Genomic DNA, 60,948 nt, shown 5'->3' on the forward strand with positions numbered 1-60,948 from the left:
TGTTTTCCTCGGTGAAATGTTAAGCAGTGTGCCTTCCACAATAAGCTGACAATGCCTTTCCTGAGGCTGGTGGTGTGGTCACGGTGTTGATCTTGTCTTTTCTTCTTAATGTGCTCCCATACCAGAGACATTACAATAGTCATTCACAAAAACTACAGTACAGAGAAGTGAAGATGCTTCTTCTCTACTGTTTCTTTCTTCCATCTGCAGCTGGGGGCTTACAGCTGGTGTTTGGTTTTTTTGGTTACCTGAATGGATTTCCGCTTCTGAACTGTACCAGCTTGACATTCATTGTGATGATAGGTTCCGTCAGAATGTTTTAGTATTCTTTGGCTTCTGAGTTGCCTTTCACCCTTTAAACAGTTGTAAAGCAAGTTTTGCTAATGCTGAATATTTTCTTATTTCATGATCTCAGTTATGTTCCTTTATAATTATCTGCAACTCTCATATAATAAAATGACTAATAGTTGCAAATAAAAGTGATTGAGAAATGTTTTCTTTTAATCCTTACCCCAGGATATGTTTTTATTGATTTTTACAGGAAAAGAGAGGAAAGGAGAGAAACATCAATGTGAGAAATAAAATTGATTAGTTGCCTCTAGTACACAGCCACATGAGGAATCAAACCCAAAACCTAGGGAGGTGCCCTGGCTGGGAATGGAACCCACGATCCATGTACAGGAACATGTTCCAACCAACTGAGCATCCTGGCCAGAGTAAGAAAGTTTTTATTTATTATTTTTTAATATGTTTTATATTGAATTTATTTCTCTTTTATATATATACTTTTTTATTTCAAAGAGGAGGGAAAAGGAAGAGTCCCCTGAGTTTAAGAGAGAATCATTGATCAGCTGCCTCCTGCATATCTCCCCCACTTCCTGGGGATGGAGCCCACAAAACTGTGACCTCCTGATTCATAGGTCAACATCAACCACTGAGCCCACTGGTCAGATGAGTAAGTTTTTTGGTTTTTTTTAATATATTTTATTGATTTTTCACAGAGAGGAAAGGAGAAGGATAGAGAGTTAGAAACATCGATGAGAGAGAAACATCGATCAGCTGCCTCCTGCACACCTCCTACTGGGGATGTGCCCACAACCAAGGTACATGCCCTTGACTGGAATCGAACCTGGGACCCTTCAGTCCGCAGGCGGATGCACTATCCACTGAGCCAAACCGGTTAGGGCAAGACGAGTAAGTTTTTAAGTAATGTCTATGTGTAAAGGTTTTTTCTCTTCAAATGTCTATCATCAGAAAAGAACTTCTTAAAAATCAAATTACTTAACCAGTTTCTAATAAGACATCTGTAAATATTTATGGCATTTACAGAAATAAGGAAAAATGAAGCATAAAGTAAATAAAATTAGGTTGTCTGCTTCTTAATCTAGATTCGATCTAGGACCAGCTATGGAATACTCAATCCAAGGTCACCACCAGGATTGTCCAAAACCAAATATTGAAACAGCACAAACTTGAGTGTTTTAATGACTGTAATTTACATATTTATAATAACAACAGCTACCATTTATGATGTCCTTATTATGTACCAGGCACTGTACATAGTAATTCACATCACAATATTAAATTAATTCTCACATTATCAAAGTTTGAGGTAGACACAAATATGCCCATTTCACAAATGAGGAAACTCGTGATTAGATAGGCTACATACATTGCCCACAGTACATAATGATCTAGGACAGTGATGGCGAACCTATGACACATGTGTCAGAGGTGACACACGAACTCATTTATTTGGTTGATTTTTCTTTGTTAAATGGCATTTAAATATATAAAATAAATATCAAAAATATAAGTCTTTGTTTTACTATGGTTGCAAATATCAAAAAATTTCTATATGTGACATGGCACCAGAGTTAAGTTAGGGTTTTTGAAAATGCTGACATGCCGAGCTCAAAAGGTTCGCCATCACTGATCTAGGAGAACTTGAATTCACATGTTCCTGACTTCAAAACCTTTGCTCTTTTTTTTTTTTTTTTTAAGATATTTTATTGATTTTTTTTTTAAATATATTTTATTGATTTTTCACAGAGAGGAAGGGAGAGAGATAGAGAGTTAGAAACATCGATGAGAGAGAAACATCGATCAGCTGCCTCCTGCACATCTCCCACTGGGGATATGCCCGCAACCCAGGTACATGCCCTTGACCGGAATCGAACCTGGGACCTTTCAGTCCGCAGGCTGACGCTCTATCCACTGAGCCAAACTGGTTTCAGCCAAAACCCTTGCTCTTAAATGCTGCATTATACAGTCTCCCCATCCTATATAATAAAGAGCTAATATGAAAATAGTCATCACGCCCTCACGTAACAGCTCAGACACTCAACACTGGGGAAAGAGGAATGGGGACCAGCCAAGCACAAATGAGCTTGTGAGAGAGGAATAGGGCCACCCATCCCATGGTCCCCGGCACCAGCAGCTGTGCCTGCATCCTGAGAGAGGGACAAGCCGCCCGCTCCATGACCCTAGGCACCAGCGGCTGCGCCTGTGGCCTGGGAGAGGGACAAGCCACCCACCCTACAGTCCCGGACACCTGCAGCTGCAGCCCGGGCACAGCCACCTGCCCACGGTTCCCTGTGGCTGTGGCTGACATGGGTGAAGCCAGCCTGGGTCCTGGGTGCCTGCAGCCAGCCAGAGGGAGGGAATCCTGGGTTCCGGGTGCCTGAAACCTGCCTGAGGAGGGAATCCTGAGTACCGGGTGTGGGGCAAGGCAGAGGCGGTTAGGGATGATCAGGCAGGCAGGCAGAGGTGGTTAAGGGCAATCAGGCAGGCATAGGTGGTTAGGGGCAATCAGGCAGGCAGAGGTGGTTAGGGGCAATCAGGCAAGCAGGCAGGTGAGTGGTTAGGAGTCAGCAGTCCTGGATTGCGAGAAGCAGTCAGACATCCCCCAAGGAGTCCTGGATTGGAGAGGGTGCAGGCCGGGTTGAGGGGACCCCCACCACTGCACAAATTTTGTGCACTGGGCCTCTAGTATTCATATAAACAATTGGATATTCATTAATTGTGGATATTTTGACAAACTATTACTCAATTATTATTCCTTGGAAGATGTCCCCTAGTATTTCTTAACATTGTCTTTGATTTGTATTTGTTGAAAAACTTAAGACTTACCAGATAGGTGACCTTGTGTATGTCATTTTATCTCTCTGAATCTCAACTCTATGAGCTCAAAAATTAGTTAAATAAGTCCAGCCAGGCCCTAGCTCAGTGATGGCGAACCTTTTGAGCTCAGCGTGTCAGCATTTTGAAAAACCCTAACTTAACTCTGGTGCTGTGTCACATATAGAAATTTTTTGATATTTACAACCATAGTAAAACAAAGACTTATATTTTTGATACTTATTTTATATATTTAAATGCCATTTAACAAAGAAAAATCAACCAAATAAATGAGTTCGTGTGTCACCTCTGACACACATGTCATAGGTTCGCCATCATTGCCCTAGCTGGTTTGGCTCAGTGGCTAGAATGTCAGCCTACAGACTGAAGGGTCTCGGGTTTGATTCCGCTCAAGGGCACATGCCTGGGTTGCAGGCTCGATCCCCAGTGTGGGGCATGCAGGAGGCAGCTGATCAATGAGTTTCTCACATCATTGATGTTTTTATCTCTCCCTCTCCCTTCCTCTCTGAAATCAATAAAAATATATTTAAAATAAATGAGTCCAGCCGGTGTGGCTCAATGGTTGAGCATTGACCTATGAACCAGGAGGTCATGGTTCGATTCCCGATCAGGGCACATGCCTAGGTTGCGGGCTTGATCTCCAGTATGGGGCAAGAGGCATCCAATCAATGATTCTTTCTCATCATCAATGTTTCAATCTCTCTCTCCCTCTCCCTTCCTCTTTGAAATATATATATATATATTTTATTATTATTTAAAAAGCAGCCCTATCTGGTTTTTCTCAGTGGATAGTGTATGGGCCCACAGACTGAAGGGTCTTGGGTTCAATTCCAGTCACGGGTGCTTACCTGGATTGCAGGCTCCATCCCCAGCCCCATCAGGGCTCATGCAGGAGGCAACAAATTGATGTGTCTCTCTGACATAGATGTTTCTCTCTCTCTCTCTCTCTCTCTCCTTCCCTCTCTCTCTAAAAAAATCCATAAAAACATTTTAAAAATAATGATTATAGAATAAAAATAAACAGAGATCATGAGGAAAAATATTTTCATTTTCTGTGTAACATAAATTTCTATTGCTTAGTTTATATGTATGTATTACTTTTATAATCTCTAATATTTTTCATAAAATTTACTTTTAGTGTGAATTCCTATAACTATATAAATGTTAGTATCTATAATATGCACAAAAGATACTGCTGTCATATGAAAAAAATTTCAATGTAATTTTGGAGGATAAAGAAGAAGAATATTAAAAATAGGGGCAGTGCCCTCGGCAATCCCCAATCTGTCTCTTGCTTCAACAGTTTTTGGACGGAACAGACTCAGGGACGCCCCTTCTTCGGGTTCCGGCCACCCTCCTGCATCTCATCCAGTCACCACTTTCAGAGCCACCTGCAGAACCAGCCAACACACCGGTTGTTGTTTTTCTACCTTAACTTTCTTATTGCCAAGCAACCATGAGTCCCAACTTCGTCAGAATTGTCCCACCGAGGTGGAGGCTGCAGTCAACCTCCGGGCCACCGGGCATCTGCGGGCTCCACACCTACCTCTCGCTGGGCTTCATTTTTGACTCTGACAATGTGGCTCTCGAGGGCATGGCCACTTCTTCCGCGAGCTGGGGGGGAGAAGAAGCCGAGGGCACTGAGCGTCTGGTAAAGTTGAAAACAAGCACGGTGGCCACATTCTCTTCCAGGACGTGCTGAAGCCTCCCCAGATGAGTGGGCAAAACTCAGGACGCCATGGAAGTAGCCCTGGCCTTGGAGAGGAACCTAACCAGGCCCTTTTGGAGCTAGCTGCAGGCCCTGGGTTCTACCCACACAGACCCTCATCTCTGTGACTTCCTGGAGAACCACTTCCAGGGTGAGGAGGTGAAACTCATCAAGAAGATGAGCGACCACCTGACTAACATCCACAGGCTGGCCGGCCCCCAGGCTGGGCTGGGCGAGTATCTCTTCGAAAGGCTCACCCTTAAGCCCGACTAGGAGCCTTTGAAGCCCAGAGGCCTTTGAGAGGCCCCTCCTCATTCCCCTGGTGTCTGGCTTTTACTTGAGCCTCTCCCCAAAACTGCTAGCTATTCTTTTAATCACCCTGAAGCCCTCTCCCATGCATTGGACCAAATGAAGCAATAAAGCTTTTTCCAGCAAAAAAAATAATAGTAATAATAATAGGGCCATGAGCCCTAGCCAGTATAGCTCAGTGGATAAAGTATCAACCTGTGGACCAAAGGGTCCTGGGTTCGATGCCGGTCAGAGCTCCTGCAGGAGGCAACCAATTGATGTGTTTCTCTCTCATCGATGTTTCTCTCTGTCTTTCCCTCTCTCTTCCACTCTCCCTAAAAAAATCAATGGAAAAATATCCTTGGGTGAGGATTAACAACAACAAAAAATAGGGCCATGAAAGGACTTGTATGCACCTAACATGAATGCACTTTCAAGTACTTTCAAGACTCCTGTTTTTATGGCCAAGGTGAAGAAGCTGCTGTGGAAGTTGAGCCTGGTCAGGTCTGCTCAATGCTAATACCTCCTGCAGGATGAACCTGAACATGGGCATGAAATCAGAATATAGGAAGAAAGAGGATCAGTCAAATTTTAAACTTAAGGGCTGATCTACTAAATACTTTTCTGTTTTCCCAACACTTTTGTAGGAAGATTATATAAAGTCTCCTGAGCCCAGGCGTTGTGGCTCAGTGGTTGAGCACTGACCTATGAACCAGGAGGTCATAGTTCAATTCCCAATCAGGGCACATGCCCAGGTTGCAGGTTCAAGCCCCAGTAAGGGGCGTGCAGGAGGCAGACAATTGATGATTCTCTCTCATTGTTGATATTCCCCCCCCCCCTCTCTCTCCCTCTCCCTTCCTTTCTGAAGTCAATAAAAATATATATTTTTTAAAAACCAATCACAGACCTCACCCCTTTGTTGGAATTTCTGTCTTGCAATTTAATAAGATGTAAACATTTTTAAAACAAAATAAAATAAAGTCTCTTTGTTTATCCTACTAACTGGTAGGGGATGACAGCGGGTGTGAGTAAAGAGAGAAGGTAACCCAAAAAGGTATCTGAGCATCCAAAATTTAGGACTTTCTTATCTCCAAGAGAGATGATAAAGGCCCTTATGAGCTTCTAAGTTCTTCCTGTTGTACTCAAAGGCCTGAAAATGGATGTGCACATGTAGTAGGTAGTTAATAGGTATTTCTTCTAACAATTGTAATTATTCAAATTATTACTAAGAAATTCCTTCTATAATGTACACTTATATTAATAGAAAAACATTAATACTAACATATTCCAACTTGAATGCTTGTTTAGATATTCTATTAATACTTCTGTATTGTTTGAGAATTTGAACAATGAACATATTCTGCTATTAGAGTTTAAAATGCTTAAGATCTTAACAAAAAGAGCAAAAAATGAAAAAATAATAATAAAAAAACAAGATGTTTAAGATCTTGTTGCTTGCCTAAGGAGAGCACTCTACCTCCAAGACACACCAGGCTACCCTGACACACACATCTTTGATTTAATTTTTAGCAGGATCCAGATCTATACACTAGTACATTCCACTCATCACCAACATGCTTTAGTTTAGCTTAGCTCTAATTGTATTTACCTAAAAATAAAAAAGCCTTTCAAAATGAGAGACAACAAGCATCTATTTGAAATCAATAATGCATTGATTTAGGCAGAAACCCAAATAATGCTCCAATTAGGAGACAAAAGCAATGGGCATTTATGAGAAAGGGAAGGAATTACATCAATAGAAGGAAGACATTGTCCAGCCAGCGAGTCTCAGTGGTTGCGCATCGACCTATAAACCAGGAGGTCACAGTTTGATTCCTGGTCAGGGCACATGCCCGGTTGCCAGCTCAATCCCCATTAGGGGGTGTGCCCTCACTGGAGATGGAACCTGCCACCTTTCGGTGCATGGGATGACATTCCAACCAACTGAGCTATACCAACTAGGACCTCCGTTTGCTAGTATTTCTATTTTTATATTTTTGACACTTGGAAAAGGAATTCTCCAAGCACTTTATTTATACTTTCCACGGCGCTTAAAATGATGTAAACGATATTCTTGATGCTCAATTATGTTCATTGTCTGACAATTTCTTTCTATGTGATTTCTGATACAGACACAATTTCCTTGAAAAATCCAAGGGCTAATGGTAGTTTGTCATTAAAGCAGACTCTGTTTATCTTAGAATTCAATGGAAATAAATTACAGTATATTTGCCATAGTAGCATCATTCAAATGTGGGGGGAAATTATTCTTGAGGACTTAGTTTCTAGGTGTCCTTCACCTATAAATAACACTTTGGGCTTTCAGTGCATACTCTTAAAAGACAATCATAAAGAAACTAGAATGAACAGCAATCTATTCTTACAGTAGCTTTTAGCAAGTGTCAAACATTGTTATCTTGCTTTGTTTACATGAACCCTTTTTACAAAAGCGCATTTTGATTCATCAGTTTTCTCTAGTTTCCTTTGGAAAGTTATCACAAATCACATCTGTTTCTCAGTGAATGGAATCTTTAAAATAGAGACTATGACCCAGCTGGTGTGGCTCAGTAGTTGAGCATCGACCTATGAACCAGGAGGTCACGGTTCAATTCCTGGTCAGGGCACATGCCCGGGTTGCAGGCTCGATCCCCAGTGTGGGGCATGCAAAAGGCAGCCAATCAATGATTCTCTCTAATCATTGATGTTTCTTTCTCTCTCTCTCTCTCTCTCTCTCTCTCTTTCTCTCTCTCTCTCTCTCGTCTTCCTCTCTGAAATCAATAAAAAATATTTTTTAAAAAATAGATGCTATGTACATAGGAAAAAATTACTAGGAAAAACGTGAAATAACAGGAATTATTTTGATAGCATCTTGATACAGATATACAAATCTTTCAGATTGAGAGTTCAAAGCAGTTTCCTTGATTTGTTTGTTGTTTTTGTTGTTTAGTTGAGTTTTCTTCTTCTCTTCAGAACTTATTTTATTCCATAAACTGGCCAGTAAATTTGATCAACCTTATGTCAGTTATTAAGAGAGACCTTTTCATACAGGTTATATTGAAAAGGATTTATCTGAAAATTAGCCTTTAAAACACATCCATTTAGAAAAAGAAAAAAATTGCAAACCAACTGGTAAATTCACTAGTTACTCCAGCAACTAAAATAAGTTTGAGTGTGATTTTATTTTTTAAATATGTTTTTATTGATTTTTAGATAGAGAGGAAGGGAGAGGGAAAGAGATAGAAACATCGATGAGAGAGACACATCAATTGGCTGCCACCTGTACACCCTCTACTGGGGATCAAGCCAGCAACCCAGGCATGTGCCATGACAGGGAATCCAAGCTGGAACCTCTTGGTCCATGGGACAATGCTCAATCCACTGAGACACACCAGCCGGGCAGTTTGAGTGCAATTTTTAAAAATTTACTGTAGATTCCTTAATGATCAGATACAGTGATCACATCCTCAAAATATTTTGAGAATAAGAAAAACACAATTCCTATAAAGTTGTAATTTCCTAGAAAAGAATTGCTCAAGTGACTAGTAATCTGAAGGAAACAAAGAATAGGCCTCAGCCTCACATTATCATGTGAGTAAAGTATGCTATTTACTTTTTATCACCAAATACTAACCTTAGATTGCATTCCCATAAAGATGCCATAATTGACAATTCACAGGTACATCAAATATTGTGACTCAAACTAAGTATAAGTACTCTGAATTCTCAATAGTCCTGTTAGGTTTAACTCATAGCATAGGGTGGGGGCTTGTAAAATTAATGCCTCATACTTCTTTTTTATTTTTATTTTTAATGTTGACACTCTTGCAGATGCGCCCTGTTTCTCCCCACCCTGCCTACCTCTATCCTGAATTCTATTCATTTCATTATTGAATTCAGCCTACTAAAAATGTCAATGATAACTGATAGATCTTTATTTTTTTTCTGTTTTAAGATGACTTGATCTTTAAAATCCGTAAATGTAAGCTCCTTGTACTCCTTCAGAAGGATTTTAATAGAACTTTACAAGCTACCACTACTCTGCAGGTTTTGAATAAATAGGCATATTAATGGGAAAAGGGCATCAGAGAGCAAATATAAGGAAAAAGGCAGTTGAATTAGGGCCCTGTTACCAGGTACAATAGCATCTGCATCAAGTTGCCAAGAAGCCAGTACTGCTTTCCTCTGCAAAGGAAGTGTGGCATCTAGTGGACATTTCGTTTCTGCAATACCTTCCTGTACTTTGCAGAGAAATAGATGCGATATGGATCTTTGAAGTTTAACAGTTCTGTTGTTATTGTCATTTTAAATAAGCTATGTTTTCATCTCCCATGTTGTGTGATTTTTTTATACCACCTTAGCAATAAAATTCAAGCTGCTTTTATTAAAAAAAAACAATGTAGTTTAGAATCTATAGTTCTACATTCTTAACTGACTGTTTACCTTTAATTTTGAAAAATATTGCAATATGAGATTATTAAATTATATTTACATTAAATAAAATAATTTTTGTTTTTCTTGGAATATTAGGTCTCACAAAATGCAAAATGCTTTAAGAAAGTTAGAACAAACAGTATGCAAATGCATTGCTTCATATCATGAAAATATTTTATAAATCAGAGATTTCAAGCAATGGCAGAAATATTGAACTTGAAATTCAGAGTTCTCAAGTGCATGTTGATTTCATTTTGGAAAACAAAATTTTCAAAATAAGGTATTTTTTTTAAATTTCTTTATTGGTAAAGGTATTACAAATGTGTCTTCATCACCCCATTAACCCCCAACCTCCCCCCCCCACTCATGCTCTCATCCCCCTATTGTCCGTGTTCACTGGTTTGGCTTATGTGCATGCACATAAGTTCTTTGATTGATCTCTTCCCCTTACCCCCATCCTCCCCTACTTTCCCTCTGGGGATTGATAGTCTGATCGCTGTTTCTCTGTCTTTGGATCTGTCCCTGTTCATCAGTCTATTGTCAGAGAAAGATAAATACCACATGATCTCACTCATTTGTGGAATATAGAGAATATAGAGAAAATAAGGTTTTTAAATTAGAAATTGCAAACAAATTTTAGGATTTGTTGATTTAGTAATTCCCTGACAAATAAAACAATTGGACATGATTCCAATAAAAATTTACTTCTGAATATTCAACATGACCTATAATATACTAACTTACTACTTTATGGAGTCATATTTCAAAATTCACCTTTGTCTTTTAGTCAAATGTTTTAAAAAATTTTTAAATATATATATATTTTTTTATTGATTTCAGAGAGAAAGGGAAAAGGAGAGAGAGAAAGAAACATCAATGATGAGAAAGAATCATTGATCGGCTGCCTCCTGTATGCCCTACACTGGATCAAGCCCACAGCCAGGGCATGTGCCCTGACTGGGAATGGAACCGTGACCTCCTGGTTCATAGGTCGACGCTCATTCACGGAGCCACACCGGCCTCATGAGTCAAGTATTTTAAAAGAAAACTTATAAGGGTACATCTTGCTACCCTTTTATTAAAAGATAAACAATTTCAAAATAAGTTTAGTGCTTTTCTATGAATTGACTAAACTTTCAAATTATCAAAGACTCTAGGCAACCTTTTGCTCTACTCTAAACTATTTGTCCACCATTGATTCCTCAATGTTTCCATAGGTTTGTTTGTCTATCCTGATAGAGTTGGCCTTTTAGCACTAGAAAGTTTGAAGAATAATTTGTGACTATCAGAGGGGCAGTCTGAAGTGGCTTGGGTTTTTCACCACTTTGGGGAATAGAAGCATGTACTCCTGTTTGTGCTTTGGTCCCCCCTAGTGGACATCAAGTAACACTGTAAATTGAAATTCCTGTATAATTACCTAATGGTCAATCAAAATAAGACTAGTTGTAGGTTCAGCTGAAGGAACTGAAGTAATGTTCCTGTGAATCTTACAATCCACACTTAACTTGTAACTAACCATTTATTGTTCAAAATGTGGGTAAAATAATTTTAAATATCTGCAAATCCATTAAGAAAATTATAAACTTCCTAAGTTATATCTTAATAATTTGAAAAATAATTTGAAAAAATATGTATTTGGAAACTTTTTGGCTTTTATTTAAATAATCAGCCATGGTTTTTTCCATGAGACTAGCAAATTTAGAAATATTCTTCATCCACTTCCTAAAAAATACCCCACTCTTAAGATTATGCAGCGGCTTCTAAACTGTGCAACAGTATTTCTCAAATGGGAAGCTCTTCTTTCCCATATAATGATACTCTTTAGAATATAATATTCCTTCTGCATTTTTATGGACATGATGAGTAAGAACATAAAATGAAAAGAATCTGTGATTTTTAAATGTAATATTTGTGTTTCATGAATTTTCTCTTTAAAAGTTTAGTAAAAGCTTTGGGTTAGGGGGAGGGACTGGGAGGGGAAAGGAGTGGAAGGGAGAAGAGACGTGAAGGAGTTACTCTGCGATCTCAGGGAAAGGGAAATGCGCTGGAATAGACAGTTGAGCACTATCCGAATAGCCATGGCAAAATGCAACAACTTAACATAAATGCACTCCCTGCCCATACTGCAAACGGCTTCAGTATCAATTACAACAGGGTTCCTACTGGTGTTAAATGTGCAACTTTTCCATAATGTCTAAGGCACTACAAATATAAGATAAATGCTATTAGTATTGCTACTTTTATCAGCAGATCCTTAAGACTAACAGGATCTTACCTACAAATAGTAAACACATATATAGATATAGATATCTATACCTAGATCTATATCTATATATCTATGCCACTTTATTTGATTCTCATAAAAACCCTGCAAGGTGGGCTTTATTCTGTCATTTTACATAAGAGGAAAAGGAAGCACAGAGAGTTTAGTTGCCCAAAGCCACACAATTAGGAAATGGTAGAGTATATTAGCCAGCTATCCCAGCTCTTAAATCTGTGTGGTTAACATCTGAAAACCTTAAATAGAACATTAGTAATGCTAATAATAGTAAAGGGAATAAGAATCTAGTAAAAAAATATATTAAGTGAATAAATTAAAACCAAATTATTATAACCTCAATTTTAGGTAAATTCTCATTCAAAATTATACGCATTACTATCATACATTATAGATCTTGGTATTGTCCTTCAGATTGATTTGTTTTTGTTGTTGTTGTTGTTATTAATCCTCACCAGAGGGTATTCTTCCATTGACTTTTAAGGAGAGTAAAAGAGAGAGGGAAAGACAGAGAGAAACATCAATGTGAGAGAAGCACATCGATTGGTTGCCTCCTGCATGAGGCCTGACCAGGGCCCTGCAACCAAGTACTTACCCTTGACTGGAATTGAACCCAGGACCCTTTGGTCCACAGGCCAATGCTCTATCCACTGAGCCAATCCAGCTAGGGCTAGATTGACTTGTACATTTGAGAAAGCAAGCTGCAAAAAATGCCCTCTTACAGAATCAGCTTGTTGCTATAGATCAATGATTTTCAACTGGTATGCTGCAAGATTTTAAATCATGCAATACCTAACTATCTCATCAGAGGCACTGACCTCTTTCCCTTATATTGTCAAATAAAAAAATGACAACAGCCAATACAACTATAGCCATCCTATGTGAATGCCGTCTTGAGCCATAAATACATAGGTCATATAACAGAGTTGGCATCTTATTGGTCATGTTGCATAATAAGGTTGCATCTGATTGGTTCCTTTTTTCCCCATCACCATTTATCCCCCCTATTCCCTTTCCCACCTCCATCCGCAATCACCACACTGTTGTATGCATCCATAAGTTGTCTTTTTTTCTTCTTTGCTCAATCCCTCCATCACCCTCCATACCCGCCACTCTACCAGACCTATCTGCCTGCTCTCTATGAGTCTATTTTTATTTTTCTTGTTAGTTCAGTTTGTTCTACTTCTGGGAATTTATCTAAAGAAACCTGAAACAATAATTCAAAAGAATATATGCACCCCTATATTCATTGCAGCACTATTTACAATAGCCAAGATTTGGAAGCAGCCCACGTGTCAATCAGTAAATAAGTGGATAAAACAGCTATGGTATTTACACAATGGAATACTACTTGGCCATAAAAAGGAAGAAAATTTTATCCTTTGCAACAGCATGGATAGACCTGGAGAACATTATGATTGGTTAATTCTTGGTAACAGAAATCCTTATATACAAATATAGGTACCTGATTTTTTTTTAAGTCACTTTGGAGCAAAAAGGATAGGTAATTACTTTCATTATCTTTTTGTAAATCAATCAAAATTATACCTATTTTTTGTCAGATTGGCAAAAAATATATGTAATATATTTTTGGTGTGCTGCAGAATTGTACAATCTTCATGTGTGCCATGAAATGTGAAAGGTTCATGTGTGCCATGAAATGTGAAAGGTTAAAACCGTTGCTATAGATTAATATTTAGAATGAAAACAGTAACATGACAAGGCTCTGTACCTACTTGTAACAAGAAAAAATGTATTTAATCCAAGATATTCATTTATTCTTCTTTTTTAAGTTTTTTTTTTTTAAGTAATGAACTACTTACAATCTTTCAAAGGCATTGGATTAAAGGAGATTTACCTTTCTCTTTAAAAACAGCTTGCATGCAAAGTTTTGGAAGTTCCCCAGTTCTAGGTGATAAAAGGTGAGGGTTATATAAATGTATTATTCTTCAGAAATATTTGGAAGTGAATTAGTTATATGAAACATTAAATAAATAACAGTATTTTCAAGGTGTTTCTTAAAGACATAAAAGGTCAAAATATCCAATCTGCCATTGATACACTTTAACACAAATATTTGTAGTATTCACCATCACTTTTCCCATAATGAAAATATTTTTCTGCTTTATGACATTGATTTAGTTCTCTCTCCAGTAATAATCTTCATTTTGGTGAAATGACCTGATATGAGAAATTACAGATTCCATAAATTTCTTATACTATAAAGATTAAAAAATGATCTTTTATAAATTATCTCTTTTGAAAACTGGCATGTTCCTGATTGCTTTGCAAGTGGGGTATTTTATTTTTAATAGACCAAAAAACATAAATACCAATATGTTAGAGTCAACACCTAAAGTAACCCAACAGAGTAGGTTATTCAAAGAATAAATAACCTAAAAGGAAAACATTTTTTAAATTAAAAAACCAACGAACAAACAAAAAGAATAAATAATCTTTGAGTAATAAAGGAAGTGAGTAGAAGCAACAATAAGGAGGCACTGCCCTGACCAGTCAGTATCTCTCAGTTGGTTGGAGCATCCTATACAACAAAAGATGGCAGGTTTGATTCCTGGTCAGCACACATTCCCAGGTTGTGGGTTCTACCCAAATGTATACACACTTTAACAGCTGACCCATTGGTGTTTTTTTCTTTTTTAGCCTGTTGAAATTAAGAATTATTCAAAGTATGTATACATTTCTTTTGCACACCCTGTATACATATCATGTAATTAGTAACCATAAAAGAGCTGTAAGTGGGTACATTAATATCAGGCAGAACAGGCTTTAAATAATATCAGGCAGAATAGACTTTAAAACAAAAGTATTTCTGGAGACAATGATTGACATTCACCCTGGCCAGTATGCTCAGTGATTAGAGCATCGGCAGTACACCAAAGGGTCATGGGTTCAATTTCCAGTCAAGGCCATACACCTGGATTGCAGGTTCAATCCCCACCCCAGTAGGGGGTGTGTAGACGGCAGCCAATCAATGATTCTCCCCCTCTCCCTTCCTCTTTCTCTAAAATCAGTTTTTAAAAAGACATTTTTTGAAAACATCAATTCATCAGGGAGATATAACAATTATAAATATATACCCATCTACCACTGGGTCCCAAACCATATGAAGCAAAATGTAACAGAATTAAAGGAAATAATAGAAAATTCAAGGATAATAGTGGGTGGCTGGGTAACACAGTTAGTTAGAGCTTCTTCCCAAAATGCCAATGTTAAAGGTTTGATCCCTGGTCAGGGCACGTACAAAATCAACCAATGCCCTAGACCCGTGATCAGCAAGCTGCGGCTCGCGAGCCACATGCGGCTCTTTGGCCCTTTGAGTGTGGCTCTTCCACAAAATACCACGTGCGGGCACGCACATACAGTGCGATTGAAACTTCATGGCCTGTGCACAGAATTCGATATTTTGTGGAAGAGCCACACTCAAGGAGCCAAAGAGCCACATGTGGCTCGCGAGCTGCAGTTTGCCAACCACTGCAGACAGTTTGGCTCAGTGGATAGAGTGTCAGTTTAATCCCCGGTCAGGGCACATGAGTGCATAAATAAGTTGAACAACAAATATCTCTCTCTCCCTCTCTCTCTCTCTCAAGTAAAGAAATAAATTTTTAAAAAACTGAACACACAAAGAAAGAAACAAACATAAGAGATAAAGAATAAACTGATGGTTGTCAGATGAAAGGAGGTTGGGAAGCTGAATAAAAAGGGGAAAAGATTAATAAATATAAGTTGGCAGCTACAAAACAGTCATTTGATATAAAACATAGGAAATATAGTCATTAATATGATAACAACTGTGTATAGTGTCAGGTGGACACTAGATTTATCTTGGAGATCAATTCATCAGTTATCTAAATGTCCAATCACTATGCTGTACACTTGAAACCAATATAATATTGAATGTCAAATCTAATCTATATATATAAAAACCTAAGTGACCAGTACAACCAGTTGACCAAACAACCCGTCGACCAGTCGCTATGACAATGCACTGACCACCAAGGGGCAGATGCTCAATGCAGGAGTTGCCCCCTGGTGGTCATTGCGCTCCCACAGCCAACCTCCCACAGTCTCTCCCTCCAGCCGGCCAGCCCCGATCGGCCTCAATTGGCCCCGATCACCAGCCAGGTCGAGGGACCCCACCCATGCATGAATTCATGCACCAGGCCTCTAGTCCTATCTAATAAAAGAGAAACATGGTAATTAGCATACGACTGCTACCCTTCCCATTGACTAATCAGGGCGATATGCAAATTAACTGCCAGCCAAGATGGCGGCCGGCAGCCAGGCAGCTTGAAACTAACATGAGGCTTGCTTGCTTCAGTGACGGAGGACTCCAACGTTCCCCGCCTGCCGCTGCCGGCCTCTGAGCCTGCAGTTTGAAACATTGTAACAAATATAGAAGCTAAACAAAACCCCAGAAACCTGCTTTCAGCCCGCCGGGATCTCAGAGCTGGAGTTATACATTGCTTCGATTAGAGAACCGAAACAAACCAGATACCTGCTTTCAGGAGCGGAGGCCTCAGAGCTGGAGCCTCAGAGCTAAAGCTAGCCCAGAATAAAAAAAAAAAAGAAAAAAAGGAGCAGTTGGGAGCTTCCGTCACCCGCCAGCCTGAAAACAGCCCTCAGCCCCTCACCCAGACTGGCCAGGCACCCCAGTGGGGACCCCCACCCTGAAGGGTGTGTGAACAGCTGCAAACAGACATCATCCCCTCACCCAGGCTGGCCAGGCACCCCAGTGGGGATCCCCACCCTGATCCAGAACACCCTTCAGGGCAAACCAGCCGGCCCCACCAATGCACCAGGCCTCTGTTCTATATAGTAAAAGGGTAATATGCCTCCCAGCACCGGGATCAGCGTGACAGGGGGCAGCGCCCAAACCCCCTGATCGCCCTGCAGCTCTGTGTGTGACAGGGGGCAGGGCCACAATCTCCCTATTTGCCCTGCTCTGTTCGTGACAGGGGAAGGCGCCCCAACCTCCTGATCAGCCCTGCTCTGTGCCTGATATGGGGGAGCTCCCCAACCCCCTGATCGGCCCTGCTCTGTGTGTGACAGGGTGTGGCGCTTCAACCCCTCCCCCCCCCCCACCGGCCCTGCTCTGTGTGTGACAGGGTAGAGCCATAACCTCCCCATAGGCCCTGCCCTGAGTGTGAGAATGGTGGCATCCCAACCCCCTGATCGGCCCAGCTCTGTGGGTGATAGAGGGCAGTGCCCCAACCCCCTGATCCACCCTGCTCTGTGTGTGACAGGGGGAGGTGCCCCAGCTCCCCTATCGGCCCTACTCTCTGAGTGACAGGGGGGAGCTCCTCAAGCCCCTGATGGGCCCTGCTCTGTGCATGACAGGGGATGGCGCTGCAACCTCCCCTTCGACCCTGCCTTGAGTGTGACAGGGGGCGGTGCCCCAACCCCCCAATTGGCCCTACCCTGAGCATGACTGGGGGTGGCATCACAACCTCCCGATCCACCCTGCTCTGTGCATGACAGGGGGCGGCGCCCCAACTCCCCAATCGGCCCTGCACTGAGCCCGACCAGGGGCTGCACCTAGGGATTGGGCCTGCCCTCTGCCACCCAGGAGCAGGCCTAAGCCAGCAGGTCGTTATCTCCCGAGGGGTCCCAGACTGCGAGAGGGCACAGACCAGGCTGAAGGGCTCCCCCTTCCCCCCGAGTGCACAAATTTTTGTGCACCGGGCCTCTAGTTTATATATATAAAAGCCTAAGCGACCATCCAACCATTCAACTGTCCAACCGGTAGCTATGACACGCACTGACCACCAGGGGGAAGATGCTCAATCCAGGAAATGCTGAGCTGCGGTGACTTGGCAGCTGTGGTTCTTGGGTGATGCACGTGGAACCAGAGAGGAGGGAGCCTGATTCCAGGGTGTGTCACCTGAGAACCGCCCTCTCACAATTCGGGACCCTTTAGGGGATGTTGGAGAGCCGGTTTCAGCCACATCCTCACAGGCCAGGCTGAGGGAACCCACCAGTGCATGAATCTGTGCACTGGGCCTCTAGATCATTGGCTCCCCACTTCGGGTTGGGCTTCCCACTGGGCCTCTAGCCCATTGCAAAGATCATGGGTCTGGCCCTTATAGAAACTTTTCAACTCAATTAGCTAAATGATAAGACGTACAGTACCTACTGGCTGCGGCCGCGATGTCTGACTCCCATGCCGACCCATCTGCTTAACATCAATTTCCAGTGAAGGAAGCAAATTTTCCCGCTACCACTCTTGACTGGGAAACCAGCCACAGCTTCCCTTGAGCAACCTCTGGGGAGGGAAGGAGGTGAAGGAGTAGCTCAGCTGGGAAGAAGGAGGTACCTGCCACCACAGGACTCTGCATGGACGAAGAGCCTGGGAGGGAGCGTCTGGGCAAGAGCCTGACATTGAGCAGGGTCCTGCCCTAGGCTGACTAAATTCCAGGTTAAGCAAATCCTATTTGCTAAATAATTGCATTTTGCAGCTAAATGCCCATGAGTCGTCAGTTACCACCAAACTTAGGTAAAGTGAGATGAAAGAAGCAAGACCAATACAGAGAAAAAGTAGCATCATATTGGGAGAAGAGAGGAGGGAGCCCACTTCTGGGGTGCGTCACCTGAGAACTGCCCTCTTGCAATCCAGGACCCCTCAGGGCATGTCGGAGAGCCAGTTTGGCCTGATCCCTGCAGGTTAGGCCAAGGGACCCCACCAGTGCACAAATCCATGACTGGGCCTCTAATTGAAAAAAACCCCACAATAACCCAGGGGATGGGGGATGGGGAGAATCATCACACAAAGAAAAGCTCAGGCCCAGATGACTTCAAACATTCAACTAATAATACAAACCTTCACAAATCCTTTTAGAGAATAGAAAAGAGAATAATACAATTCATTCTATGAGATGAATACTATCTTCATATTTAAAAAGAATAAAAGCTGACCAAGAAAAAGAGAAAACACAAATTACTAAAATCGGTGATGAAAGAGGGGACATTACTAATGATTTTATACAAATTAAAATTATCATAAGGGAATACTATCAACAACTCTATGCCAACAAACTGGACAACTAAGATGGACAAATTCCTAATAAAAGTACTATTAGGTGAAATTGACTCAAATAAAAAAAAATCTAATATACCTACAATAAATAAAGAAATTGAATTAGTAATTGAAATCTTCCAAAAAAAATGAAGCCCAAGTTTAGATGGTGTCACTGGTGAACTCTAACAAACATTTAAAGAAGAAAGATTATCATTTCTTCCCAAACTCTTCCTGAAGACAAAGGAGAAGGGAATACTTTCTAAATCATTCTATGAAAACAATATTATCCTACTAGAGGCCCGGTGCACAAAAATTTGTGCACTCGGCAGGGGAAGGAGGGTCCCTCAGCCCGGCCTGTGCCCTCTCTCAGTCTGGGACCCCTCGGGAGATAACGACCTGCTGGCTTAGGCCTGCTCCCGGGTGGCAGAGGGCAGGCCCAATCCCCAGGTGCAGCCCCTGGTCGGGCTCAGAGCAGGGCGATTAGGGAGCTGGGGCACCGCCCCCTGTCATGCACAGAGCAGGGTGGATTGGGAGGTTGCGATGCCACCCCCAGTCACGCTCAGGGTAGGGCCGATTGGGGGGTTGGGGCACCGCCCCCTGTCACACTCAAGGCAGGGTCGATGGGGAGGTTGTGGCGCCACCCCCTGTCACACACAGAGCAGGGCCCATCAGGGGGTTGGGGCTCTGTACCCTGTCACACACAGAGCAGGGTCAATCAGGGGGTTGGGGAGCTCCCCCCTGTCACTCACAGAGTAGGGTCGATAGGGCAGTTGGGGCACCACCCCCTGTCACACACAGAGCAGGGTGGATCAGGGGGTTGGGGCGCCGCCACTGTCACACTAAGGGCAGGGCCGATGGGGAGATTATGGCTCTACCCCATCACACACAGAGCAGGGCCCGTGGGGTGAGGATTGGGGCGCCGCCCTCTATTACCCACAGAGCAGGGCCGATCAGGGGGTTGGGGCCCTGCCCCCTGTCACACACACAGCAGGGCCGATCAGGGGGTTGGGGCACCGCACGCTGTCACACACAGAGCCGCAGGGTGATCAGGGGTTGGGGAGCTCCCCCCTATCAGGCACAGAGCAGGGCTGATCAGGAGGTTGGGGCGCTGGCAGTGGCAGGCGGGGAACGTTGGTTTCCTCCGTCAGTGAAGCAAGCAAGCCTCATGTTAGTTTCAAGCTGCCTGGCTGCCGGCCGCCATCTTGGCTGGCAGTTAATTAGCATATTGCCCTGATTAGCCAATGGAAAGGGTAGTGGTCGTACACCAATTACCATTTTTCTCTTTTATTAGATAGGAGGATTATCCTCATATCAAAGATAGACAAAGATATCACAACAAAACTATAAACCAATATCCTTCATGAATATACACACAAAAGTTTTCAACAATATATCAGCAATATACATATAGGATAATGCATCATGACTAAGTGGCATTTAAAACCTGGAATGCAAGGTTGGTTTAGTGTCCAAATAGCAGCTAATGTGATATTTCATTAATAGAATTAAGAACAAAATACACATTATCCCCATAATAAATTCAACATAATCCTGAGAAAAATTCCAGCAACCTTTTTTTTAATGGACATTGACAAACTGATCTTAAAATTTATACAGAAATGCAAACTGCAGATACTGAAAAACAGTTTGGAAGTTTCTTTAGAAATTATGCCCTACCTGGTTTGGCTCGGTGGATACAGCATCGGCCTGTGAACTGAAAGGTCCCAGGTTCAATTCTGGTCAAGGGCACATGCCCAGATTGTGGGCTTGATCCTCAGTGGAGGGGGGCTTGCAGGAGGCAGCCGATCAATAATTCTCTCTTATCATTGTTTTTTCTATCTCTCCCTCTTCCTTCCTCTCTGAATTCAATAAAAACAGATTTTTTTAAAAATTAAACTTACCCTACAAACTTAGATTTCTATTTTTAGGTATCTACCCCTGAGAAATGAAAACACATTTTCTTACACAGACTTGACCATGAATATTTATAGTAGCATTATTCATAACTACCAAAATTGGAAAATTTCAAATGATCACCAACTGTTGAATGGATAAACACAATGTGATATGTCTATATAGTAGAATTCTACTATGCAATAAAAAGAAACAAACTACTGAAACAGGTGGACCTAATGAAAGAAAGTGGCCACAAATATTAGGATTTATTTCTATTTGAAATGTCCAGAAAAGGCATAACTATAGAGACAAAAAAAAATTTTTTTTTTTATTAGTGCCTGCTGGGTCATGGGGATTGACTGAAAATAGGCAGAAAGGAGCTTTAGGGGTGATAGGAATACTGTTAAATTAGGTTGTGGTAATTGTTTCATAACTGTAAATTTACTTTAAAAAAACATTGAATCATACACTAAAATGGTTAGATCTTGTGATATCTAAATTATACCTCGATCAAGCTGTTAAAAAAATTATAGTGTTTCCACAGTAAGTGGTGGGCCTAGGATTTAAATCCAGGACTAACTTGCCTTTAAATCTGTGTTCTCTTTTATGATGATATAACTCCATAAGAAACAGACCTTTCAGGTTTAGAGGTAGCTGAGACTGAAATATTTTAGCAAAGGTGCCTTTGAGCCTGGCCGGTGTGGCTCAATGGTTGTTCCATGAACCAAGAGGTCACCGGTTTGATTCCCAGTGAGGGCACATGCCCAGGTTCTGGGCTGGGTCCCCAGTAGGGGGTCTGCAGGAAGCAGCAGATCCATGTTTCTACCTATCTTTCTGCATTCCTTTCTCTCTAAAATTAATAAAAACTTTTTTAAAAAGGTGTCTTCGACCTTGTATGCATATATGCATGGTCCATGGACACAGACAATGGGGCAGGCTGGAGGGGGTCAATGGGGAAAAAAAGAAGACATATGTAATACTTTCAACAATAAAGAATTATATTAAAAATAAGTACCTTCTATAACAGTAGGCTTTTTTTCACATTTCTTTGTCAAAGCATGTGTCCTTAAAAGTCAATGATTATGATTACTGCCCTGGCCTGTGTGGCTTAGTTGGTTGAGCATTGTCCCATGCACTGAAAGGTTGCCAGTTCCGTTCCCAGTCAGGGCACATGCCCAGATTTCAGGTTCAGTCCCTGGTCGGGTTGCATGTGGGAAGAAACTGATCAATGTTTCTCTCTCTCTCTCCCTCTCTCTCTTTAAAATCAATAAGGAAAAAAGAACATTTTTTAAGTCAATGATTATTTGCAGGTTAATATCCTTAATTTGCTAACAACTTTATTAACAAAAAGGCATAGAAGAGATGTTGAAATTCAAAACATAATACACTTTTAAAAGTGATTTGTTTTCCTTTATTCAACAAAGTAACAGATCATATCAGCAGCCCACTCTTCCTGATTGCTGCTCTCTGCATTCTTCTTGGAGCCAGAACATCACAGGCTAGGAGTGAGTCACCTTATCCAACACCTGCACACAACAGAATCACCCCAAAACTAATTTCACTAAGATTTTTATCTACCTCATTTTTCTACACCTCTAATGATCCAGGTTTAATAATTAAATATATACATATATCAGAAAAACATGGTTTCCTTACATATATATATATATATATATATATATATATATATATATATGAATATTCCTATGTTTCACAAAACAGAGTAACATAAATTTCTAATTCAATATTCATGACACCCTTTACTAAGCTAAGTACAAGAAAACCTTGTGGTCTTAGTTTAAAAGTTACTTTAGTCGGGGGTTTTTTGTTTGTTTTTGTTTGTTTGTTTGTTTATACCAACTGCATTTTAGAGACAAGTTGCTGCAGCTATTCGGAGTATTTTTATTCCAGATGAATTTTTGGAGAGTTCATTCTAAGTCTATGAAATATGTCGTTGATATTTTAATGGGGAGTGCATTGAATCGATAGATTGCTTTGAGTAGTATGGACATTTTAATGATGTTGATTCTACCAATTCATGAGCATGGTATGTTCTTCCATCTGTTTATGTCTTCCTCTATTTCTTTTTTCAGCATCCTGTAGTTTTCTGAGTACAGGTCGTAAGCTTCTGCACAGCAAAAGAAATCAACAAAACAACAAGAAAGCCCACTGATTGGAGAACATATTTGCCAATGCTATCACCGATAAGGGTTTAATCTCCAACATTTACAGGGAACTCATACAACTTAACAAAAGAAAGATAAACAACCCAATCAAATAATGGGCAATGGACCTAAATAGATACTTTTCTAAAGAGGACATAAGGAAGGCCAAGAGACATGAAAACATGCTCAAAGTCACTAATCATCCAAGAGATGCCAATCAAAACGACAATGCGGTACTATCTCACACCTGTCAGAATGGCTATCATCAACAAATAACAAGTGCTGGTGAGGATGCGGAGAAGAAGGAACCCTCGTGCACTGCTGGTGGGAATGCAGACTGGTGCAGCCACTTCAGGAACAGTATGAAGTTTCCTCAAAAAACTAAAAATGGAACTCCCATTTGACCCAGTGATCCCACTTCTAGGAATATATCCCAAGAAACTAGAAACACCAATCAGAAAGGATATATGCACCCCTGTGTTCATAGCAGCACAATTCACCATAGCTAAGATTTGGAAACAGCCTAAGTGCCCATCAGCAGATGAGTGGATTAGAAAACTGTGGTACATCTACACAGTGGAATACTACACTGTGGTAAAAAAAAAAAAAGGAAGGAATTCTTACCATTTGCAACAGCATGGATGGAACTGGAGAGCATTATGCTAAGTGAAATAAGCCAGTCAGAGAAAGATAAATATCACATGATCTCACTCATTTGTGGAATATAATGAAAAACATAAACTGATGAACAGAAACAGATCCAGAGGCAGAGAAGCATCGATCAGACTGTCAAACCTCAGAAGGAAGGTAGGGAAGGGTGTGGGTAAGGGGGAGAGATCAACCAAAGTACTTTTATGCATTCATATAAGCCTAACCAATGGACACAGACACCAGCGTAGTGAGGGGGGGAGGGGGCGATCGGGGGATAAGGACACATATGTAATACCTAAATCAATAAAGAAAATAATTGAAGCCTGCAACTCAACACCAGAAAGAAAAAAAAACAATCCGATTAAAACATGGACAGAGGACCTGAATAGACACTTAGGTGACCAATAGACATATGAAAAGATTCTCAACATCACTAATCATCAGAGAAATGCAAATTAAAACCACAATAAAAATGGCTGGTGTTGCTCAGTGGTTGAGCATCAACTCATGAACCAGGAGGTCACGATTCGATTCCCCATCAGGACACATGCCCAGGTTTTGGTCAATCCCCAGTAGCTGGTATCAGAGGCAGCAGGAGCGCTGCTCAGGGCTGCTGCTCTGAGTTAATCTGAGTCCATACATTCTTCTAAATTCTTCCCGACTATGCCAGGGCAGGTCCTTCTCAAACCCTGCCCACTCTATAACTGGTGGGAATGTAGTCCAAGTTCCTCCTTTATCCTCTGCTCACTAGTTACAGGTGTTGGGTCCAAGCTCCCCTGCCTAGGGCTGGAGCTCCTTGGATGCCAGCTCTTATCCGGAGATGCCATGAGAAGTTGTGAGTATATAAGAATGAGTCTTTATTGCAGAAGCCAGTGGCACAACAGTCCTATACAGGCAAGACAATCCTTTACAGCAAAGTCCATACAGGCAGGCAGCCAGACACCAGCTGGTGAACAGATACATCTTTCCCACAAAGCAACATTAGTCTCTGTACCCACAGCTCTGATCTGAGCAACCACACGCTGCCTCACATAGTAGCTTTCTGCCTCAGCAGCTTCTTTAGCCTCTCTGCTCAGCAGCTTCTCCTGTCTCCCTGCCCAGCACGCTGGCTGGCTAACATGGTAGCTATATCTGAGCTCTCTATGATCTCTTAGCCTTACATAGTAGCAGTATCCGCTCTTAGCTCTGTCTGAGCTCTCCTCTCTCCTGTTCACTTAGGAGCTACATTCTCTGTGCCTACCGCCTCTGCTTCTTCTCTCTCTCTCAGCTGGGCAAATAACATGTATTCTACTCCTTAGAGACAAAGAAGGCCAGTTGCCAACAGTGACATCAATCATTTTGGCTGCAGAAGGTCACAGTGCATTGTGGGTCCATGCACCTGCTTATGGTATCTTAGCCTAGGTGCAGAGTGGCCTTGGACAGTTTGGTATATTGACAACAAGGCCTCTGTGCTTTATTTGCCCTTGACTATCAGGCACCTCTGGTGTAGTTCCCACAGGAGGCATGCAGGAGGCAGCTGATCGATGATTCTCTCTTATCATTGATGTTTCTATTTCTCTCTGCCTCTCCTGAAATCAATAAAAACATGTCTTAAAACACACACACACACACACACACACACACACACACACACACACACACAAAATGAGGTATCACTTCACACCTACCAGAATGGTTTCCATCAATAAATCAACAAACAACAAGTGCTGGTGAGGATGTGGAGAAAAGGGAACCCTAGTACACTGCTGGTGGGAATGCAGATTGGTGCAGCCTCCGTGGAAAACATTATAGTGTCCTCAAAAAATTAAAAATGGCACTACCTTCTGACCCAGTGATTCTACTTCTGCATATATATCCAAAGAAATCCAGAAGACTAATTTGAAAACATATATACATCTATATGTTCATTGCAGTATTATTTACAATAGCCAAGATATGGAAACAGCACAAGTGCCCATCAATAGACATGTGGATGAAAATGTGGGGGTACATTTATACAGTGGAATATTAGCCATAAAAAAGAACAAAATCTTACCATTTGTGACAGCATGGATGGACCTACCTACAGGGTATTACATTAAGTGAAATAAATCAGTCAAAGAAAGATAAATACCATATGATTCCACTTATAGGTGAAACCTAAATGACAATATATATGATCAAACAAAACAGAAACAGACCCATGGATACAGAGAACAGACATGGTTGCCAGAAGAGAGGGGGCTTGGGGCACTGGGTAAAAAAGGTGAAGGGATTAGAACTACAAATTGGTAGTTACAGAATACTGCAGACACAGGGAATGTAGTCAGTAATATTTTAATAACTATGTGTGGTGCCAAGTAGGTACTGGAAATTTTGGGAGAACACTTTATAAAGTATGTGATTGCCTCAGAATGTCATATACCCATGTTCCCTTTTTATCTCTGAATCTCTCCTTCATGAGGGGTCTCTGACTCTCTCCTATGTGCTGGATTCCCATACATACGTATGCATTAAGTTTGGGGTTATTTTTTATTGCTAATCTGTCTTCTGTCTATTTTTTTAAAAATATATTTTATTGATTGCCGGGAGCCAGTCCATCCTTGCTGTTTCAAGGGACCTGGCATATATGGTATACTGTTCTTAATATGTTTGCTCACCTTCTTGACACTATGTGTTTTAACCAAGGTCACCTCTCTGAGAAAGGTTGTTTCCCCAGGTAGGGATTTTCCCCTGAAGTTAGGGAGGGAATAAAACCTCTTAACTAAGTGCCAGGCAGGTAATTAATCACTTTAACTATGAACAATCATGCTTAAGCTACATAATCTTTACTCCCTGGAATGGAGATAAGAAACGGCCTAACCTTTGGAATAGAGATTGATAGGATTTGAATCAACTGGTATAAATACAGATGCAATAAGACAGCAAGACACAGAACTTAGAAGACAGAACCAAGAGAGACAGAACCTAGGCACAGAACCTACACAGAACCTACAGACAGAAGAACTTCGCTGGAGAGAACATGGCAAAAGATCCTGGACTGAACCTGACTACAGAAATTGACAAAAGAACCTGACTAGAACCTGGTGACTGAACCTGGCTGGAGAACCTGGACAGAACCTGGCTGGAGAACCTAGCGAGGGAACATGGCTACAGAACCTGGCTGGAGAACCTGGAGAACCTAGCAAGAGAACATGGACACAGAACCTAGCTGGAGATCCTAAGCAGAACCTCTCTGGAGATCCAGACCAGAACTTGGCTGGAGATCCTGGCTGGAGATCCTGGCTAGGCTGCTGATCAACTGAACACTGTCTCCGTGTCCTTCCTTCTTCGCCGACTCCGTCTACGCCTTTGGGAACCCCTGGACCTGCTGGGGTTGGACCCCGGCATCTGGCGCCCGAACAGGGACCCCTAGGTAAGCGCCCCACTCTTGGGATGGATAGGACTCCACCGTAGGAAGAGGGTGGATAGTCTTCGCCGACTCCGTCCACACCTTTGGGAACCCCTGGAACAGGATTCCCCTAGAAATTGGCAAGAGAACCTGACTAGAACCTGGTGACTGAACCTGGCTGGAGAACCTGGACAGAACCTGGCTGGAGAACCTAGCGAGGGAACATGGCTACAGAACCTGGCTGGAGAACCTGGAGAACCTAGCAAGACAACATGGACACAGAACCTGGCTGGAGATCCTAACCAGAACTTCACTGGAGATCCTGACCAGAACTTGGCTAGAGATCCTGGCTAGGCTGCTGATCAACTGAACGCTGTCTCGGTGTCATTCCTTCTTCGCCGACTCCGTCTACGCCTTTGGGAACCCCTGGACCTGCTGGGGTTGGACCCCGGCAATTGATTTCTTACAGAAAGGAAGGGAGAGGGATAGAGTTAGAAACATCGATGAGAGAGAGACATCGATTAGCTGCCTCCTGCACACTCCCCCATTGGGAATGTGCCCGCAACCAAGGTACAGGCCCTTGACCGCAATCGAACCTGGGATCCTTGAGTCCACAGGCCGACGCTCTATCCACTGAGCCAAACCGGTCAGGGCTTCTGTCTATTTTTTAAAATTTCGACTTTATTGACACTCTCATGAAAAATCTGCACAATTACCACAGATAAACTCACTGAGGAATCTGTACTCCTTCTTTTTGTCATTACCAACAATGACCTTTGCAGTCCCCATGACTTTGCTCATTCTGTTCTAGCATTCCTTTGGCTGTTTTCTTGAGGTCTTCTTTTCATATAGGCCATGTCTTTGGGTTCATTCTTCTTTGCATAATCCAAGGAATCTAAAATCATTCCAAAGCCAGTTGTCTTGCATCACTAATATGGTTCTAAATCTAAATACAAAGATGATATCTGGTGTTGCGTTGTACATTTTGACTAGTTTTTTCCCAGATTCCTGTCTTAGATACTGTTGCCTTCCCAGGGTGAAGGACATCAATGACCATTTGTTTCCACTGAACTGGTCTGTTGGTCATGAACTTCCTGGCCTGGATAGTTACTGTGTCATTCATGAAGGTAGCTGATCCCCAAGCAGCCAGGGAGAAAAAGAGCTGTCTCGTGTATATTTCATTGTGTTGTACACTTGACACTATTATAATGTTATTTGTCAATGATATCTCTAAAATATTTTAAATTAAATATATACATACTCTTTGATTCATCAGCCCAGTTTGAAATCTAGTTTACAGAAATAACAACCTTAATATTTATGTACAAAGATGTTTACTGGCCCGGCTGGTATAGCTCAGTGGAACCTATGAACCAAGAGGTCATGGTTCAATTCCTGGTCAGGGCATATGGCCGGGTTTCGGGCTGGATCCCTGCTGGAGGACATACAGGAGGCAGTTGATCAATGATTCTCTCTCATCATTGATGTTTCTACCTCTCTCTTCCTCTCTAAAATCAACAAAAATATATTTAAAAGAAAAGATGTTCACTGTACCAACAAAACAGCAAAATAATGGAAACTTAAATGCCCATTAAATAGACCAATAATTAATAAGATTAAAAAATATTATAGTCGCCGAAACCGGTTTGGCTCAGTGGATAGAGCGTCGGCCTGCGGACTGAAAGGTCCCAGGTTCGATTCCGGTCAAGGGCATGCACCTGGGTTGCGGGCATATCCCCAGTAGGAGATGTGCAGGAGGCAGCTGATCGATGTTTCTCTCTCATCGATGTTTCTAACTCTCTATCTCTCTCCCTTCCTCTCTGTAAAAAATCAATAAAAAATATAAAAAAAAAATATTATAGTCATCTTTTTCATGGATAAACTGTATGTACTAACCTAGAGAACAGTCCATGTTAAATCATTAAATTATTGCTTTCAATTGGAAACCAATATTATTGGCATTATGAATGTGTCTATTATCTACCAGTGTGTATAACTTGGGGGAAAAATTGAAGAAGATACAAATCATGTATAGAGTGGTTGATGGAGGATAGCTTTGCTTTCATCCCTTACTGTAAATACTTTGTACTTATTAAACAGAACACGCATTGGTGGCTCTTATTCATTGTACTTATGATCACACACTTAATGGCAAAGTTGAGCAATAAATCCCAGCCGCCTGGCTCCGAAAGCCCTGCCTTTAACCACTTGCTAAGCTGCCTTATCTGGAGCACTATATACAATACAAACTAATCACCTTAGAATTTATTTTATTTAGTTCTTAACCTACCATAGCCAGCATGACTATATAGTCCAGATTCCATCCTTGAGTCCAGAGTACCTTTTGTTTCACAAAGTCTTGACCCATAACATTTCAGTTCCTATTTATTCTCCCAGAGATCTAGTTACAAGAACGAAAGAACAAAGAACTAATTACAGAGGTGTAAGAGAAATCACTGTTAATTGTGGTTCCCTTAAAATTACAACAACTTCGTTTGGGCATGTAATTAAGCCAATTACCTTGAAAATACTACCGAAATTTTCAGTGAGCAACCACCCCTCTGGCCCCTTTGCCTGGCTTCTCTGACACTGTTTGGAACTTGTTTTGAAGCACAATAGCCTCTTTGTTGCAAAGACACGGGTAAAAAATGCTCAGGCTCATAGGTGACAGGATCCCTTCATAATTAATCCCAGAATGACCCCACCCCACCCTCCAGAAGCTCTTAGGCTGTAAAGGTTCTCACGTATATGCCTGTTACAACCAAGTCCTTTTAGCCCTATTCTTGTCTCGCTCTTCCTACCTCCTCTGCAATTTCTTCTTCCTTAAGGCGTTTTATTTAAGTAAAGACTCTTAAGTTACATAAAGGAGGCAAAGAACATTTTCTTGCCTATACAACTAAAGGAATCCTCTTGAAATGGGTTGAGATAGGATTAATAAAAAAAAATTTAAAACAGAAACCTTCCTGCCAAAAAAAGCAAAATAATTGTTGTTAATAGTGCCCAGAATTAATTAGATGGGCAATTACATTAGTAATTTTTTCCCTTATCTCCAGCTTTGAGAAGACTGATTTACCAGGCGTATTTTCTGGCTGAGATTTCTTTTATGGAAAATTCTCCTTTACCTAGGCAAAGCACATGACAGCGATTTGAAACACATGTAAGATTAAAGGGGTTCCAATTTTTTCTAAGCATATTTTAAAATTACCCTGGTCCTCTTCATTCCTTTTTACATTATATTAGTCCAGAAGCTTGGGAACCATGCATGCTTACCAACTTAAATCTAAAACCGTTTTTGTTCTTGGAGCTCTGCATAAAACTCTACCACCCGTATGATGAGTTATTTAAGACTGATGTTGGTCTTAACGTGTGATTTTGGCGAATTTACTCTGTAGTAATATATAAGTCTCATGCATATCTGTATACAGATAAAAATGGTGGCTATCTTTAAAATCTTCTCCCCAAAATATATGGAGTTAACACACACAGTAATACCATGATGCTCAATAATTCATACACAATGCTTTCATCTACTAAAGTTTTTGAGGTTTTCCCTCCCCCCAGAGTGAAATGAATGAACCAACTTTTTCTAATCTTCATATTACATAATTGAGAAACTGCCTGCCATGGCAGCCACTTCCCAGGACTGCAATGAGATGATAATTTGACTTCCAAAAAGCACCCTATCAACCAGCTTGTTCCAGGAAATGGTCAGCCATGAAAAACCCTTCACTCTTAACATCTAGTAAGTACTCCTCCTCTTTTAAAATGACTCCAAACTGCTTACCCTCTTATGGCCAAATGTACCTGACAACCAATTAGAATCACATATGAGCATTTATTCCAATACTGCCGGCAGTATGGGGGAGCAGCAGGTCATCCACAAAAATCTGCTCTGCAGCCCCCCATGATCCAGCTGCTTACATAGGGTAAAACAAAGATTACATGGAGCAATGTGGATTATAGGTATGGGGAAGTGGGGATTACAGGCATGGGGAAGTAGGAGGCTGGGGTGGGACTCCATTGTCTGAGCAACAAGGTTGTTAATCTTTCCATGAAAATGGACCACATTCCAAGGTTGACTCCCAGGTCCCAGGTTGACTTCCAGGTCCTGGGAGCTTACAACTCCCAGCCAGGTCAGCATGTCCTTTCTTTAACCAACACATGGCAAGCATGGTTAACAGAGCATGATTACTGTTTTCCATAACCATAGCTAGTCCCTAATATTCTAGTTTTGTCCCTAACATTTCCCCACTGCTGTTTCTATCATCTCATATCTATGAGATTAGTTTTAGATGAAAAAGCCTCATCCTGCTGGACTGCATCTGCTTCTGCCTTGAAAGCAGTTCCCAGGGATGGAGTACACCTAATGCAGGATCATGGGTATATGTTCTATCAACTGAGAATGGTCAGAAAGATTAAAACAGCACATTCCTGCCTGACCGGTTTGGCTCAGTGGATAGAGCTCGGCCTGCGGACTGAAGGGTCCCGGGATCGATTCCAGTCAAGGGCATGTACCTTGGTTGAGGGCACATTGCCCAATGGGGGGTGTGCAGGAGGCAGCTGATCGATGTTTCTAACTCTCTATCCCTCTCCCTTCCTCTCTGTAAAAAAAAATCAATAAAACAGATTTTTTTAAAAAACACACACAAAAAAACAGCACATTCCTTTAAATTCCTCACAACCATGGATACGCTGCAACAGCAAATAATCTATTGCTGTCCGATTTTCTAGAACTGTCTCCCTAGCCTGGCTCAGCTCTTGATTTATCCCATGGATAGTCCTGGAGGTGGCATTCTGGGCTTTTACCATGCTACAAGCCAGCCAGGTCACTTCTACATTAAGGGAGCCTACCATTACCAGCGTAACAAAAATGGTCAAAGCAATGCATGCAGCAGGGCTCCACAGGTGCAGATCCTCATTGCAATCAGGTGCCACAGCCTTGAGAAAGTCTCTTTGGGTTCAAACCCTGTGATGTTTCTGAGGCACATTCTCATCCAAGAACTTCCTATTATCATGGAAAGATTAACAACCTTGTTGGGGAAACAATGGAGTCCCTGGAGACCCACCCTGCCCTTTGCAAACCCACAACCCTGTCATCTGTAACCATTATACCCATACTTTTTCCTTTTGTCCACTTCGCCATGTAAGCTTTGTCCTTCTACCCAATATAAACTTCTGGCTTATGGGGAGTAGGCAGAGCAGATTTTCATGGATGACCTGCTGCTCTCCCATACTGCCTGTATTATTGGAATGAAGGCTTGTATATGCTTTGGCCCTATCTCTGCTTAATTGACTCAAGTAGTGACAGACAGTCCAGACCCATTGGTTGTCCAGTTTCCTTTTCACAACTTACATTTAATCTTTAATCCATTTTGAGTTAAATATTGTGTGTGGTGTAAGTTGGTGGTCTAGTTCAATTTTTTTGCATGTATTTGTCCAATTTTCCCAACACCATTTATTTGAAGAGACTGTCTTTACCCCATGGTATGTTCTTGCTTCCTTTGTCAAATATTAATTGACCATAAAGGTATGGGTTTATTTCTGTGCTCTCTATTCTGTTCCATTGATTTATATGCCTGTTCTTATGCCAACACCATGCTGTTTTGATTACTATGGCCTTGTAGTATTGAAACTTTGTACTTTTTTCTCAAGCTTGCTGAGGCTATTCAGTGTCTTTTGTGGTTCTATGTAAGTTTTTAGAATATTTGTTCTAGATCTCTGAGATATGCCATTGGTCAAATCATCTTTCCAATAACCCTTATGACAATTGTTTCTTCAGAAAAGTATACATTTATTTATTTCTCATCTTTAGGACTATTTTAAAAAGTGTTTTCAGACAATTTAAAGATGAGCATGTCAAAGTTGTACTACAAATTTTGAACAAGGAAAAAGTCAATTCAAAGATGGTCTCTTGGTAAAAAATATATATATATACACATATATATGTATATATATGTGTATATATATACACATATATATGTATATATATGTATATATATATGTATATATATATATACATATATATACATATACATATACATATATATAATTGTTTACCTAAGTACTCCAGCAATAGAAGTTTGGTATAAAGTCACTAGACTCTACTCTGGCAGTCAGCTTGGTAGATTGGTGACTAGAAGTTGAATATATTATGGTACCAATGTTCCAAGCTGCCTCCCCACAGTGATCTCTGTCTCCTAGTTCTCAACCCATGTATGGTCCTCTCCCACATGGCACTAGGATTAGCCTGTGTGACCAATGGAATACAGCAGAAGGAGTGGCATGTCAGGAATGACGTAAGGTTATAAAACTTCCATCACTCTCTTTTTGGATCACTTGATCAGGGGATGGTCCTGTTATTGCCAGGTCACTAGTGAGCGCCTGAAGTCCGCAAATAACGATCTGAATGAGTTTGGAAGTGGATCCTCCAGCTTTGCTTGACTGCAGCCTCAACTAAAAACTTGATTGCTATCTTATGAGAGACCCTGAGCCAGACTCACCCAGCTAAGTCATTCCCCGATTCCTGATCCTCAGAAATGATGTGAATTAATAAATATTTGTTATTTTAAACTGCTATGCTTGGAGAATAATTTTTAATGTGCCAATAGAAACTGATACATATATATTAAATTATTGATTTTTTTCTACAAAAGCTTCTGGAACTCATGAAAGTATAATTTTACCAACTAAAATAAATAGAAGAGGATGAAGATTGGGAGGTTATTAGAATATAACAACATTTAGGACTGTTGTGCATTTTTCTTTGCTGTAATTTAGATGCTTTTTTTTATAAACCTTTATTGTTCAGATTATTACAGATGTTCCTCTTCCCCCGCCATAGCTCCCCTCCACCCAGTTCCCACCCCACCCCCTGCCCTTACCCCCCTCACTGTCCTCATCCATAGGTGTATGAGAATTGTCAGTCCACTCCCTTTCTATGCCCCTGCTTCTATTATATTCACCAGTTTATTCTGTTCATCAGATTTTTTTTATTGACTTAATTTTTAGATTCACTTGTTGATAGATATGTATTTATTGTCACTTTGTTGTTGATAATTTTTATCTTTACCTTTTTCTTCTTCTTCCTCTTCTTAAAGAATACCTTTCAGCATTTCATATAATAACTGGTTTGGTGGTGATGAACTCCTTTAGCTTTTTCTTGTCAGTGAAGCTCTCTATCTGACCTTCAATTCTAAATGTTAGCTTTGATGGGTAGAGTAATCTTGGTTGTAGGTTCTTGGTATTCATCACTTTGAATATTTCTTGCCACTCCCTTCTGGCCTGTATAGTTTCTGTTGAGAAATCAGCTGACAGTCATATGGGTACTCCCGTGTAGGTAACTAACTGTTTTTCTCTTGCTGTTTTTAAGATTCTCTCTTTGTCTTTTGCTCTTGGCATTTTAATTATGATGTGTCTTGGTGTAGTCCTCTTTGGATTCCTTTTGTTTGGGGTTCTCTGCGCTTCCTGGACTTGTAAGTCTATTTTTTTCACCAGGTAGGGGTTTTCTGTAATTATTTCTTTTAATAGGTTTTCAATATCTTGCTCTGTCTCTTCTTCTGGCACCCCTGTAATTCGGATGTTGGTACGTTTGAAATTGTCTTAGAAGCTCCTTACACTATCTTCATATTTTGGATCCTTTTTTCTTTTTGCTTTTCAGGATGGGTGTTTTTTGCTTCCTCATATTTCAAATATTTGACTTGATTCTTGGTACCCTCTAGTCTGCTGTTGAATTTCTGTATATTATTCTTTATTTCAGACAGTGTATGCATAATTTCTGACTGGTCCTTTTCCATTTTTTTTTTTTTTTTTTTTGGCATTCTCACTAAGATCCTTCAAGGTCTCACTAAGATCCTTGAAGGTCTCACTAAGTTCCTCAGAGGTTTGTAGAAGATTTTTGAGTAACCTTATAACTGTAGTTTTGATCCCTATATCCCATAGTTTGCTTTCCTCCATTTCTTTCTTTCATGACATGTTTCTTTATCTCTGCATTTTGGCTGCTTCCCTGTGTTGATAGAGTGGCTTTGTGTGGTAGGTGTCCTATTGGGCCCAGTGGCTCAGCCTCCCCAATCACCGGAGGTGGAGACTTTTGGTGCACCCCTTTGTGGGCTGGGTGCATAGTCTTGTTGTAGTTAATCCTTGATTGCTGCTGGTATCAGTGGGAGGAATTGACCTCCAGGCCAATTGGCTGTGGGGACCAGCTGCAACTACAGTGGGAGAGCTGCTGTGCTGGAGACACCCTTATAGGGCAGGACTTGCTTCAGTGGGGCTTTGGTGCTCACTGAGTTTGCCTCTTGAGTGTGTCACTTATGGATGTGAAGAGTTGTATTCTGGTATGGTCTCACTCTGACCACTGGGTACACTGGCTCTTAGATCTCCAAGGAGGTGCATAATCAACCACTGCCTGAGGCCACCCAGCAGGAGCTACAGAGAGATCTGCAGATTCCTCCTCTTTGTTTTGGGTTTAGAAGTGCCCAGATGAGGCCCCATGGTTCTGGATGATAGCCATTTTGTCTTTTAGTTGTAGTTTTGGTGTGGTTGTGGGAGGAGAACTATGCTGCCATCTTAGTTCTCCTCTGGAATTTAGATACTTGTGCAGGGAAAGGAATAGTAAGACTGCTACAGAAGCAGCATGCATTATATATACACTTTATTGAGTCATCTACTATAGGTGGTTAAGCTGATTTAAACATTTAAGGACTTCTCTTTTTTCTTCCTTCTTTCATTTCATTTAAAAATTAATATTCATGTAGAAACTCATCTAGGACTGACAGTCTGAATTCTAGTTTGCAATGTATAGCAATGAAGAAAACCTACTTTTAATAACACTCAACAATCTTTGGAGACAGGCCTAACACATGTGCTGCAAATGTTTGTTTCCAAGACAATGATGATAATGTGTCAATTTCAAACAGGAATCTGTTAGAATGGAGCTGTGTGCCAGTATTTATTGGAAAACTTGAAACAATCATGAATCAAGCATAATGCTCTCCAGGTCCATTCATGTTGTTGCAAATGGTAAGAGTTCCTTCTTTTGGATTAAAAATGGCAGCAGAGTAGGAGGATGCTGCACGGACATGCTTCCAGGAACAAGCTGGAATTACAACTGAAATATGGAAAGGCTCCCTGAATAATTAATGGAAAACTCACAGGAGAGAACCCTGATACCCAAGGACTGAAGGTAGAGTCTGCAAAGAGACTGGTAGAAGGGGCAGAGGCACGAAAGGGCTGTCTGGGCACCCACAAATGGCAAGTGAAGTCCTGGAGAGATATCTCAGCTATGGGGGGAAGCCACTGAGAACTCTAGGATCTAATCCTGAAGCTGGACTCCCCAGCAGAGAGCACCAACTGCGGATGGTACCCACATAACATTTAGCTGTGAAAAGCAGTGAGGTGCTGTCAGCCAGGGAGTGTCAGCTGAGCCACTGGGCCCTATAGGACACCTAGCAGAGAAAGCCACTCTACCAACACAGGGAAGCATAAAAAATGCAGAGACAAAGAAACAGGTCACAAATGACAGAAATGGAGGAAAGCAAATGACTGGATATAGAGTTCAAAATCATGGTTATAAGGTTTTTCAAGAATTTTCTGGAAACCGCTGATAAATTTAGTGAGACCCTGGAGGATATGAAAAAGGACCAACTAGAAATTAAGCATACACTGACTGAAATAAAAAATAATATACAGAGATCCAACAGCAGACAAGAGGATCCCAAAAATCAAGTCAAAGATTTGAAATACGAAGAAACAAAAAATACCCAACCGGAAAAGAAAAAAGAAAAAAGAATCCAAAAATATGAAGATAGTATAAGGAGCCTCTGGGACAACTTCAAGCGTATCAACATCCAAATTATAGGGGTGCCAGAAGATGAGAGAGGGCAAGATATTGAAAACCTATTTGAAGAAATAATGACAGAAGACTTCCCCTACCTGGTGAAAGAAATAGACTTACAAGTCCAGGAAGTGCAGAGAACCCCAAACAAAAGGAATCCAAAGAGGACCACACCAAGACACATCATAATTAAAATGCCAAGAGCAAAAGACAAAGAGAGAATCTTAAAAGCAGCAAGAGAAAGACAGTCAGTTACCTACAAGGGCGTACCCATACGACTGTCAGCTGATTTCTCAACAGAAACTATGCAGGCCAGAAGAGAGTGGCAAGAAATATTCAAAGTGATGAATAGCAAGAACCTACAACCAAGATTACTTTATCCAGCAAAGCTATCATTCAGAATTGAAGGTCAGATAAGAAAAAGCTAAAGGAGTTCACCACCACCAAACAAGCATTATATGAAATGCTGAAAGGTATTCTTTAAGAAGAGGAAGAAGAAGAAAAAGGTAAAGATAAAAATTATGAACAGCAAATACATATCTATCAACAAGTGAATCTAAAAATCAAGTGAATAAAAAATCTGATGAACAGAAAGAAAAAAAAAGAAAGAAAGTGAAGGGATGGGAAAAAATTTTCCATGCAAATGGAAAAAAAAACAAAGCTGGAGTAGCAATACTCATATCTGACAAAATAGACTTTGAAAGCATCATGCTAAGCGAAATAAGCCAGTCAGAGAAAGATAAATATCATATGATCTCACTCATTTGTGGAATATAATGAACAACATAATCTGATGAACAACCATAGATCCAGAGACAAAAAAATATTTTAGAATATAATAGAAGTAATCCTGTTATTTGCAGGTTTTTAATATTTCCTACAACTTTTGTGATATCATACTATGTTAGTACAGTTTTGGTAATATTATTATACTTAAAATCTTTTTATTCTTAAAATATTAATGTTCATTGAATGTAATATTACTATACATCAGATCATTTTTCTTGAATAATTAATGTTTATTGCATGTAACATTATCATATTTAAAATCATTTTTTCTTGAAATAAAAAGAACTGGAAAAGAAACAATCATGAATCAGTTACCACGAAGATAAGATTTAAAGGAAATTGGCCTGCCCAGCCAGTGTGTCTCAGTGGTTGAGCATCGACCTATGAACCAGAAGGTTATGGCTTAATTCCTGGTCAGCACATGCCCAGGTTGCAGGCTCGATCCCATGTGGGGTGTGCAGGAGACAGCCGATCCAAGATTCTCTCTCATCATTGATGTGTCTAGCTCTATCTCCCTCTTCCTTCCTCTCTAAAATCAATAAACGTGTATTTTTTTAAAAAAGGAAATTGGCCTGACAGAAAAATATTATCTGATACTATTACATATTTTTAAATAGACTAAAATTTTTATTTTGAGTTTGCTTTTTTAAAACAATTAAGTGTATTTTAAAAATCAATTTAATATTCCCCACATCATTAAAGTCTGTTTTATAGAAATCACAACATAAAAACAAAAAAATCTTAAACAACACAGAAGTACAATAACTTTTTGAAACTTAGAAGAACCCCAAGGAATTTGCAAGAGCAAAATCACAAAATCCTGAAATGGAACACAAATATTTTTCAAGCACTAGGAATCAGTGAACCAAATGTTTTCATTTACATATGAGAAACAAAGGAATAATAATGGTAATATTTCATTGAAGGCTCATATATGTCAAGCATATGCACTCACATAAGCATCCATCCCTACTCTTGATCTCCTCAATCTTGGTTTACACCTTTCTTTAAAAAAAAATCACTTTTTTTTAAATTGATTTGAGAGGGAGAAACATCGATTTATTGTTCTACTATTTATGCATTTACTGATTGCTTCTTGTATGTGTCCTGACTGAAGATAGAACCTGCAACCTTGACCTATGGGTATCACACTCTAACCAACTGAGCTACCTGGCCAGGGTGAAAATATCACTTTCTAATATATCACATAACTTACATATTAATTATAGTATAATGTTAGGTTAAGTGATTTACCTACTCTCATGCAGCTCAAGCTGGGATTAGAATCTATATCTATTTGAGCAAATTAATTTAGTCAACAAGTATTTGTGCACCTATCATGCATCACAACATAATTCATCTATAGGCCCAATTGCTCCTTATCTTACAAGGAATATAAAATTTGGGGGGAGGGAGAATGATTCTAAAAACTTTTATTGCCTGAGAGCTTATTGAGAATATGAACACATACTAGTGAACTATTTTATTTCAATACAACTTTTAGTCTATGACTCTCTTTCCTAAGTATACTCAAATGTGTGTGGGGGGAAATATCCCTTGCATAATCAGTTCTTTTACCTAAAAGTGTTGTCACGTTCATAGTTAACTTTATGATTAGGAACTGGAATTCAGGCACAGTAAAGACATGTTTGGTTTGTGACTCATGCTATACAGATTGTGGGTGGCTTGGTGCCTCTGGCAGTTCAGACCTGTAATGACAAACAGTTGCTGGAATAATGATTTTTCCCCCTCACTTGTGAATGCCTTCATCAAATGAATAAGTACACTTAAATAGTCTGTTATGTAGGCTGAATATCACAAAAATAGATTGGGGATTTTGCTGTTAACACACCTTTCCCAGAATTTTCATTAAGTGCTCACATTTAATGAATTACATTTTGATCCCCATTTTCCCCCTATAATTTAATCCCCAAAATCAATTCTATGAAAGGTGCTTGTATATCAAATTGTTAAAAGTACATTTATTTATTTCCTAATTATTTCTTATTTAATTCAGCTAAACTTGGTGAGTTCAGTCTGAGCTTGAGTCATTCATTCCTTTGGTCCCAAAAGATTTATAGAGAATCTAAGAGCACTTCAATAGGCTCTGTCACGCAGTTTAGAGTCTATGAGGGGTGACAGAGAATCACATCAGCAATGATAATCCAGTGCGGTAATGGCACCTAAGGGGGAAACACTGCGTGATCTAAGAACACTGAGAATGGTTGAAGAAGGGCATGAAATGACACTCAGCTAAATGAAGTAGGTCAAGACATCAACAAATGCAAGGAACAGTTTTTCAGGGCAAGACAACAGTTTGTGTAAAGGTGAGTAAAGGAAAGGGAGAATGGTGCATGGGAGGAACAAAGTTCAATATGACTGGAGTGGGGGTGAGGGGGTCATGGCTATAGACAAGACCAGAGAGAAACCCAAAGGTCAAGGGCTAGGACACCTACAGACGTGTGAGCCAGGTTGAAAATTTTACACCTTATCCTAGGGCAGTGATGGCGAACCTATGACACGCGTGTCAGAGGTGACACGCGAACTCATTTTTTTGGTTTATTTTTCTTTGTTAAATGGCATTTAAATATATAAAATAAATATCAAAAATATAAGTCTTTGTTTTACTATGGTTGTAAATATCAAAAAATTTCTATATGTGACACGGCACCAGAGTTAAGTTAGGGCTTTTCAAAATGCTGACACACCGAGCTCAAAAGGTTCGCCATCTCTGTCCTAGGGCAATGAAGAGCCACACAAGTGTGCAAAGCTGATGTGAGATTTTTGGAGAATGAATTGGAGACTGGCATACAAGGCTATGGAGGTTAAAGCAAGAGGAGGAATTGAAGATGGGGTGGGAGTATTATCCAAACTGAGGAGAATAAGTGTGACACTGGAAATGGATTTGAAGAGTCAAATGATTTTGGTAGGAAGATATGGGAACATTTCAGATAGAGAGAACATCTTGAATTCTTTTTTTTTTTAATATATTTTTTTATTGATTAAGATATTACATATGTGTCCTTGTCCCCACGTTACCCTCTACCCCCCACCCCCCCCACCCCCGCTCATGCCCTCACCCCCCCGTTGTCCATGTCCATTGATTAGGCCTATATGCTTGCATATAAGTCCTTTGGTTGATCTTTCCCCCTTACCCCCACCCTCCCCTACCTTCCCTCCAAGTCCCAACAGTCCAATCAATGCCTCTCCGTCTCTGGATCAGTCCTTGTTCATCAGCTTATGTTGTTCATTATATTCCACAAATGAGTGAGATCCTGTGGTATTTATCCGCTCTCAAGTTCCATCCATGCTGTGGCAAATGGTAAGAGTTCCTTTTTCTTCTTCCTCTTCTTAAAGAATACCTTTCAGCATTTCATATAATGCTGGTTTGGTGGTGATGAACTCCTTTAGCTTTTTCTTATCCGTGAAGCTCTTTATCTGACCTTCTATTCTGAATGATAGCTTTGCTGGATAAAGTAATCTTGGTTGCAGGTTCTTGCTATTCATCACTTTGAATATTTCTTGCCACTCTCTTCTGGCCTGCATAGTTTCTGTTGAGAAATCAGCTGACAGTCGTATGGGTACGCCCTTGTAGGTAACTGACTGTCTTTCTCTTGCTGCTTTTAAGATTCTCTCTTTATCTTTTGCTCTTGGCATTTTAATTATGATGTGTCTTGGTGTGGTCCTCCTTGGATTCCTTTTGTTTGGGGTTCTCTGCGCTTCCTGGACTTGTAAGTCCATTTCTTTCACCAGGTAGGGGAAGTTTTCTGTCATTATTTCTTCAAAAAGGTTTTCAATATCTTGCCCTCTCTCTCCTTCTGGTACCCCTATAATTCTGATGTTGGTACGCTTGAAGTTGTCCCAGAGGTTCCTTACACTATCTTCATATTTTTGGAATCTCTTTTCTTTTTTCTTTTTCGGTTGGGTATTTTTTGTTTCTTTGTATTTCAAATCTTTGACTTGATTCTTGGGATCCTCTTGTCTACTGCTGGATCTCTGTAAATTATTCTTTATTTCAGTCAGTGTATGCTTAATTTCTAGTTGGTCCTTTTTCATGTCCTCCATGGTCTCCCTATACTTATTGAGGGATTCATTAAATTTATCGGCAGTTTCCATAAAATTCTTGAAAAACCTTATAACCGTGGCCTTAAACTCTATATCCAATCGTTTGCTTTCCTCCATTTCTGCCATTTGTGACCTGTTTCTTTGTCTCCGCATTTTGGCAGCTTCCCTGTGTTGATAGAGTGGCCCTGTGCGCCAGGTGTCCTGTAGGGCCCAGTAGCTCAGCCTCCCCAGTTACCTGGGGTGGACACTCTTGGTGCACTCTTGGTGCCTTGGTTGTTGTAGAATCACTGGGAGGAATTGACCTCCAGGCCAATTGGCTGTGAGAATCAGCTGTGTCTAAAGTGGGAGAACTTCTGTGCTGAAGACACCCTTCTGGGGCAAGACTTGCTTCAGTGGGGCTTTGGTGCTCACTGAGTCTGCTCCCTGAGTGCGTCCCTTATGGATCTGAGGAGCTGCAGTCTGGATGGACCCCCTCTGACCACTGGGTACAGTGGCTCCTGGATCTAAGGAGGTGCTAATTCAGCCTCTGCCTGAGGCCACACAGCAGGAGCCACGAAGAGGCTCAGCTGTGAAGCAATGCAAGCCGCTGCGGGGCCTTGGGCCTTCTCTTGGAAGTTCCAGGTCTGCCTGGTTCGGCTGCAGTTAGGTACATTCACATGCAAAAGCCTCTGCCGCAGCCTGGGTGGGGCGGGCTCTCAGGGAGTCAGAGGGCGGAGAAAGCAGCCATGGCCGATTCTCCGCCCGGAGTCGCGCATCTCAGTGTTCCGGTAACGGCTGCAAACACCTCTGAGGGAAAGCCGCCCTCAAGTTCGCTCGCTGCCGGACAGACCAGCCTCTCCCCGTACGAGTCCTGGGTCCCCAGAGACTTCCCGGAACCAGAGTTCAGAGCAGTCAGGAGCTTGTGACTCAAAAAGTCAGCCGCGTCCTCAGGTGCTACCCCCTTTCCTCGCGCGCGCGCCGCCGTACCTCTGCACTTCACCTCCGCAGCGCCTCTGGCTCTCAGCGTGCTTTTCTTTCCTTCTAGTTGTGGAATTTACACTCAGCCAGCCTTCCTGTTGTTCTGGATGATGTTTGCTCAGTCCTTTGCGGTAATTTTCAATTGTTGTGTGAGGCGATAATTTCCCGGTGTTTACCTATGCCGCCATCTTAGTTGCTCCTTCTTGAATTCTTTAATTTAAGACTAGTAATTTCCTTTACCAGATAGGAATTAAAAGACTATTGAGATTAAATGGTGATGGAAAAAAAAAAAAAAAGGTAGGAAAACAAAACAAACAAACAAACAAACAAACAAAAGACTGTTGGGATGTGTGGCAAACACTGTTGTCAACATGAAAACATTTGTAACCCTGCTCTCTTTGTCACTTTCTGCTACAGAGCCAGGGAAACCAGATTCTTATTTTCCTGGCTTCTCTTTGATCCAGGAGTAGATATGTGAATATTTTTGCGGCCCAGCCAATACAACGGTATGTAAGAAATGCTTTAATAAAAATTTCGTAAGTTATTTTTTACAGTATCCTACTATACATAATTATGAATAATGAACTACAATGCTCGCTGACTGATTACTATAATCATGTTGCATTCATTTCCCTTATGCGCCTTACGCGCAGGCGCACCATTTCTCTCCACTAATACCAGGAGTGAATAGTTTAGCAGCTGACTGCCACGTCATTACTCTTGGACTGACTTGTTTGGTGTGTGCAATAGGAAATATTTTGCTTTCGGAGAACAAGAAAAACAGGTTTATTTGAGTTACGCTTATTAATTTGTTCAGTTATTCAGTATCTGGTAAGTTAATGTTCAAGAAAAAATAATAATTTTTATTAAAATGTTCTATTGCCCTGAATGATTTGGCTCAGTGGATAGAGCTTTGGCCTGCGAACTGAAGGGTTCCAGGTTCGATTCTGGTCAAGGGCATGTACCTTGGTTGCAGGCACATCCCCAAGAAGGGATGTGCAGGAGGCAGCTGATCGATGTTTCTCTCTCATTGATGTTTCTAACTCTCTATCCCTCTCCCTTCCTCTCTGTAAAAAATCAATAAAATATATTTTAAAAAAATAAAATAAAATGTTCTATTATCTTATGTTAACGATTACTCATTTATTTCAGCCCTTTGTATTCAGCATATCTCCATTGAAATAAACCTAAATTTCTATAAAAATTGAAGCCTTTGGACTGGCCAGCATGGCTCAGTGGTTGAGTGATGACCTATGAACCAGGAGGTTGGGGTTCGATTTAGGTCAGGGCACATGCCCAGGTTGTGGGCTCGATCCCTAGTGGGAATCATGCAGAAGGCAGCCAAACAATGATTCTCTCATCATTGATGTTTCTGTCTCTCTTTCCCTTCCTCTCTGAAATCAATAAAAATATATTTTTAAAAAATTGAAGCTTTTTTTTTTTTGTGGCCCACATAAACTTAAACCTTTATTTGGCCCGTGTTAGACTTTGAGTTTTACATGCTTGATTTACAAGATTGATTACAATGATCCAATTTTGAGTTAAATATATTGTGAAACATGACATTTGCAAAATGGCAGATATATTAAGATAATGTCAACATAAGAATCTTATCTAATAAAGAGGGAATATGCAAATTGACCATCACACCATAACAGCCAAGATGGCTGCACCCAGAGCAGAGGCCGAGTTCCCGTAATGAGCAATCAGCAGGGACCTGAAGCTGCACCCCCTGCCTGGTGGGGCTTGACAGGGGACCTGAGGCCACATCCCCTGCCCGGTGGGGCTTGACAGGGAACCTCAAGGCATGCCCCCACACCGACCCTGGATGGGGGACCTCAGGCCACTCCCCGGGCCCCAGCGCTGGGCCAGGGGACCTGAGACCATGCCACCCCCACACCTGGCAGGGCTTAACAGGGACCTCAAGGCATGCCACCTGCCCCAGCCTGGGCCAGGGGACCTCAGGCTGCGCCCCCCACCTGGCAGGACTTGACAAGGGACCTCAAGCTGCACCGCCTGGCCCAGGCAAGGGGACCTGAAGGCACACCCCCTGGCCCGGGCCAGGGACCTCAGGCTGCACCCCCCACCCGGCAGGGCTTGATGGAGGTGGCACCAACAGGGTCTGGATCTAGCCCAATGGGGGTGGGGCTGGGCAGGTCTGGGTCTCGTGTGATTTCGAAGCACATGTGGGTGGGCAGGGACTTGACTCTGGTTCCCGTGGTGTGCCCCAGACTCTGACAGGATGAAGATTTTCATATACATTTTACTAATTTTCTTTCATCTCTGACACTTCTATTATAAAGGGAAATAGCAATATTAAAATATTTCCTCTAATTAATTCCCTTTTAATGTGCACGAATTTCATGCACCAGGTCACTAGTTATGACAATAAACATGAGATGCCACAAATACAGATGTGGTAAAATTTGAACCTGGATGTGTGAGTTGACTAGTCAATGTATCAAGTACCATCCTGACATTGTGCGTATAGACAACAACAAAATGGTAACAACATAATGTCATGAGGAAGCTGAATAGCAACAAGAGTGGGAGAAAAATGTAAGGTCTGTGTGTTTGAACTCAAGTTTCTAGCTGAGAATACCATGACAATTATAAGAAATGCATAAGTAATGCATCCCTATGCTCACTACAGCATTATTTACAACCGCCAAGATTTGGAAATAGTCCAAGTGTCCATCAATAGATGAGTGGATAAAAAAGCTGTGGTACATTTACACAAAGGAATACTACTCAACCATAAAGAAGGAAATCTGAGTGGGTGTCTCTGCAGAGAGAGGGCAGCCGGACTCCCTGGCCCCGGGCCTCCCAAGGCTGGGGCAAGGGGACCATGTCTGCTCCTGATCTGGTGCCTGCCATTCACTCTCAGGAAGAGCTGCCCATGCAGCTGCACCCAAATAGGAGAGCAAGCAGGCCGCGAAGGAGGAGAGGGCTGCCACCGCCACCAGCATGGGGCGCGGGGAGAGCCGTTGCTGGAGCCCCAGGCAGCCGTGCAGGGAGGACTCTGGCGCTGCACCTGGCGCACAGGGAGCAGGGGTGGGGGTGGGGGGCTCCGAAGAAAAGCTGCTGCCACTGCCTAAGGAGAACCCTTGGATCAAAAAGCCGCCTCAGCACCTGCCCCTACTGGAATCCCTAGAAGCAGAGCTCAGTTCCCCAAAAATTATAAAAGCAGGAAAACTCAAGACCAAGAACCCCAACAAGTGTCAAGAGTGTCATCAACCAAGGAAATAAGAAGCTACAAAATAAAAAAGAAAAAGGGAAATAACAGTGAGAGCAAAGAAACCCGGGAAACAAAACTAGATGGTCCTGGTGAAAATGTCAGTGAGGACGAAGCTCAGTCAAGTAACCAAGGAAGGAAAGGGGACTGATAAGCACCACTCCACCATAAGTACCACTCCACTTAGATGATATAAGACCAGAGAGTCAAGAAAGACCGGGATCGCCCTAACCGGTTTGGCTCAGTGGATAGAACGTCGGCCTGCGGACTGAAGGGTCCCGGGTTCGATATTGGTTGCGGGCACATCCCCAGTAGCAGGTGTGCAGGAGGCAGCGGATTGCTGTTTCTCTCTCATCGATGTCTCTAACTCTCTATCCCTCTCCCTCCCTATCTGTAAAAAATCAATAAAAAATATTAAAAACAAAAACAAAAAAGACCAGGATCTGGGAACAGCTCAAGATGTCAATCTGAAAAAATAAATCATCACATAACAATAGGAGAAACGATACACGAAGTTGGAGGAGTGATAGAGAAAACAGATGATCAAGATGTAGTTTCCAGTGCGAGAAGTGAAGGTGTTAACACCCGAGTTTCCTCAAGAGGCCGAGGGAGAGGTCGAGGACGGGAAGAGGAGGAGGCAGACGAAATGCTCGATGAAAGGTGAAAGGACTGACCAACCATTTCAAACAGAACTTAATACCAATGTGATGTATTACTATGATGATGGTACAGGCACACAGGTATATCCTGTGGAAGAAGCATTGCTCAAAGAGTATATTAAGCGCCAAGTTGAATATTACTTCAGTATAGAAAATTCGGACCGGGACTTCTTTCTTAGGAGCAAGATGGATGAACAAGGTTTCTTGCCTATTTTCCCTGATTGCTGGTTTCCACCATGTTCAGGCTCTCACTACAAACCTTAATCTCATTTTAGAGGCACTTAAAGATAGCACAGAAGTGGAAATTGTAGACAAGAAAATGAGAAAAAAGATAGAACCAGGAAAATGGCCAATTCCAGGCCCTCCTCCAAATGGGGTGCTACAAACAGACTTCTCTCAACTGATTGACTGCCCAGAGTTTGTACCAGGCCAAGCCTTTTATTCACATGCAGTCAGGGTAATGATCTACTGATGCTCTTGGATGTCATTTGATGGGACTATGCAAAGGAATAGGTGACTCACTGAAATGTCATTATAAATATTGCAACAAATCGTGCTGCAGAAATGAAAGCGACCAGAGTTACTTCTTTGCAAGAATGTCTACTCCCAACTCCTGTGGAGGACGTTGTGTCAACACTACAGTGTAGCTATACACCCAGGTGATGATGATGATGAGAGACAGACCAGAGGACTGCTATTGTTTTTATAGGAGCTGCCCATTTGTGTGCAAATAACCTGGGCTGCACGTGCTACTTTTTATTCACAGTGGAAAAGTTAATTTTCATTCTGGAAATATTACAAGATTTGGTCTTTTCCCTTTAGACTTATGTACTTGTGTCCAGATCAATAAAGTAGAAACAGAGAGGCTTGAGTGGCCTTTCCCTGATTGTTAGGTCCTTTGCTATTTAATTTGCCCCTCTTTTATGGTGCACTGTATCTCACATGTCATAATATTTCACATGGAGTTTAAGATTTATTAATGTGGACACTAAGGGATAAGAAATTTAAGAAATGAAAGTATTTTTTTCACTGTTTAAAATTCCTTTTTTTATACACTAGCATGAGGCACCTGCCATCAAAAAAGCACTGATGGACAGTCTCACAGATAATTTTATTTATTGTTTTTTTGATTGCCAGCCCTCTGTGCCTCTAAACCTAGAAAGCAACTTGGGCAAGTGTTTTAAAATTTGAAGAAACATTTTTAAGGTTTTTTAAATAAAGATATGCTGTCTGTATAAGTTAGATTAATATATTGTGTAAATGTGGAGTCCAAGATGACATTTTAACCTGCTCATGAACAAGCATTAGTTGAGTTAGATAAAATAGAAAACACTTCTTCCACAGAGTAGCTAAGATAGGTTAGTCAAGTTGGTGATGCCTGTCCATAAGCGATTTATGCATTATTAATAAAATTATAGGACTAAAAATAAAAAGGAAATCTTACCTTTTGCCATAGCATGGATGGACCTGGAGGACATTGTGCTAAGTGAAATAAGCCAATCAGAGAAAAACAAGTAGCACATTATTTCACTCATATGTGGAATCTCATGAACAAAATAAACTAACAAACAAAATAGAAACAGATTCATCAAGAACAGACTGACAGCTGTCAGAGGGGAGTAGGGTTGCAAGGCTGGGTGGAAAAGGTGAAGGGATTAAGCAAAAAGAAAAAAACTCATATACAGACAAAAATTCATATACCAGAGGGAGAGAGGTGTGTGGTGTAATAGAAGAGGATGTAAGGGAGATAAGAGGTGATGGAAAGGGACTTGATTTGGGGTGGTGAAGGCATAATACAATATACAGTTGCTGTATTACAGAATTGTACACCTGAACCCTATATAATTTTATTAACCAATAAATTCAATTTAAAAAGACATGCATAAGTAAGTAGTAAAAAAGTGGGGGAAATAGGATGAACAAAATCAAGTAAGGAAAGATACAATATAGTGTAAACTCTTTAATGAGAACTTACTGAACAATAAAAAATTATATGTTGTATTTAGAATTTAAATCCTACTTTTCCCCAGAAATGCAATTAAAGTAGTTAGCAAAATATAGCAGGTGATTATCAAAATGGTGAAAATACGCAATACTTTTTATTCCCCGAAATTAGTAATGGCAGTTACTAAAGGTTTAAGTTTTAAAAGGCACATACAAAGCCTTGGTTGGGTAGCTCAGTTGGTTAGAGCAAGCATGTCAAACTCAAAAACTAACACGGACCAAATAAACAAGGGTTAAGTTAATGTGGGCTGCAAAAAAACCCCAAAAGCTTCAATTTTCATAGAAATGTAAGTTTATTTCGATAGAGACATGCTGAATACAAAGGGCTGAAATAAATGAGTAATTGTTAACATAAAATAATAGAACATTTTAATAAAAATTAATATTTTTTCTTGAACATTAACTTACCAGACACTGAATAACTGCACAAATTTATAAATGTAATGTAAATAAATCTTTTTCTTGATTTTCACATGGGTCTCACTCCGTTTCCGGTCGCTGCATCGACTGGAGGCCCGGGTCGGGTTAGCTAACTCAATAAAGGACCTTCTGCTTTTGCATCGGACTGACTCCCTGGCATGGTTTCTTGGGGATCTTGAATTCTGGGCATAACATTTTGGGGGCTCATCTGGGATCCCCAACACCATGAGGGGCCCCCAGTCTGGAGGGCCTGACTGACCACGGTAGGTCTTGTTTTGTTTGTGTCGTGTGTTTTGTTTTGTATCTATCCGGTGTGAGCTCACTTCTGAAATTTGTAAATGCCTGTAAATGCCTGTAATAATGATCTGAGTGGATGCACAGGATCAATAGGCGGGAGGAGCCGGGGGACGCCCCGATCCTCCATCTGAAGGGGTATAGCTTTGCTTCTGCGGAGTCGGAAGGTCTGTAGGAAACCCCTTAATCTGAGACAGGCAGGAGGAGTAGGGGGGCGCCCTGATCCTCCATCTGAAGAGGGGAAATTTTGCTTCCGCGGAGTCGGAAGGTCTGTAGGAACCCCTCAATCTGAGAAAAGGCGGGTCGCTCATGCTGGTTGGCACGCAGCCATCGTCTAGCTTTCGGTTTTTGCTTCCATGGAGTTGGAAGGCTGTACTTTTTTGGGCCCTTTAGTTGTTTGTGTTTCCGTTTTATTTTGTGGACTTGCTGGATTAATAATTTCAAGGAGATTGGGGGAGGCTTTAAAGCTCCCTCAGGAATGGGGAAGTTGTTAGGAATTGAATGGATTGTTTAAACTCTGAATGGATGTCTGGTGAAAGTGTATGAATGTGGAGGGAGGGGGACTGCTCTCACCCCTCCTTTGTGTGGCGGTCGGACGGCCACCTGAGTGAGGGTCTGTGGAAACAGGTCACCCCCTCCCCAAGTATTCTAAAATTAAAATCCTTCTTGTAATTGAAAAGCGTTTACAAATTTATAAATGCATTCGGGATTTCTGTGCACATGTAAAGGGAAAAGGCCAGTTTAAAAACGAGTGCGCATAGTTTTGATCTGGACTTGACTTTTTGCTGTGTACAGAATAAAAACCCAAGACTGTTTTAGCCTTAAAAATGGCGGAGATGAACCTGAGAAAGAAATGCAGGCTGGTTTCCCAAGGCGATTTAAAGTAGCTCTTTTGAAATTTCCCGCCCTGAGGCAAGTACCACCAGGAAGTTGATAGTCAAGCTTACATGTGAATAGCTATGGTTTTGCTTCTTGACTTCCCCAGCAGGAAAATTGTGACCATTTTTAAGTTCAAATCATCGAAAAGTATTGAGATTTATAATATTGAAATGTTGATCTGAGTATGCCTAGTATGAAGTCTAGATGATAGAAGTTAATCTGTTAATTGAAAATGCCTTTGCTTATTAATCTGATTGAGAAGAGAGGATTGATTTTGTGACCTCAACTGAAGATTTTTAATACAAAAACCAGTTTAAACTTAATTGATATTAAGATAATTATAAAAAGTATAAACAGCTAATGAGATTTCTGTTTGTCTACAATATAATGTTGGCCATCTACCTTCTAGGGGTTTTGGTTTGCTCTGTCAGAGAACGGTGGACAGCCACAATGTTGAGCTGCCTGACTTGGCAGCCGCCATGTTGGCCGCATGGCCTGCCGCGCCCCTGGGGGCCGCCATCTTGGAACAGCCCCTCCCTCTGACTTAGCCAATCACAAAAGGAGTGTCTGCTCACTAAGGGAGGATAGAATTTCAGAGGTGGAGTTTTAAGGCGGAGTTTTACTGCGGAAATGCAGATGGGGCAAAAAGTGTGCTAGCCTCGCAGATTTATTTAATACTTAATAAATTAGCAATCACGGTCTTAATACTTAGGTTACCCAAGAAAGATTTTTCTTTTTTCTGTGTCTCTTAAAATGTATTGCTAATCACCTAAGAATTAAGGCTAAGAGTTCTAGCTACCTGGAAAGCATGGCCTTGGTGTGATAGGAGAAAAAAAAGAAATGTTAAGTGAATAATATACCAGTGAGCTGGGACTGGTCACTAATGATGGATTGTGAGAAGGACTAAACATGGCCTAATTTCTCCTTCCTTGGTACCCCTGAAACGTCAGAGGATCCAATGTGTTTAATCCTCTTGAAGGACATTGAATGGTTCTTTCCTTCCTCTTTAACTTTTAGGGGATTGTATCAAGAATCTCTAAGGGTTTTAGAAAGATAGAAAAGAAGCATTCCTAGACAGTTTTCTACCACCTCTGTTCAGGGACTTGTTCTGTATCTTGACACAACTGAAACTGATTTGTTGGTATTTTGTGATGTAAATGTGGCATGCACCTCAAAGTTCTTAATGGGGAATGTATCTAGTTATCATGTCTATTTAGTCTTGATTTCCTTGTTCAATATGAGTACCGTTTCTATCTGGATGAGACATAGGTCAAGAATCCCATCCTGGGACGTGGGAAAGGGAGGCCCCCACATCTGTTCCTGTCAGGCCCCCATCAGGGGACTTGGGCAGTGTTCCTGTTACCTGCTCAAGATCCCAAGACTGTATTTGTTTATGTAAGTGTGGAAATATATTCTGTGCTAGGTTGGGATTTTGGAATTCTGGGGTAGATTTAAAAGATATTTGTGACTTTTCTAGTCTGATTGGGACATTTAAGGGTAGGGCTCACAGTTCCTCAGGGCAGAGATTCCATGGGCCCTTCCCCCTGCCTGTGCTGAATTAAATAATACAGGCCAGTGTCATTTAGCTTGCTGGTTAAAGGAAAACAATGGACCTTAGAATCTGTAAAGGTGGGCGGGAATGAAGCTGGTCAAATGTACTGAAAGAGTTTGGTACCTGTTGCTGCTAGCAAAGGAGGGGCTGATACCCACTTCTAGCGCACTCCCTTGAAAGAGGCCTGGTTGCTGCTCTGCCACAAAGGGAACTGGTACAAAAAAAGAAGAGTCTGTAACTGATAAACAGGGTTACCTAGAAGCCATCAGGACTTTAAAGTTCTCCAAGAGAGGAGGAATCTGACTCAGAGACTGGTGAGGACTGGGTGGCTTTTCTTTAACAATCTCTTTCCTTGAGAGGGCTCCAGAGGGTGCACGAGGACATTTGGCCGCACCTCCGCGCCATCTACGGGACCAGCCCAACCCCAACTCCTCATCAGCACAGACCAGGAGATTGGGTCTACATCAGAAGGCACTGCTGGGAGACCCTAGAGCCACGTTGGAAGGGTCCCTACACTGTGGTGCTGAAGACCCCCACTGCTCTCAAGGTAGACGGCGTCAAGACCTGGGTCCATCCGGAAAAACTTCATCACCAAATGGAGCATCGATCGATCAAGATCAACGCAACCCGCTCAAGCTCAAGCTACGGAGTGCTTGACCTGCCTGATGCCGGTAACATGACTCGCGATCGCTCCTGTCACCAGGAGCCCCCACAATACTGTGTAATACACTTAGATAATGCCTGCATCTTCATGGACATGGCTCCAAAGGGACAAGGACCATTTATAGGATCACATGTTTAGTGGTAGATTTGGCTACCTGAAGCGGCCATGATGCCAATATTATGTTTCATTGTATTGATATGTTATATTAACCTTTGATTCTTTTGCAGGTTTGAATGTATGTTGGCTGTCCTGGAAGGGAGCTGTGTGGGGTGACCCCCAAAAGTAAAGGGTGTCTAGCTGCCAAGAGGACAAGTGCCCAACTGGGCAGGGAAGGGTGCCCATCAGGTTTTGGTCTCTGTTGAGAGACAGCTAACAGTTGACAGCCTGTAATACTGTCTTGCAGGCCTGAGTCACCATGCCCATGTCAGGGGTAGTAAAGCTGGAAAAAGCCTGTTTAGACTAGAAAGTCCGAGGCATGGACCAACAATTACTGTTTTGTTTTAAATCCATGAAAAGAAATTAGCAAGGAAAGTCAGAAAATCTTAGAGTAAATCAGTGTGTTTTTCTCCTTATGTAATTCCTCCGAAATCTGGCAATGCTAAGTAAGTACGTTTCTTTGCATAGATTCAGTAAGACTGGTTCCTAATAGTGGTTTTATTAACGGAAAACTTTGACTGGAGTATCATGTTTTAAAGAGCCCTATCTGAGCTCTAAAGACTTGAAGCCACTAAGAATGCCACGAAGAAAGCCTGGTATCCTGCCTGGGAGCCCTGAAGACAGCTGGCGCTGGAGCGTCAGGCCCATGCCCTACCATCCCTGGCGGTTGGTAAGAGTAGAAGGGGAGCAGTAAAGATGCCTCTGCATCCCTGCAGAACCCCCACACACTCTGGGCCGCAACGAGTAGGAGGGCTACTGAGATGGGCCTTAAAGCCTGGAGCATGGGCTCAGGTGGAGTTGCTACAGGTGAGGGATTCACCTAACTCAGCAGATACTGCAGGCAGGCCTGATGGCAGCTGGATGGCTTGGCTTCCTGGCCCTACGGGGCACATTAAGGTTCAACCATGAAATTCCAGCAAAGGTAGTCAGTTACCATTCTTCTTGTGCTTATGCAAACATCAGGACAGTAGATAAATTAATCTTGATTTGGCTTTTTAATAGCCATGGAGGAATTTTAAGAAGAAAAATCCTATTTCAATAGAAGTTGTTAAAGCTAAAATGGTTTCTTTCCCTTCCACCGGACCATTTGTTAAGTGTATAAAATAGTTCAGTTGATAGTTCTGTGTGCTCACTACGGGCCCCTAGCGACGGTGAAATAGAAGTGCAGTCCGTCTCATGATTGAGCCGGAAGTTCCAAGACAAGGGGGGAATGAAAGGGCGAGGGCTACGCCCTCCATCTTACCCTGGATCCTCCATGTTGGGGCAGAGGCCATGTGCTCAGAAAAGTGCCTTCTTCCCGAGCCCAGGCCCCTGCTGGCCACACCCAGGATTTCTTTGAACTAACCAATGACAAGCAAGGGATGTGCGCGCCATAGAGATGACCACATCCTGTGTAACAAGACCCGACTTGCGCCTGGCCAATCGGCAGGGCCACAGCCAGCTCCCCTCCCCTCACTATGAAAGCCCGGATTTTCACATGGGTCTCACTCCGTTTCTGGTCGCTGCATCGACTGGAGGCCCGGGTCGGGTTAGCTAACTCAATAAAGGACCTTCTGCTTTTGCATCGGACTGACTCCCTGGCATGGTTTCTTGGGGATCTTGAATTCTGGGCATAACATTTCTTGTTCTTCAAAAGCAAAATATTTCCTGTTGCACACACCAAACAAGTCAGCCCAAGACTAATGACATGGCAATCAGCTGCTAAAATATTCACTGCTGGTATTAGTGGAGAGAAATGGGGTGCCTGAGCATAAGGCCTGTAAGGGGAATGAATGCAACATGATTATAGTAATCAGTCATTAGCGAACATTGTAGTTCGTTATTAATAACTGGAGGCCCAGTGCACAAATTCGCGCACAGGTGGGGTCTGGCCAGCCCACTTCAACTGGGGCCTATTGGGCCGGGCTGGCCAGTGGAGGGGTCGTGGTCAGTTGGCCAGCAGGCCCCACCTCCTGGTGGAACTCCCAGCTGAACTCCCAATAGAGGGGACAATTTGCATATTAGCCTTTCATTATATAGGATTATGTATAACAGGATATTGTAAAAATTAAGTTACAAAATTTTTATTAAAATGTTTCTTACATACTGTTATATTGGCTGGGCCACAAAAATATTCATTGTGGGCTGCATGTGGCCCATGGGCCACGAGTTTGACATGCTTGGGTTAGAGCATGGTCCCTATACACCAAAGTTGTGGGTTCAATCCTCATCAGGGCACATATAAGAATAATCAATGAATGCAAAAATAAGTGGCATAACAAATCAATCTTTCTATCTCTTCCTTTCTCTCTCTCAAATCAATAAATAATTAAAAAATAATACAAAATAAAAGGTGCATACAGGGATGGAATCATCACAGATTCCACCAGTTATAAAGACTCAAGACCTCTTTGTCAGGGTTTCTTAATGTGAAGTTCATGGAGCGCTAAGGGGTCCATGAACCCCCTGAAATTATGTACAATCTATTGTGTGCATATGCAGTTTTCTTGAATACATTCCATAGCTTCTTAAAAATCAGATTCTCAAAAGAGGCTCATGACCATTCCCTCTGTCTCCCCAAATTAAAAATGATCACTCTGGAAAAAGAAGTATTTGCTTACAAACTTGGTAATATTTGGCTTAGTTTCTTGTTTTCAAGAAAGAAAGATCAATTTAGTCTTACGATCTAGTATCCTGTCTTTTCCATTTCATATTTGTGTGTGGGAGGTAAGATTGGTTTACACAAGTTTCCATTACCAACCAGGTGTGGTTTACATTTTTAAGATATCAAGTTAAGAAGAAATCCAGGTTTGCAAGTTCCATTTTTAATCTCTGTTGCTGTTTATTATTTTGCTTGGTTTCTTATTCAATTCAATTCAAATTTGGAAGGGTGGCTCCTTCTTTGAATGGCTTTATGATTTTGTTTTGGTAAATATAAAGCCAAATTTTTTTTTTAATTCCCACAAAGTCTTTTCTCCTATTTAATGAAGACATTTGAGGTTCTATCAAACATTTTCACTGACCCCATTTCAAAACTAACAGGTAATTAACAGAATTTCTGCAGCTCTGTTACTCAGGGTTTTCTGGAAAAACAGAAGCAAGAGGATATGTACACATGTAAAGAGATGCATCGTGAGAGATTGGATCACCTGATTTTGGAGACTGAGAAGTCACTCAGCAAGCTGGAGGTGCAGGAAAGCTGGTGATGTAGTTCCAGTCCAAGACCCCAGTTCAAAAGCCAGAGAAGAGGCCAGAGAGGATGGTATTCCAGTTAAAGCAGAGAGAGTGAATATTCCCTTTGTTATGCCTTTTTTTTTTTGTTTTTCTATTCAGGCCCTTAATGGATTGACTGAAGCCCACCCAAATGGGTGAGGCAATCTTCTTTACTTAATCTACCAATTCAAATGCTAATCTCTTTCAGAAACAACCTTAAGGACACACCCAGAAATAATGTCATTCCATCAATCTGGCAATTACTTAGCCTAGTCAAATTGACACATAAAATTACCCATTACAGCAGTCAGTCCTGCATAAATAGTCATTTTAAGTTAAAGGGTGAATACTCTCCCCATAGGGACCCTTGAAGCAATAATTTATTTCTGAAGTCTTAGTCACCACATTTGAGTAGTTCCTATTCACAATGTTCTATTTCATGGTCTATACTTGTGAAACTACTATTTTTTTAAATTAAAAAATTTTATTGCCCAGACGGTGTGGTTCAATGGTTGAGTGTCAACCCATGAACCAGGAGGTTACAGCTCAATTCCTGGTCAGGGCACATGCCTGAGTTTCGGGCTCGATCCTTAGTAGGCGTGGTGCAGGAGGCAGCTGATCAATGTTTCTCATGTATGTTTTTCTCTCTCTCTCTCTGAAACCAATAAAAACATATTTAAATTTTGTTAACTTATTGAATTTATTGAGGTGAAATTGGTTTTAAAAATTATATAGGTTTCAAGTGTCGTGAAACTTCATCTTAATTTCCATGAGGAATCACATAAAACATCACACAAATTAGAAATGATAATGCATTTCAGTGATTATCTAGTACTTAAAAAGAAGTGCCTTTAATCTCATTTATGCTACTGAGAAAGAGGAGTTGGGTATTATTGTGGGAAATAATTCTTCTGGCAAAAAAGGCAGAGAGAAATTATGAGGACACACAAAGTCTATTAGATTATGGTGTTTCGATTCAGCTGCTCCAAATTTGAGGTGACTAGGAAATGGGCCTAAGATTTCCAGATAGTTGCTGAGTCAAGGTATTTTAAGTTGGGAAAAGAAGGAACATCTTAATTCTACATTAAAATATCAATACACTTGAGAAAAAAAAATGTAGAAAAATGTTTGGATGTGTTCCAATTACTGCATAACAAACTACATCCAAAATTTAGTGCTTTAAAACAATGGCCAATTGTTGGGAAGCATGAAACTTGGTTGGAATGTTTGTAAGGAGAACATTCAGATAAAAGGGAAGTGTGTGGAAGGCCACCTGCCCTGTTTATTGGAATTCCTACTTAGGGTAGTCTTAGGGGAGTGTTGAAGGTGGCACCCTTAATTATTCCTTGACCTTTCCAAACAAGTCTATGCATGTGCAGACCACCGGGTGTTTACTAGAATCCTGATGCTTAATCCCTGGATGCCCTTGCCCTAGAGGACAATGTAAACATACGTTTCCTCCCAAGATTACTCACCCTACTGATTATACCTAAAGATAAAAAGTCCAATAAAAGCCTAGTGAGGCAGGCAATCTAGGTTCCCTGGTCACTTTGGCCAGGCCATCCCTTAGCCTCTCTTTCACAGTGAAACTGTGTCAGAGTGACCTGTTCATCCATTGTTCAGGGGCTGCTGGTCAGCCCTGGCAGCCATTTGATTGTATCTCATGATTTTATAGGTCAGGAATTTGGGCCAGGCTTGCTGAGTGATTCAAATTTTATCATTTCTTTCTCATACACTAGTTGGAATACTCTTTCTTTTTTTTTTTAATACGGTTTTTAAAAAATTGATTTTAGAGAGAGAGGAAAGGAGAGTGAAGAGAGATTTTAGAAACATAGATGAGAGAAAGTTTGATCAGCTGCCTCCTGCCCCCTCCTGGAGATTGAGCCCACAACCCAGGCATGTACTCTGACCTGGAATTGAATGGTGCCCTCCTGGTTCATGGGTTGCCGCTCAACCTCTGAGCCACCAGCAGGGCTGGAATACTTTCTATAAAGAGACACTTTCCTTCATCTATTGTTTGATTTCTTAATGAACCCTTCACAGAATAAAGGCAAAATAAAAGTTTGGTTCTTTTCCTCTACTTACCAGTTTTCATGATAATGAATTGCTTCTTTCATTCTCCAAAAACAACCAGTTGTGTTATTTTTTTAATACCATAAATAACTCATATATTTGATGGCTTTCAAAAAATTGTAATTTTAAATCTTATTGAAGTTCCAAGTACCCCATCTTTGGTCAGTAGTAGAAGCCTCTTCAAGTTGACTCCTGAATCTTTTGAAATGATAATAGTGGTCTTTGATAATTTCCTTGCTTTTTGTTACAGAAAGATATTCCAGGCTCATCCTGAACATTTCCTGTCCCAGCCTGGAGTCCCTTTTCCAAGAAGCTCTGATTTCCTTTAGTGTTAAATTCTATTTCAAGACCATAATCTTAGAGGTAGGGATGTATAATGGGCTGGTCAGTTCCTAGGCCTTTCCAGTGGTCACAGATAGGAAACACACACACACACACACACACACACACACACACACACACACACATATATATACAGGCTATAGATGTATGTATATAGAATGTGTGCCTGTGTGTGTGCATGTGTATATAAGACCTGGTAAGTTTCTACTGATAATTCCAATTCAAATAAAGGACCACTTTGCACTTGAAGATTTGCACTCTAACTTCTCTGTGTCATATCTTCTTCCTTCTTCTTTATAATCCTGATACTTAAATAAAAATAAAATAATAGTTATTCATTTGTTTTACCCAGTCTTAGAATAACAATACTAACACACTCCAATATTACTGAAAAGTTAAAAAAATATTTTTTCATGTTACTACCCCATAGCGACAGCCCACCAAGTCGCAGCCAACGCTGCCAAGACCCCATGGTGCAAAATGCAGCCCATGGCCCAGCCCAGCCCAGAAACATTCTATTATAGAAAAAGGGCAAATAGCGATATTAAAATATTCATTTTAATTAATTTTCTTTCAATGTGCATGAACTTGTGCACCAGGCCTCTAATGTAACTATATAGTTAGTCCTCAATCTGTCCTTACATCATTGTTTACTGCTGTGTTGCTGACAATGGTAAAAACACCTTGTTTCTATAGACATTTAGGTTTTATGAAACCCATTCTCTAATAGATTCTTCAGGAGTGCTCAGGAGAACAACATCCTCAGAGTTCTTGCATAATGTTAATAGCTTATTTGAGCCTTTATATCTGAAAGGCACATTTGCTCAATATAAAACCCTGGATCACACTTTATTTACATCCTAAATACAGTTATCCCATTTTCTTCTGGCATGAAGACTTGTTGTTAAAACTGTGATAATAATATAATTTTCTGTCCCTTACAGGCCAGTTACTTGCTTTTGTCTAAGTGACTCCTATTATAATTATGTTGGATCTTCTTTGCTTATCTTGAATATTCATTATTTTCTCTTTAAATCTATTTACCTATTTTTATTTTAGTTTCTTTTCCTTTTTACTCTACTTATTAAGGTATTAACTGTTATGTTTATCTATGTGTTATATCTATGTTAATCTTCATTTCTAAGATTATTTTTTTCTTTTACTTCTCTTTCTTTCTTGAATTATGTCACCTCTTTTCTGAAATTTTAAAACTCTGGTTTCTGTTGTTCTTTCATTCATGGTATGCATCATTTTGAAGATACTCAGCTTTTTAAAACATTCATTTGTGGTTATCTATATGCTTAGGCATTTTACGTAATTATTATCATCATTTATTCACTCAACAAATACTTATTGAGCATGCACTATGTACAGAAAGGCCTTGTAGCTTGAAATTGAACCACACAAGCCAATCAAGATTATTGTTCTATGCAACTAAAGTTTTGTGGTTGTTTGCCCTGGCCAGTGTGGCTCAGTTAGTTGGGCATTGTTCTGTGCACCAAAAACATGTTGGTTCCATTCCCAGTCAGGGCACATGCCTGGGTTTCAGGCTCTATCCCCAGTGGGGAGCATGCAGGAAGCAGCGAATCTATGTTTCTTTCTCACATCAATGCTTCTCTCTCTCCCTCTCTCACCTCTCTCTCTAAAGATAAATGAAAATATTTTGAAAAGAAAAAAATTTTGTGGTTGTTTACTATGCAACAAAAAGCTAATACACCATATTTATAATTATTAAGTCCTGTGTTTTGTCTCAACAGAATACTTTTATACCATGAATTCTCTGTTTTTGAAATCCTCATTTTTTTGGCCCTGTCAGCTGGATTTATGTCTTTAGACACATATTAAGAAAAACATATTTTCCAGGAATTAAAAACATGAAATTGATTTTTTTTCTTCCATAAATGAGTAATATATATGTGATCTAGAAAGACAGAGTCACAATACTTCCCCTCCAGATCTTTGTAGATGTTGCATCATTACCTCTGGCATTTAGTTTAGTTAATAACTTTGGACAGGTTATTTTTTTGTCCCTTTGTAAAGTGTGCCTTAACTTTTGCACAATGGTTTTGAGCACCTGGGCTCTGAAATTTTCTGCTCACATAGCTCCAAGAAGGATAACTAACTTTTTCCCAAGTCCTTCCTGCTGAGGGCCAACAGTGCTTCCAGTATCTATATCCTTAGACCTAACATGTAGTAAAAGGCCCCTAGGCCTAAAAGGTGACCAAGCAATAGGGTGCAGGTAAGTTAGCCAAATAAAATACAGGACACCTTGTTAAAATATCAGAGAGACAACAAATAATTTTTCAGTATAAGTTAAGTTTCAAATATTGCATGGGACATATTTGTACTAAAAAAGCATTTGTTGCACTGCCGGTGTGGGTCAGTGGTTCAGCGTCTACCTATGAACTAGAAGGTCGGGATTTGATTCCCTGTCAGGGTTTCAGACTCGATCCCCAGTAGGGGGCATGTAGCAGGCAGGCAATCAATGATTCTCTCTCTTCATTGATGTTTCTATCTCTCTCTCCCTCCCTTCCTTTCTGAAATCAATAAAAATATATTAAACAAAAAGAAGTTGTTTAACATTCAGATTTAAGAAAGTGTCTTTTTTTTTTTTTTTTTTCAAATATGGCAACCTTAGGTGGTGGTAAGAGTTGGACATTTGAGCTGCGTGTCCATATGTGTGAGCAGAAGGCCCCTAATAATATTAGAGTAGGAGGTGGTTGGATCTGTCTGAATATAAAGCAAATAGTCTTTTTTACTTATTGCTTTTAGCGAGAGATGAAAGGAGAGGAAAAGAAACATCAATTTGTTACTCCATTTATTCGTGCATCCATTTGGTTGATTCTTATATGTGCCCTGACCAGAATTGAACCT

At 41.0% G+C, this 60,948-nt stretch overlaps 1 pseudogene; it reads left to right on the plus strand.

The window, feature by feature from the left end:
* The first annotated feature begins 4,597 nt into the window (after positions 1-4,597).
* Positions 4,598-46,970, plus strand: LOC118653793 (annotated as a pseudogene).
* Positions 46,971-60,948: the final 13,978 nt, after the last annotated feature.

This window comes from Myotis myotis, unplaced genomic scaffold (genome assembly GCF_014108235.1).
Source record: "Myotis myotis isolate mMyoMyo1 unplaced genomic scaffold, mMyoMyo1.p scaffold_m19_p_1, whole genome shotgun sequence".
In the NCBI taxonomy this organism is placed as follows: Eukaryota; Metazoa; Chordata; class Mammalia; order Chiroptera; family Vespertilionidae; genus Myotis; species Myotis myotis.